The 72,089-nt window shown below is 42.3% G+C and overlaps 1 protein-coding gene across 1 annotated transcript; it reads left to right on the top strand.

Moving 5' to 3' along the window:
• Window positions 1–24,289: 24,289 nt before the first annotated feature.
• Window positions 24,290–67,456, top strand: LOC124556830. The gene is made up of 4 exons (XM_047130845.1): window positions 24,290–24,352; window positions 40,956–41,120; window positions 57,087–57,313; window positions 66,841–67,456. Exons 1-4 carry the CDS (start codon window positions 24,299–24,301, stop codon window positions 67,229–67,231), a joined length of 837 nt encoding a protein of 278 aa, XP_046986801.1. The 5' UTR covers window positions 24,290–24,298; the 3' UTR covers window positions 67,232–67,456.
• The last annotated feature ends 4,633 nt before the right edge of the window (window positions 67,457–72,089 follow it).

Genomic DNA, 72,089 nt, shown 5'->3' with positions numbered 1-72,089 from the left:
TCGGGCGGTCTAACACACTGTATTCCGGGCGTGAAGGGGTGCCGGTCCCCGGCACGAATCCGCCCGGTGGATTAGGGTCGAGGTCCGGTTTGCCGGCCAGTCTGTGGATGGGTTTTAAGGCCGTTTTCCATCTGTCTCGGTGAATGCGGGCTGGTTCCCCTTATTCCGCCTCAGTTACGCTATGTCGGCGATTGTTGAGCAAACACTGTCTCCACGTACGCGTACACCATAATTACTCTACCACGTACCGAGCGAGGTGGCGCAGTGGTTAGACACTGGACTCGCATTCGGGAGGACGACGGTTCAATCCCGCGTCCGGCCATCCTGATTTAGGTTTTCCGTGATTTCCCTAAATCGCTCTAGGCAAATGCCGGGATGGTTCCTTTCAAAGGGCACGGCCGACTTCCTTCCCCATCCTTCCCTAATCCGATGAGACCGATGACCTCGCTGTCTGGTCTCCTTCCCCCAAAACCAACCAACCAACTCTACCACGCAAACATTGGGATTACACTCGTCTGGAATGAGACGTTCTCGGGGATATCCACTAGGGGTCGAACCGCGCAATAACCCTGGGTTCAGTGTGGGGCGGCGGTGGGGTGAGTGGACTGCTGTAGCCTGTTGTGGGGTTGTGTACCACTGAGGGCTACGCCAGAGACGAAGCCTCTCCGTCGTTTCTAGGTCCCCAGTTCAATACACACATATATCCATACATACTTCTCACCGCAACATCCCCTGCAACACCCTTCGAGCTTTTTCGGCTGCTTCTGACCACCCTTTAGAATTATAGAAAAATTTTTATGCTCACGGATTATGAAGTTAATGGAGAACTAAAATTGACACAAATTGCATTTGGCAGACCGCTTGAATCTGCGCACGCACCAGCCTGATTGGCTAACGTCAACGCTAATGAACTCGGAAACGGCGCAACGTACCGAATTTTTGCCTTAATAATTATATCTAAGCACAGCCTGTCCTGCAACATCCTGCAAGCTTTTCAGATTGTTTCTGACTACCCTGTAGAAGCAAAAAAGCTTCCAGTAAACATGGATCCGCAAAAGAGCCTTTTGAGAGATAAATGGGAATGTGTGCCGGCCGCGGTGGTCTAGCGGTTCTAGGCGCTCAGTCCGGAGCCGCGCGACTGCTACGGTCGCAGGTTCGAATCCTGCCTCGGGCATGGATGTGTGTGATGACCTTAGGTTAGTTAGGTTTAAGTAGTTCTAAGTTCTAGGGGACTGATGACCATAGATGTTAAGTCCCATAGTGCTCGGAGCCATTTGAACCATTTTTGAAATGGGAATGTGTGGTTAGAAGAAAAGAAAATGAATGCGAAAATTGTTGATTTGTAATTACATCAGATAACTTTTTTGCCATTTTTCCCCGTCTGTCTCTCTGATCGTCTGTTAAGAATCCTTTTTCGCAGGAACGGGTAGAGGAATCAAATTAAAATTTAAGTCAAATACTAAGGTCTACAGTCCCTTGGCGGTGCAAATATATTTAAGCTTCTAAGTTAGTGCAATCAAAAGATGCGGAAATTTGTCACATATTTTGTTACTCACATAATCACTCATCAAAGCATATAAATGAACTAAGTAAGTGCATAACTACGTTTGTGCTTAACCCTCAGAGCGAAAGTCCTACTCACACTTGCCCGTTTTTTTAATATACAGATAAGCTACGTACGAAGATAGCTACAGTGTTTCTTGGTTCTTCTGACACATGTGAGATTTAGCACTTAGAACGTTTGACATTTCCACTTTTCATTTCATAATTTAACCAGTGGCGGTTTTTGAATGGATCCATGTTTACTGGAATGTTCCTGCTTATATCATCGTATCCTTTCACCCATGTCAGTTTACACTATTAAATATGATACACCGTGCATATTTGGAAAACAGATATAAATGTGGGCCATAAAAGTCCGTTTCAGTCAGCGATTGTATATGGTTCTGGTCTTACCAGGATTCATTTTTCAACCTTCATCTCGTGCATGCTCCATTGAGTTCTCCCATTCTTCCGCTATTCCCATGAATAATAAGGCTGAATGTAAAAGAGGATAAATCAGAAGCGGAGGTCGAGCCCTGGGGTCCTGGGCAGCGGAACTAGGTGGCGAAGACGGGGTGGTAAACAAAGTGGGCGTCCGTGATATATGCAGGTCGGCGCTCCCGCTGTCCATTAGGGGGAACACGCCCCTCTAAACGGAGCATTATCTTAACACTCCCGCTATTAACCCCTCCACAGCGCCTTCCGGAACCGTTCTTTAAAACCGAATTCGGGTCGAGCAAACTGCAGGCCGCGGATTCGCCTCTGGGTGCCGACTTTTGTGAATGAAAGGTTGGCGGGGCGACGGCGCAGCCTGCGGTCGTCAGTTTCTCATCAGACCGAAATGATATCCGCAGCTTCGCGGACCGTCATTTCCTGTCCTCGGTCGCCGTTTACTTCGGAAATTGTTTTGCGGTTTCGTCCTTCAGCTGCTCACGAAACTGAATGGTTCCGGCTTTCCATGCGGCTGTCCTCGAGGTGCTTATTACGTGTAGCGCCGGCATCCAGCAGCTTGTGTCGCCGACATATGGCTAGCTCCTTCCTTTGTGCGGCAATGATGCCGTCTGACCCCAAAATTTTCGGTAAGCACCAAGCTTACTGGGAAAATTTGAGACACATTATGCCATGGAGCACGCAAAGGTGTACTTTATGTTATTAGTTGTATACAGTTTCAATTTGAGGGAAGAGATTTGATGGGCTAGATTAAGTAGTGAAACGTAAAGAGGCCAACGTATTTTAATCGCCATTAATCCTAGTATAATCTTTGGCTCAATAAGACAGCTTAATGTAGAACATAGGCTACATAAAATCTACCAGTATACAAATGAGAGTATATGTTTTTGGTGATAGATGATAGCCTACCCCTCAATAACTCTTCGAAGTCATCTCCTTGAGGAAAGAAGCAGCCTCTTGTCTTTTTCATTTTGTCTAAATAAATTGCTGTACGAATAACGATAGATTCATTAATTACCGTAAAAGGATCGTCGCGTTGGACCCATAGTCATGGAAATGGTCATCATTTTCATTTAAGTGGAAGTTAGTCACCAACAGCATAGTCAGTTACTATTTGACGGCCTTGTAACCCCAATTCAGTTTCGCGCGATAAGTACTGTACATACGCACTCTGAATCCTCAGTTACAAGTGTATGGAATTACCTGCCTTGGTTTGTGCAGCAATTCTTTTACTACAGTTTGTAATTTACAATATCTATTGTGTCTACTTCTTATTATTATTTCGTCAAGTCCAGTCCTTTTCAGAAGTGAACACAAAGGACTGAGAGGTTATGACTGAAAACCGATTGAGTGAAAGTTCCTGTTTCCGTTGGTGTGTGTGGTGGGTGTAAGATGGTAATTCACAATTGAAATGTATTGAAAGCACGTCTTTAATCTTTGTGTTGCTACTACCTGTTCTAGTCTTGGTTGAAGCAATGGAGAAACGGCGGCATATACGCGATCTTAGAGGAACGGGGTGCAAGGGACTGTGTGATACATCTAGATTCCTCGCTGAATATTGGTTCATAAATTTTCCAGTATTTTGCAAGAGTCAGTAAGATTCTCACCCTGTATGTCTGCCAGAAGCATAGCATTTTTGTGATTGTTGTAAATCCATGTACTCGTATTGGCTTGTCTGTTTATCCGCAATGTGTCTTGCTAGTAAACCTGATAGTGGTCCCATATATTAGAGCAGCATTCTAATACAAGTCACATAATATTCTGTAAGCAAAATCCATCATAAAAATTACAGTTCTTCAATATTGTACTTATCAGTCGAAGCCGCGACGTGTGTTACCCACAACTGAACTCACGTTGGCATGCTACTCATTGAAAGATGAAAGTTATACCTATAGAAAAACATATCTACCAGAATTTTCTCATAACCACCGCATCAAAAATACGTTCTATTCTACTGTTTTTCCTTCCGAAAAACGAAAGTCTCTTTTGGAAAAAAAAAATTGCTGAAGTAAACTGTTTATGAGCCGGTCGGAGTGGCCATGCGGCTCTAGGCGCTTCAGTCTGGAACCGCGCTGCTGCTACGGCCGCAGGTTCGAATCCTGCCTCGGGCATGGATGTGTGTGATGTCCTTAGGTTAGTTAGGTTTAATTAGTTCTAAGTTCTAGGCGACTGATGACCTCAGAAGTTAAGTCGCATAGTGCTCAGAGCCATTTGAACCAAACTGTTTATGACATTGAAAGAAATTTTCCCATACCATTCGTGAAGTTCAAAGAAGGATCCAATAGTACTAAGTCCTGCAGTCTGTAGTGTTCAATTAAACCTTAAAACTGACTCTACTGTCATTCCTTCTGTACATGAGTGGAAACAGAAAAAGATAGTTTGAGTCGACTTCTGTAGACGAAAGAGTAGTCTCGTCGAATAGGCGGTCATTAGTGAAGGAGTACTAGCTGGCGTTGGAGAAAGACTGGACTGCCAATCGACTTGGGGTTTGATTCACAAACCTTCCCGGCATTCGCCTCAAGCGATTTAGGAAACCTGGGGAAGATCTAAATCAGTTTCCCCGAAGGTGAATTTGAAATTCGCTTCTCCCGGAACGCTTCCATTTCTCTGTAGTTCTGATTTTCGTGACTCTTTAGAAATGAGACCACTGTCGCTTATACGTAAATGTCATGGTGCTAAACGTCTCCTAATTGGTTGCCTTTTTGTGTGATGTCAGGTAATGTGACAAAAGCTTAGAAGTACAAACACAATGCGTCAACATCATGGACACCTTTTCTGTAAGCGTGAGTCAACGGAGAAGCTTAAGACACGAGTGTCAATGATTATCTAATTTCAAAAAGTACTGTACGAACGTGTCGACAGATCTCATTGATAACTTTCCAGTCCTCTGCTGTAGCTAAATAACAGATATCAGAAGGATCGCACTTAGAGTGATGCAAAAGAACGTCGTCATTGTTCTGTGCTGTGGTGAAAAAATGTTTTTGGGGGTAATGAGTCACAGTACATGGTGTGTCACTCTGAAGTATCTGGATCTGGCAAATGTTGTGACAAAGGTGAAATACGTTAATAGTATTTTTTATTTTTTTGAAGTGATGCATCGTGCTTTACTACTCATTTCGCAGATAGAAATGTATGGATTTATTGAACGGTCATTAGAGACGGAGAAGATGCTAATATTGGACATGAATGAAGAAGGAATCGGCGCTGTTCTCTACAAAGGAACTGCCTCGATACACGGATGAAGTGATTCAGGGAAACCACAAAAGACCAGAATTTCGTCACCAAATGGGAATTTAAACACTGCTTCTTCCTAATACGAGGTCAGTGTGCTGACCTGTTGCAGAGTACTTGACTGAAGATGTCTACAAGAAAACATCGCAGCTGAGACTAATGTATGAAATCTTCTGTTGCACTCATTTTTGAGACTGAGTGATGGGGTGTATAATTGACATGGCACATCGGCTGATACTACACATTGTGACAAAGAGGCTTGCCTATGTCAAAAGCATGTCTTTGGTTCACATAATAGATTGTACAGTTTTTCAGTGAAGTGCAGCAGAGAAGAAAGTCAATCTTGGTTACTTTTTCCATCTCAGGTCCATTATTCATCAGGCCCAGAACAGGAAAAGACAATAATGTTTTATACATTACAGCAGACCAAAAAGGAAGGATTGTTTATTAGTGGCGTGGGTTAAAAGTAAAGGCGGTCAGGGGTTCAGTTCGTTTACGATATGGTATACCAGCCGGCAGTACCTAGATCATGCATCACTGGGCGGCGGTACTGGACAGTCTTGTATTCAGCCAATACATTTACCGGTTGTTAACGTCGTGTTTACTTTACCGGCGCCACTGCTCCTTCTTTAAGTAGCTCCACAATTTCTCTCACGAGATTAACAGAACTCTTTTCTAGTTTTTCCATCAAAGAAGGTTTCATGGTGGTACCGGTTTTCGAAACTGAGTTCTCCCTTAGCAGTTATACGCCCAGGCCCCTTGCCCACGGAGGCATATAATATCATCAGCATTTTTCATAACAGAATACTATTAATGACCTGGCCTCACAGGGGTTTTATTTCTGTATATCTGCACATTTGTGGGTTGATTTCGAATACTGACTCTGAATGACAGCACAGGGTCCCATACCGGTAACGCACTTTTCAGAGTTTTTTCCTGAACATGAACTGGCATTTCCCGAGTTGTAGGTCCAGTTCCAAGAGGTGTTTCTGTCCCTATCAAGAAGTATTGAAAACTGTTACCGCAACAGTTGTTGACAAGTGATTGAAATTTACGGGGGAGGAAAACCATAATAATGTGCTCTATCTGCCCATCTCTCTCTCTCCCTCTCTCTCTCTCTCTCTCTCTCTCCCCCCCCCCCCCTCTCTCTGTCTCTCTCTCTCTCTCTCTCTCTCTCTCACACACACACACACACACACACACACACACACACACACACACACACAAATACATGCTTATAGTGAGTTACGTCATTGTTTTTGTGGATAGCTGACAGGCCACATCTTACAAGTCTTGCTGAAACAGCATCTGTTTTTCTGTGCTTCCATACATATATCATATAATACAACTCTTCTTCCTCCACGACAGAGTGGTCAAAAAGATCAAATGGCTCCAAGCACTAAGGGACCTAACATCTGTGGTCATCAGACATAGAACTACTTAAACCTAACCAACCTAAGGACATCACACACATCCCTGCCCGAGGCAGGATTCGAACCTGCGACCGTAGCAGCAGCGCGGTTCCGGACTGAAGCGCCTAGAACCGTTCAGTCACAGTGGCCGGCTGACAAAGTAGTTTCTTTGGCACCAATACCCGGAGAATGTCTATGTTTATGTAATTCTTTGTAACACCTGGGACTGTATGTCAGTCGTATGGTTGTTACTACAAACTTTCTGGGAAGTTTATGAGTTGATACGTTATTGTGCAACAGCTAGCAGACCCTAATTTGAGGAACTACTTGTATTATTTTATTATTTATTGCAATTACCTATTCCGAGCAGTCAGTTTATTTTCATACTTGGGCAGCGGATTTGTAAGACGTACCACTGATAGTCTGTTTCTTAGTGTTTCGTAAAGCTACAAAAAGAAACAGGTGAATCAATTTACAGGGTGTTTCACAATAACTTATCTCCCACCTGTCATTAATCAATAATAAAGATTTATGAATATGAGGAAGTATGTATGCTTGAATTGATCTACGTGTTTCCCACAAGAAAAGCGACACATTTAAAAAAACGAGAATTTTTGACTCAATTCAAAAAACGGGAATTTTTTGTATTCGTCAGTGAAAAATAAGTGTGGAGTGTGCCACGTCCAGGGAAAACGTCATTTCTCTTTATCGCAATTTGTCCATTTCAGGGCAGTTATGTGAGTTTTGTTATAGGCTACTTCATCATTCGCCACGGCTGTTACAGCACGCGTGCATGGGTCATTCAAGAAGAGCGGCACACTCGGAGTTGAGAAACTTTTCATATGCCAGGTAATTTCGATTTAGAAACTAATATTTATATGTATTTAAACGGTAAAGAACATTCCTTATGTTTGACAGCCATAATAAAAAAAACCACTCATGATGCTGCAACTGCAGTGAAACATGTCTGGGACAAAAAACAAAATTGTGTTTTGCTAAAGACGGACCCCACTCAAAAACTTATGTTACTGTTAAAGCAAACACAGACAAAAGAACTTCAACATAAAGATGATTATATATAGTTATTAATATCATATATTATAGCAACTTCTCTGTTTACATAGCGTCTGTGTCTTACATCACATTGCCTTTGAGACGTGCATGAATGTCTGAAGGAAGAGACACTTTTTTGACGACTACAGCTGTTGTAAATATTACGAAATTTCTTGCGCTGCAGCGTACAAGAAGACAAACGGAAATTTCCGCTCTAAAGAAAGTTCATATCGGATCCCTTTTCTCTGCGAAAAGTATTCCTACGTTATATAAGCCCATTTATTATTCTATGTTTTTGTAAACTGTGTTGGTAAAACTGTACCTGATTGATGTTCCTTATTAAACTGAATTAATTTGTATAAATTACACCTTTGCATTTTGTATTTTTGCCATGCAACAATTTCAACTTGTTTTCCAATGTTTATGTTACCTTAAGAACTAATTTTTCCTGGTGGAGGTTCGAATGTCGTATGAGGTCATAACAAAAACGAAACAAAAATATAGGAAATCGAGAAGACACATCACATTCGGCGAGAATAGAGATATATGTCCATACTATTCTTGTACAGACTATAATGAAATTTACTGACAAAACTGGTTACTTGAAATATAAGGGACGCTTATAATACTTTAATATAAGTTTTATGGAATTATTTAACTCGATTTTTCTCAAGCAATGCATTTTTGATTTGTGTCACTATTTTTGCCGGAATGCGATATGGCTTAGGATTTTTCGTACAGGATAAAATCAAAGAAGTAATTATGAAAAATCCTCCTCGATTGCACAAACTACCTGGTGTTTACCTAGGTTTCAGCTTGGGTAACCACGCCATCTTCAGAACAAATATTTGTTGTTAATTAAAGGATTTGTTTGTTAATTAAAGGATGTCTTCAGAACAAATATTTGTTCTGAAGAAGGCGTGGTTACCCACGCTGAAACCTAGGTAAACACCAGGTAGTTTGTACAATCGAGGCGGATTTTTCATAATTATTTCGATACGTACGATTGCTGACGCTCTGCAATGCTGAAAGTTCTTATAAAATCAAAGGCTGGTGTATCATTCTCGTAATAAACTTGAGACTGAGCTACGAGAAAACAGGGAATGTAATTTCTGGCATAAGAAGCCCGTCCTTTACGACGCCTGCGAGTTGTTTGGCCGGTACGAGGTAAACTTCTTCAGTATAAGTTTTATGGAATTATTTAAGTCTATTTTTCTCAAGCAATTCATTTTTGAATTGTGTCACTATTCTTGCCGGATGCGATATGGCTTAGGATTTTACTAACAGGATAAAATCACAGGCTGGTGTGTCATTCTCGTAATAAACTCCACTACTTGAGACTGAAGTACGAACAAACAGGGAATGTAATTTCTGGTGAATACCTAGATATATCCCGTGTCTTGGCATAAGACGCCCGTCCTTTAGGTCGGCTGCGAGTTGTTTGGCCGGTGAGAGGTAAACAGAGGCGCGAGGCCAGGCCGCGGCTGGCGACAGAGGGACCAGACCGGCTGAATGGGCGCAGGTAGGCGCCGGCGCGGCCAGGTATCGCTAATGAAATACTAACGCCACCGCTGCCGCGCCCCGCACCCATTCATTCCCGCCGTCTCGCGCGCAAAAAAACAACTCGCCGCCCGGAGAAAAGAAGCAGGTTTTCTTCTAATCTAGAATCACTGGCAGGGGAGAGAGGGAGGCCATTAACCTGGTGAAATGCCCCATTACGTACAATTTAGTCTGTAATGTTGCGATGCTAATTGCCTCCGTAGGCGGCTTTAAGCAGGTAACCTACGTCCCAGAAATATAGGAAATATCAGGGACTTCCTCTCTGTGGGATCGGAAAAGGACACATGTGGTTGCTCACTTATATTTAAAGCAAAGGACAGGGCTTTTTGTGTCATCTGAGGGACGGCAAAGCTGGTGACATAAGAAAGTCGCCAACAGCTTTCCGCGTCTTCCACAGAGTTTATTTTCCTATAATGGGATTCTCACATATTCAATAATGTTGTCAATACATTGACTTGACGTATTCTCAGTATCAGAAATATTGGCGCTACTGGTAGGGGTAACGAATATATGTTTTATAATCAAAGTGACGGGTCCTCTCGAGTTGGACTGCTCCAGTTAAGGGTTATGTGATAACCGCATATGTTCTCAGTTAGGCTGTGTGCATATCATTGCTCATATTGAGGTTTCAACTAGCCTTTTAGCACAAAACATCTTTAATAGGCCTCTGCAGGAGTATTCACCATTCGAAAAAGGCTGATGGAGGATTCACTATGGCACTGTTTTCTTGATTAATTTGAAAACATGATATGAGTTTGCTGAATTACACAGCAGCGTAGTAAAACGCTCCCACTTAGAAAAAGCACGTAATTTGCACACAGTGTCTAGTAACAGAGCTTCGAAATGCATGCCAGGTTTATTAAATTATTACAATCGGCAAAAAACTTAAAAAAACGTAAAAAATATGTAATTGGAGGCCAAATATAACTGATTCACAGATTTCCATAACAGTTATACTAATTGTGTTTGCCGATATAACAGTACTGAACCATTCATTATACACTCCTGGAAATTGAAATAAGAACACCGTGAATTCATTGTCCCAGGAAGGGGAAACTTTATTGACACATTCCTGGGGTCAGATACATCACATGATCACACTGACAGAACCACAGGCACATAGACACAGGCAACAGAGCATGCACAATGTCGGCACTAGTACAGTGTATATCCACCTTTCGCAGCAATGCAGGCTGCTATTCTCCCATGGAGATGATCGTAGAGATGCTGGATGTAGTCCTGTGGAACGGCTTGCCATGCCATTTCCACCTGGCGCCTCAGTTGGACCAGCGTTCGTGCTGGACGTGCAGACCGCGTGAGACGACGCTTCATCCAGTCCCAAACATGCTCAATGGGGGACAGATCCGGAGATCTTGCTGGCCAGGGTAGTTGACTTACACCTTCTAGAGCACATTGGGTGGCACGGGATACATGCGGACGTGCATTGTCCTGTTGGAACAGCAAGTTCCCTTGCCGGTCTAGAAATGGTAGAACGATGTGTTCGATGACGGTTTGGATGTACCGTGCACTGTTCAGTGTCCCATCGACGATCACCAGTGGTGTACGGCCAGTGTAGGAGATCGCTCCCTACACCATGATGCCGGGTGTTGGCCCTGTGTGCCTCGGTCGTATGCAGTCCTGATTGTGGCGCTCACCTGCACGGCGCCAAACACGCATACGACCATCATTGGCACCAAGGCAGAAGAGACTCTCATCGCTGAAGACGACACGTCTCCATTCGTCCCTCCATTCACGCCTGTCGCGACACCACTGGAGGCGGGCTGTACGATGTTGGGGCGTGAGCGGAAGACGGCCTAACGGTGTGCGGGACCGTAGCCCAGCTTCATGGAGACGGTTGCGAATGGTCCTCGCCGATACCCCAGGAGCAACAGTGTCCCTAATTTGCTGGCAAGTGGCGGTGCGGTCCCCTACGGCACTGCGTAGGATCCTACGGTCTTGGCGTGCATCCGTGCGTCGCTGCGGTCCGGTCCCAGGTCGACGGGCACGTGCACCTTCCACCGACCACTGGCGACAACATCGATGTACTGTGGAGACCTCACGCCCCACGTGTTGAGCAATTCGGCGGTACGTCCACCCGGCCTCCCACATGCCCACTATACGCCCTCGCTCAAAGTCCGTCAACTGCACATACGGTTCACGTCCACGCTGTCGCGGCATGCTACCAGTGTTAAAGACTGCGATGGAGCTCCGTATGCCACGGCAAACTGGCTGACACTGACGGCGGCGGTGCACAAATGCTGCGCAGCTAGCGCCATTTGACGGCCAACACCGCGGTTCCTGGTGTGTCCGCTGTGCCGTGCGTGTGATCATTGCTTGTACAGCCCTCTCGCAGTGTCCGGAGCAAGTATGGTGGGTCTGACACACCGGTGTCAATGTGTTCTTTTTTCCATTTCCAGGAGTGTATTTCATTCATATTTGTTCCATACATTATGAATGCGACATTTCGTAATGATGTGGAACGTGTCAGTTTAACATAAGGATTCCATACATGACCTTTTTTTTACAATTAATACTTCATATCTAAAAATTCATCTACTGAGTACAAGGAGTTGTCATTCATAAATTCTTTTCATTTGTCTTTAAATGCCAGTTGACTGTCTGTCAGACTTTTAATACTAGTTCATAAATGACCAAAGACTTTTGTGGCAGCATAATTCCCCCATTTTTGTGCCAAAGTCAGATTTAACCCAGAATAGTAAAGCACATCCTTCCATCAAATGTTTTAACTATGCAGTTTCCCATAATTTTTGAATTAGGTTGGGTTATTAATAACAAATTTCACAAGTGAATATATTTACTGTGACGGTACTGTGAATATTTCTAGTTCTTTAAATAAATGTCTGAAAGGTGATCCTGGGCGGGCTGTAGTTGTTCTCCTGATTACACGCTTTTGTGCAATGAATACTTTTTCTCTTAACCATGATTTACCTCAAAATACGATTCCTTACGAAAGCAATGAATAAAAATAATTGCAGTTGGCTAATTTACTGATATGTTTATCACTAAAATTTGCAATAACCCTGATAGCATAAGCAGCCATACTCAAACTTCTCAGCAGGTTATCAACATGTTTCTTCCAATTCTATTTCTCATCAATGCACAAAGTCAGAAATTTTGAATATTCTGCCTTAGCAACAGACTTCTGTTCAAAGGCTATATTTATCAATGGTGTTATACCATTTACTGTACAGAACTCTGTATACCGTGTTTTCTCAAAATTTAGTGAGAGTCCATTTCCAGAGAACCACTTAATAATTTTGTGAAAGACATTATTTACAATTTCTCAGCTAATTCTTGTTTGTTGGGTGTGAGTACTATACTTGTATCATCAGCAAAAAGAACTTGCTTTGCATCTTCATGAATATAGAGGGGCAAGTCATTAATATTATATTAAGAACAATAATGGACCTAAGACTGAACCCTGTGGGACACCATTCTTGACACCTTCCCAGTTAAATGACTCTACTGGTTTTTGCAGACTATTTGTCCTGTTAATTTCGACGTTCTGCATTCTTCCAGTTAAATATAAATTAAACCATTCGTGCACTGATCCACTCATACCACGACACTTAAGTTTATCTAGAAGAATTTCATGAGTCACTCAGTCAAAAGCCTTTGATAAAAAATGGTTCAAATGGCTCTAAGCGCTATGGGACTTAACATCTGAGGTCATCAGACTTAGAACTACTTAAACCTAACTAACCTAAGGACATCACACACATCCACGTCCGAGGCAGGATTCGAATCTGCGACCGTAGCAGCAGCGCGGTTACTGACTGAAGCCCCTAGAACCACTCGACCACAGCGGCCGGCTAAAAGCCTTTGATAGATCACAAGAAATACCAGTGGCTGATGTTCGGTTATTCAGAGCATTTAATACTTAATAAGTGGAAGCATATGTAAGATTTTCTGTTGGAAAGCCTTTCTGAAAAGAAAATTGATGTTTTGTTAGTACTTCACTTTTACAAATATGTGAAGCTACTCTTGAATACGTTATTTTTCAAGAATTTTGGCTAAAGCTGTCGGAAGTGAGGCTGGGGGGTAGTTGTTAGTATCAGACCCATCCCCCTTTTTATTCAATGGTTTAACAATAGCGTATTTCAGTCTATCTGTAAAAATACCCTGTTTCAATGAGCTACTATATATATGGATGAAAATCCTGCTATCTGTTGGGAACAAGTTTTTAGTGCTCTGTTGGAAATGCCGTCAGTTGCATGCGAGCTTTTGCTTTTGAGTGAATTTATTATTTTCCTATGTCAGTACGAGAGGTGGTTTGAACTTAAATTTTATCAAACTGCATAGGTATTGCCTCTTGCATATAAAACCTTGAATTGCATACTTAAAATGGAAAAAGAGCTACCATTATGCGGGTTTGTCATAGTACCAGCATACAACACATCAAAATACGTGAGTGTAGCTATATTGAAGTGAAAACACAAATGGTGTGGGCAGCGTCTGGAAATCAAATGGAATGCTACGTAATGAAGTGAAGTGATTATTTCGTAACAAAAGAACAGGTAACGCAGGAAAATAAATTCCTTCAAGAAACCAAAGTCATTCTCTACTGCTACGGTATGACTAGGAAATAAACCGGCTAAGTCTCTGCCCAATCCCAAAGAAAGCAGGTGTTGACAGATGTGAAAATTACCGAACTATCAGTTTAATAAGTCACAGCTGTAAAATACTAACACGAATTCTTTACAGACGAATGGAAAAACTGGTAGAAGCGGACCTCGGGGAAGATCAGTTTGGATTCCGTAGAAATGTTGGAACACGTGAGGCAATACTAACCTTACGACTTATCTTAGAAGAAAGATTAAGAAAAGGCAAACCTACGTTTCTAGCATTTGTAGACTTAGAGAAAGCTTTTGACAACGTTAACTGGAATACTCTCTTTCAAATTCTGAAGGTGGCAGAGGTGAAATACAGGGAGCGGAAGGCTATTTACAATTTGTATAGAAACAAGATGGCAGTTATAAGAGTCGAGGGGCATGAAAGGGAAGCAGTGGTTGGGAAAGGAGTGAGACAGGGTTGTAGCCTTTCCCCGATGTTATTCAATCTGTATATTGAGCAAGCAGTAAAGGAAACAAAAGAAAAATTCGGAGTAGGTATTAAAATTCATGGAGAAGAAGAAAAACCTTTGAGGTTCGCCGATGACATTGTAATTCTGTCAGAGACAGCAAAGGACTTGGAAGAGCAGTTGATCGGAATGGACAGTGTCTTGAAAGGAGGATATAAGATGAACATCAACAAAAGCAAAACGAGAATAATGGAATGCAGTCAAATTAAATCTGGTGATGCTGAGGGAATTAGATTAGGAAATGAGACACTTAAAGTAGTAAAGGAGTTTTGCTATTTAGGGAGTAAAATAACTGATGATGGTCGAAGTAGAGAGGATATAAAATGTAGACTGGCAATGGCAAGGAAATCGTTTCTGAAGAAGAGAAATTTGTTAACATCGAGTATAGATTTAAGTGTCAGGAAGTCGTTTCTGAAAGTATTTGTATGGAGTGTAGCCATGTATGGAAGTGAAACATGGACGATAACCAGTTTGGACAAGAAGAGACTAGAAGCTTTCGAAATGTGGTGCTACAGAAGAATGCTGAAGATAAGGTGGGTAGATCACGTACCTAATGAGGAGGTATTGAATAGGATTGGGGAGAAGAGAAGATTGTGGCACAACTTGACTAGAAGAAGGGATCGGTTGGTAGGACATGTTTTGAGGCATCAAGGGATCACAAATTTAGCATTGGAGGGCAGCGTGGAGGGTAAAAATCGTAAAGGGAGACCAAGAGATGAATACACTAAGCAGATTCAGAAGGATGTAGGTTGCAGTAGGTACTGGGAGATGAAGAAGCTTGCACATGATAGAGTAGCATGGAGAGCTGCATCAAACCAGTCTCAGGACTGAAGACCACAACAACAACAACAACAACAAGTCTCTGCCGCTGATTACTCTTGTCCGTAATAGCTGAGAGTGATATGTATTTTTGAACTTGCTAGATCTGACGTTCCATCTTATTGCCTCAAGTACCACCACTACTTGTGGAGTTTAACTCATCTTTCCCACATATACTCCATTTGATTCTGAAAATTTCGCTACTCCCAGCAGCGAATTTCATTCAACACTCAGTCCCTAGTGATACACCGGGAAGGCGCCAGCATTTAACAAGAATACAAATATCTTCATTCCTCATGCTTGTTATCTGACCGGTTATAATATTTTAAGAGATACCGATTTTTGTCTCGGGATTTCTGAGCTTTGCAGAACCATAAGAAAAACGACCTGTATGTATTTTACACGTGCTCTCTTAGCCGCGTGAATAGTGAACATCTGATCTATGCAGGGTACCATGCAGCGCAGGTCGAGGAATCCACTGTCTTGCCTTTCAAAAAACCGACGGGACCTCTTGTTTAATCTTCCACTTCGCTCCGACCCAGAGACCTCTTATCAGATCCTGTTTCCTGTACGATGGTGGCCCTCACCATCTGCATTTACCTCCAGTGCGCTATGACGTTTAACAGCGCATGCTACCTGGATGCGTTCATCATTGAAGCTTCCAAAACAGATGGCGCTATCACGATAGTACAGATTGAGTCTAGGCTCGTTTGAAATAACTACATGTTGTCAATCAGCACGTCAGTGACGTCGTTTACGTACCCATTGCAGACTCAAACATGTATGCTTTACGGATAAATAAGCCGACCTACATGATGGTTTCGGACCTTCAGTGCAGACAATTACGCACATGTTGTAGTGGTCCAGGGTCGACCAGCAAAGTGATGGTCACGTGGAATAATTCAGTATACACCAGTCGCTATACAAGGCACACTTCTTTCTAATGGTTCCTTACACGCATCGCTGTTGTAGCATTTGCGAGAAATGACGGCTCTTCACCGACTGAAAATGGCTTACCATTAACCTTTCCAGTCAAAGAAGAGATGTCGCTGCCGCTACGCCCACGCCTTCTCTCTGCAAGCTTAATCACTTTTTTCTGATTCACTCTTCTACACATCCCTCAACTTTGGAGACATTCGGGCTATTGTATCTAGTTGTTTCAGTTTCCATTATCCTTAGTGCATAGCCGGCCGAAGTGGCCGTGCGGTTAAAGGCGCTGCAGTCTGGAACCGCAAGACCGCTACGGTCGCAGGTTCGAGTCCTGCCTCGGGCATGGATGTTTGTGATGTCCTTAGGTTAGTTAGGTTTAACTAGTTCTAAGTTCTAGGGGACTAATGACCGCAGCAGTTGAGTCCCATAGTGCTCAGAGCCATTTGAACCTTAGTGCATATTAGCTAAATAAGCCGACGAGTTCTAGAATCAAATGTAGCAATAAACAAATAAATAAATATATGTACTTCTGAGCACATAGGTGATGTCTATATTTTCGTCGAACTGTATGTAGGCTGTTTCTTTAGACGTCAACCAGTGACTAGAGTTTTAGGGATTTAATAATTGTGTTTGCGGCGACCGTTGTTAGACTTTCGTGTTAAAATGAATACCCAGTCCGTCAGGACCGCTCTCTATTTTCATGAAAGCCACGACATCTCGAACCACACGATAGAAAATAATTCTAAAGATCCTAGAAATTTGAAAAATGTCGTGGTTCACCACCAAGAGGTGCTGATAAAAAGTAGTTTATTACACAAACAGTTTTGATCTACAGACATTTATAAAGTATCTTGTGTCCTAAAAGAATACAGAAACTCATTAAATCTTTCGTGCATCTGCAGTTTGTGAATGGGGTGCCTATCAGTTGACGCGTATCAATTCAAGATAAAGTCTGTTATGAAAGCTAAACGTCCTTGGATACAGAATGACGAAACAGACAGAACAATTAAGATCAAAATTGCTATGTGAAGCACATAGAGACCTTGACTAATTTTTCTTATATGATATCCAGCGATACTCATCTGTTGCTTCATGTAATTGCGCGATAACGGGAATTTAAACTGGCCAACTGACTCGTAAACGATATTGCTTTCGCAGCAGTCTATCAGCTTATAGAAACACAAGTGGTCTAAATGTATTTGTTTTGAGGATCTAGTCAGTGTTTCGTGCCGTTATTCTCCATACTCCCTCTGTTCCGAAAATGAGAAATGTAAAATGGAATATGAAAAATGTTATTTTCGGTAAAGAAGCGACCAGTGCTGCTGCATACAACAATAATTTATTTGACTGTAGCACGATTATCGGACTATCGCTCGTAATCAGTGAGCCTCATTATAGAGGGAAGCAGAGTGCAGATATAATCATACGTAAGTTTTCTTACGTTAGCTTCCATAATGCATCACACCTACATATATGTTCTCCAAGATGTGATGCGCCTGTGCTCTCTACATACGTAAGTTTAGCTGCTTAGTTCTTCAATGATGGTGTGGTACAAATTAATAACGGGATTTTGAAGTACCATTACATCAGCTTGTTAAGTGGCACGTAATGTGTTGACCATATTTTTGAATGAGATTATGATATGAAAGTTCGGGACACTAACTTGTAATTATTTTTGTACATCTATACTATTTTTCGACAATGACGATGTATTAGACTGATCTGAAATTATTTCTAAAATGTGTTTGTCTTCGGTAAATACGGTTGCTGATTATGGGCGTTATAGCGATATCTTTCTGGCAATGAAATAAATCGTCATGTACAGCAGCCTCGATCGATACTCTATAGAAAATGGAGAATTTCAAACATATGAAGGCTAATTTATGTACAACCGTTTGCGTTAGGAAATACTGACATCACTCCGATTCTTATCTGATACAACTTTAGTTTCATACATTCTTCTGTACTTAACAAATATTTTCGTAGATCGCACTGCCGCATGACGTATCATCTACCACAAGAAAGAAACCCACAGTAATTCCAGAAATTCCGTTTCGAAAAACGACGAATACTAGGTCATTGACAGTAAAGTCATCAAATCTCATCTTGGGTAGCTATATTGAAACCATCGATAATGCCATTACGTTCCAACACCATTTTTGATATCATTAGTGGGCTTTTAGTGTTAATTCCAAATGTAATTTTGGAAACCTTTACAACTTTTGCATTATTTGCTTTTACATTTCCATATTTTCTTAACTGCTCTTCACATCCAAGTAAATGTAATTGAGTGTTCTGTAACTCACACTTAAGTGTTTGGCAGAGGGATCATAGAACAACTTTCAGACTATTTCTCGGCCTTTCTACTCTCACATAACACATGGAAAAAATGAGCACCTAAATATCTCCGTCAGATTTTGTTATGATCATCATTTCTCCATATGTAGGTGGAAGTCAATATAATATTTTGACACTCGGTGAAAAAGTTGATGATTGAAATTTCGTGGAAAGATCTGGCCGCAACAAGAAAACACATGTGTTTTAACCATCCCCAATCGGTTATTGTAACTCCGGCATTCTCTTCCCTATTTGTTCCGTAATCTTACCTAATGAGGACGCCGTACCGAAAAGAGGGCGGACAAGCGTATCTTTGGTAAATTTTGTTGCATCTTCTAAAGCGTTCTGCCAGTAAACATTAGCGTGTGCAAGGAGGCTCAAGGGGGCACTTGTCACCACCCCCTCCCCCACGCTCCTTCGCCGGTATCTGGAGTATACGTTTTTTATTCATTACAGAATTCTTAAACATTTCTGGAAGTGATTTATGATTTCTTATGATTCCGCTACAACCCTTTTTTAACCAACTGTAGCCTTTCGTGGCTTGTGGTAAGACACCTCTCGAAACTGACCAAGTCTTTTATATCAAAAATGGCAATTTTAGAGTCTTGCCTTCTCCATCCCCGCTTAGATAAATTTCTGCGGACGCCCATGCACTAAAACACAGCCTACTCCACTACAATCTCTATATGATGGTTCCAAGAGGCTTAGACATAGCCTTGGTAAAATGCGTCTAAATGAAAACGAACTGCCTTAAGAAAATACCTACGAGATGGCGGACAGATAAAAAACAACAGAGTTGCTAGCTATATAAACGATGCAGAAATTTTGCGCCATATCATTTGCTTAAATGTAAGGTAAGAACAATATAATAATGAATAAATACCTCATTACGTGTCCATTCGAATGTAAACACCACTTACACCGGCAGAATGAGCAAATTTAAATTACTCTGTTACATATGCTGTGATACTTACGAATCTCTAAATCATGCACTTCGCCCTCATTTTGGGTTCACTTCCGGTATATAACAAGTTACAGCCTATATTTCCTATTTATCTTTGGTCAGCACACTGGACTCGCATTCGGGAGGACGACGGTTCAAACCGGCGTCCGGCCATCCTGATGTAGGTTTCCCGTGATTTCCCTAAATCGCTTCAGGCAAATTCCGGGATGGTTCCTTTGAAAGTGAACGGTCGACTTCCTACCCCATGCTTCCCTAATCCGATGGGACCCATGACCTCGCTGTTTGGTCCTATCCCCTAAATCAACCAACCAACCAATCCTGTTTATCTTTGGCAAACACTGTATATATAGGTGGTGACGTAAGTAATAGTAAAACTCACACATCCTATAGTCCAAGAGGATACTACTATTTGCTAACGAAAGTATTAGTCGAAATATTTTCATACGTTCTCCGTAAAACGCACATTCATTTTGTAAGTAATCTGCTGTCATTTACAAACACGGAACGTAGTGTCATCCAGTGGTGATAGGTAAAAAGAAAAACTAGAAGAATACGCAAATGTAAAAACAAATGTTTTAATAGGAGTAAGAAATAGTAATATTACTGGCAGGTTAAGAAGCAACATTCTTTTGGGAATGCCACAGTAGTGGTGAGAAATGTTTATTTGAAAATGAAAGAAAATCTCTGGAACCGCAAGACCGCTACGGTCGCAGGTTCGAATCCTGCCTCGGGCATGGATGTTTGTGATGTCCTTAGGTTAGTTAGGTTTAACTAGTTCTAAGTTCTAGGGGACTAATGACCTCAGCAGTTGCGTCCCATAGTGCTCAGAGCCATTTGAACCATTTGAAAGAAAATCTGTGTTTTTAATCAAGTGAATCCAAGATATTGGAATAAAATATTCTCTGCCCTTCTTCGTGTTTCTGGTTGAGGACAGCATCCTGCAATGCGGTCACTGGACTCACTGTAAGTCGTCGGGCCCCCCAGTATTTTTCGGACGATAAATAGCCCCCCTTATCCAGTTTGGGCCAACGTGAAATGCGTAGTCGGGAACGTTCGGCTCCGTGTGAGTTCCCGGAAAATCAGTGTGTCAACGAAAGGGTGCCCACTAAAGGTCTTCAATTTGTCGTTTTCTATCGAGAGACTGCATGTGCTTAAACGCGCATTAAGATTTACTGAACACGTCTGAAACAGATACTCGCTCCCCACCGGTGACGACTGCTGGCACTCGTAAGACCTGGCGTGTCAAGTGCTGTGAAGTATGTGCAGCGGCCCGAATTTCTCGTGGGCATTGATCTAGTATGTTATTTCGTTAACATTGCGAGATCATGTGAGATCACCATTGCTGCATCTTGATCAATATGAGAGCAAATAAAACCTCTGTGAGGTGCCATAACGCTCTGTTAAACGTCTCTAGGCTCAACAACGAGTTTTTACGGTTCCCAAATTTTGAGCTCACGACTGGTGTTAAAGAAGAGTCTTCAGATACGGTCGGTCGTGAAAATTCGATGGGAGAAATTAATCGAATGATAGCCAAATAGCGTTCTGAATTTTTCGGTAGCATGTCAGAAGAATATTGAACAGCAATCTACAAATAGGGAATGTCTTCCAATAGTGAAGCGTTCCTGAAGGTTAAAGTTTTATTTTAATGTCATGGCATGATTTCGTTACCATAATTCAATAATATCTTGCAACAAAGAAAAAATAATAGTGGCATATCAGTCCATCGTGCTTTATGAACTCCATCCAAATAATCATCATACAGTGGTAACTAAGAGACAACCTATAAACGACACGGAAAGGAGTAATTATTTTATGAGCTTTCTTGGATGATTTAGATGTTTTCGGTCGTAGTTTTGTTCGGGCTTTCTTACCTTGCATTTTTCAATCGCGTGAGAATCCAAGGACGAAAATTTGAGTTCTTGGGTTGTGAGGTCATCGTTTCTGCACATCGATTGATGTGGGAGCTAAAACAGGCCTTAATGAGGAGTCTGCATATATGGCCGGATGTGAGTCAGTCAGTATTCGAAAAGTAGCCAAGTAACATTCTAAATTTTACGGTCGTATGTAAGGATATTGAATAGCAATCCGCAAATGGAGAGATGTATATAAAGAAGAGTGTTCATTTTTTTGTTTGTTACCATGAAAATTTACAGTTTTATTCCAATCTTGATGAAATTTTGCACACTTTACCTTCAAGATAAGAGAAGGATAACTGTCTACATAATATTTCGTAATCTGACGTTAAACATATATGTATATATGTGATATATAAAAGGGAAAGATTGTTACCAGAAATCTCTAAAAGTTCTTGGTCGATTTACTTCAAATTTCTACACGATCAGCTAAATGAACATTTGGGCTAGTATATGTGATATATAAAGGGGAAAGATTGTTACCAGAAATCTCTAAAAGTTCTTGGTCGATTTACTTCAAATTTCTACACGATCAGTTAAATGAACATTTGGTATATATATATATATATATATATATATATATATATATATATATATATATATATGCAGAGTACTGCAGCTAGTAATAAAATAACAGTGACATCGCAATTCATCACACTTAATGAATTCCACTCAACCAGTAACCATATACAGGGTGAGTCAAGGGGAAAGATGCAAGCTTTGATGCGTGATAGTATTAGTGTTTCTGAACAAAAAACATCATTTGGACATATGCCCTTTTCCGAACTGTTTCTGAGATGTAACACATTTAATGTACATTGTGTTTTATTTCCTGTATTTTCAAACATTGTCATTGTTTACAATGTAACGCAGTACTGTAGAGTAAGTTGAGTCGTACAATTTGATAGGGACATTTGTGGTCTAATAAATAGGGAAACTATCTCTAATTGGCCTATAAAATCTACCTAAGTTACAGCGCACGCGCGTTGGGCAGGATTTTGAATATTTGCGCGCTCTCTTCGCAAAAACTATCAGTCCTAGGGAACAAAAATTAAAAGGTCCTCTTCTGTAGGAAATCTGACATAGTCTAATCTTGTGCTGCGACACATTATCGTTGGAGGGAATGGCTTTCGAGTTACTCAAGAGAACATGTACAAAAGTGATGTTAAAAGTGTTCTATCTCGGAAACTATTCAGAATAAGGCATATATCCTGGTAAAGATTTTTGTTCAGAATTACTATCACCCCTCAAAGCATGTACCTTTCCTCCTGACTCACCCTGTACAATGGTATCATTGAGAAACAACCGCCGGCCGTGGTGGCGGAGCGGCTCTAGGCGCTACAGTCTGGAACCGCGAGACCGCTACGGTCGCAGGTTCGAATCCTGCCTCGGGCATGGATGTGTGTGATGACCTTAGGTTAGTTAGGTTTAAGTAGTTCTAAGCTCTAGGGGACTGAAGACCTCAGAAGTTAAGTCCCATAGTGCTCAGAGCCATGTGAACCATTTTGAGAAACAACCCGGAGTCTACGGGGAGAGTAGTATTAAACGTCTTTTAGGAGTTACACATTGTAGACGTAGGTCTCATGATTGGATTAGATGTGTTTGAAAATGTACCGCTACTAACTTATTGTCTCGAAGTTCATGTGGTAGAGCTAAAGTACTGAAGTTAGTAATAATAATAATAATAATAATAATAAATATATACGGTTGAATTACAATTATTATGCCTTCTTGAATACGCACTGTGACGAAAATGGAATTAATGAACACTGCAGTCCGTGTATGAAGATTACGTGAACGTTGCGGCTCTTTTGTACACGTATACGGCTAAGCGGCCACCGAAAGCTGGCTCTCATCGGAAGTCTGTAAGGTCTAACATGACAACAGATCAACAGAGCAGCATAATGATCAGAGATGTACTAACAGCTCATAGTACTTTGGATATATTAGAAGGCAAGGAGAAAATAATGTGCACCAGAGATACGTTAGAAGGAACTCTGTAAATGAGAGGTTTACATTAAGTCTTCATACAACTTCGTCCAGCCCCGATAGATACGAATGAATTTACTGTTCTTAATCATTTAAAACAAAAGCTATGGCCTTTTTAGTAAAACACGACACAAGAACGAAAACAATCAGAAATAAGATATTAAAAGAACAGGTGTCCCATTTTCAGTATCTGGGATGTAACGTAACATTTGAAGGAGAGAAAGACATAAACAGTAAAATTAACAGCCATTATAATGTGTTCATTAATATTAGCACTAATCAGACACACATAGGCTGTAAACTGACTCGTTACACATAATTTCTACAAAAGAATCGTTAAAAAGATCTATGAAACATGTAAATAACTAACTATGTGGCACGATAAGAACATTAAATGGTAAAACGAGAAGAGAATCACAAATGAAATGTTATGAAGTCTTAGCAGCACCCATAGTACTACATGGAGCGAAAGTTGTACATTAAGATTAAAGGACTTAAGATAATTTAAAACAGTAGAAATGAAGTACCTTAGATCTGTGAAAGGCTACACAAGAGAGGACAAAATAAGAAATGCAGAACTATGGAAAAACCTGGGTGTACAGCTATTAACTGGAAAAGTAATCGAAGGGAAGTAGGTTTGGAAAAAGCATGTACTGCGAATGTCACCTCAGAGAATCCCTCGACAAGCGGTGGAATACAATCCCATTGGACGAAAGAGTGTGGGGAAGTTGAGTAAGAGGTGGTGAGGCCGGTACACCCCATAAGGCCTGGGTTGGCAGAAGAAGAACAGTACACTGCAGATGTGCTCGAGACTGGGCGAAAGCCGATCAGTGTTAGGTTGCGAAACTGTCACAAGCATGCGGATGGGCCACGTCCTCCTTACTTACTGACGCACAGCACGCATCTATCGCCACGTGTAAGACTCCGTTATCTTATCTCTGGGCGAGATGCCGGCTGCGATGAGCGGTTTCAGAAGCCGAGACGCCGTCCCTGGAAGATGCAGCGCCCACTCGCGGCCCTCATTGCTTTCGCCGCACTCGCCGCAGCACAGGTAACTGCTCCACGACGCGTTGTATCCAAAACTCTCTGCAAACGCCGTTTGCCTAAACAAACCTTTACCGCATCTGTTCGATATTTTAGTGATCGTAACACAGTTGTGATATTTACCGGTAAGAACACAATTGACTTGTATGGATATAATTCAAACGTTTTGGGAAAAAAAGCAACTAATCTGTGCACAACAATCTCACTGTGGTAATGAAGTGCTTGAAACTACCCTGTGTTATCCCAAACTGTGCACATTTAGTCAAAGAGTTTTTAAAAATATAATAACTGTGAAATTCACAGTGTAAAGATAACTGGAATTGTTTGTTGGAAAGGAGGGGACAACCACCGTGTGCCGTTCAACGTTGCACACAAGTTGAAAAGCGTCAACGCCTCCCCCATCCCTGGCAAAGGCAGAAGAACAGATATCGCCACAGAGATGTAGAGATGTTCTAATTATTTAAGTAATGAGTGGTAACTAGCATACAAACGCAGAAATCATCGGAATGAAACGAATTGTATGGATTGTGAAACAACAATAATTTTGAACAAATTATCAGGTATAATAAAGCGGATTTCTGTCTTGTTCAGCTAACATTAAATGAGGAAGTTGAAAACCCGAAAAAACTGAATTGTAAGAACGTAGTGCTTGATATGTTTTTATAGTGTTGAGTAATTATTTGTTATTTATTCAAATAGTAATCGTATTTTTTGTATGGGTATTTGCATTGTACATCAGCTGCTAACCAGAATAAACAATACACAAAATAATACTGTCAATTTATGAAGAATGGAATTACTCTATTGGAATTTCAATCATAAGTTTAGTTTGCAATCTAGTATGTAAAACAAAATTCTTCAAGGAATATATTAAGCTTTAGAACCACATAACTCTTTGTTTAAGAAAAAACAATAATATAACTGCAAAAATTATCAAGGCCTTAATTGTTTCTCCATTTAGTAGCTCTTTCTGTTCCGGCTACTGTTATCAAAGCGATATTATTCTTCAAACACCTCATGTCATTACAGCTGCGTAATTCTAGGTCAGTAATTTTCCAGTTTTTCGCACATAAACTGAAACTAGCTCACCGATATTCTAATGCAAGTAGACAACTAACACTTACTACCATAAATTTAAGTGGTGTTTTTAGCGTAGGCTGCGGTATAGAGGACCAGTGCTTCATGTATCGCTCTTTCCTCTAATATCTGATAAACTCGCCTCCCAGACGCCATACATGTTCCTACTTCAGAGCAATCGATGCCATACTCCATAATTTATTTCATATAATGGTAACGTCTGTATGTATGTATCGTAGGAATTATTTAATTTCTACCTCTCCTAAGAGACTAAGTAGAGGAACCCACAATGACTACACCATTTCTCTTAATCTGTATTGCTTTTTCAATAAAAATTTTACATTTAATAAGGGTGTACAAAATAGTTTAAATTTTATAGATGAATAGACTAACAGAGCTTGTAAAAACAATAACAAACTTGCAGCGAGACAAAACAAAAAATACACTGTCTTGCGCATTTTTAAGGGATATTCAAGATCCACGAAAAAAAATATTGCACCCAGACGTCAAGGTACGGTCAAATCTCTGAAAATGCTACACAGACTCACGTGATATCCGTAACCAGTCACTTCGGGACACCTTGGTGTACCCACGAATGTCCGTGTTTGTGTATGTATTTCGTACACAGTATTCTAGTCATAAGGAGCAGTATCAGAGAAATCACATCTGAACGACAGATGCAGCATAGTTCTCACAATAAATGTTCCATTTACGACGTGCGTAAACGTGCTGTTTAGCAGATTTTCTACTGTACTGTGAAGGATAAAATGAGATATTATCTAGGAGCTTTAGTTCAACATAACTAGACCCCTAAATTGGTGAATAAATTCTAAGAAATGTTATCCCCTGCAAGGAATTCACTATTTAAAGATGCCAGATTAAACAAATAATCACCTAGAAACGACAACACATAGTTGCGAACGGGGCATAGTATATAAGATTCTTACGAAAAAAATGTAGGATCTGAATTCACATGGCAAGTGATTTATTTAGACGAGACGTGTTCACACACAAAGCAAAGCAAATGTTTGTTACGGAGGGTGTAAGGATTACCGTTCTGAACAAAACTGCGGATCAGCCTTCAGTTGTTGCTTCACGTTTAGCGCTCTGCCAGAAAGAAAATCACAACATACACTGTTGCTGCCTCGTAATTACGAATACTACGACCGTATTTGCAACCCTGACTAAGGTTAAGTTCACTTTGTCAAGTAACTCGATGTGCGTTTCTATCATGAAAACCGCTTGTTCATAAAAAAAAACCACATACACAAAACGCTGATTAAATTTTTGTGGTATCAAAGCACACATATGAGAGAAAATCCATAAATATTAAACAGTTCATAGTGAACCGCCATTTTCCATTGAGAAATTAAGAAAAACGAATAAATAAAAGACCGCCGGGATTGTTTATTTTCGCTTTCACAACATGAGACTGCAGTAACAATATGTGTAACTATACATCAGCTCTCAGAAAGAAGCATATAGCTGAAAATGTAATATTTTTAAGTCGGCGGCTCGAGATAGTCAGAAGTGCTTCATGAATCATACACGTGGTTTTTGTATTTATTTTTTATTTGTTGGTCATCAATCTTCTGACTGGCCTGGCGCGGCCCGCCATGATTTCGTCTCCTGTGCCAATCTTTTCATCTCAGAGTAGCACTTGCAACCTACGTCTTCAATTGTTTGCTGGATGTATTCCAATCTTTGTCCTTCCCTAGAGTTTTTATCCTCTATGGCTCCCTCTAGTACCATGGAACATTTTCCCTGATGTCTTAAAATGTGTCCTATAGTCCTGTTACTTCCTCGTGGCAGTGTTTTCCATATATTCCTTTCCTCGCCTTTTCTGCGGAGAACCTCGTCATTCCTTACCTTTCAGACCACCAACACGTGGCACGCCCAATATAAAATGGAGTTATAGCCTCACAAAGCAAACTTTGTCACGTGCTATGTTGCGCTCACAAAAGATTTACCAAGGAAATACTCAGCACACTGCATTCCTAGTAGTCCTAAAACGCACTGCACTTCTCTCAGGGTATACTTCGTTTATACGACTATAGAATTTTCTTACACGGTTGCACTAAACTTCTCAGTAAAAATTTAATTTCGTGGTATATTATTTCGCGTTATTATAAAAATTAAAAATTTATCTGTCCATATCAGCACTCCCCCGGACTTGCGTAACACCTCGCCTCAGCCGAATGGAAGCAGTGATAGTAAGGTCCTCACGCACAAGAGATAAGGTAGGCTACAAGTACACCGGGATTTATTTGTAAATGCAGGTGCTTCAATTCAGAAAATGGAGTGTTGGGTCGAGCATGTTGGAGCACTGGTTACTGCACTGGTTACTGCACTGAACTCGTATTCGGAAGGAATGGTGTTCAAATCCCCGTCTTCTCATCCAGTCCTGGGTTTTCGGTAGTTTACTTAAATAATTGAAGGCGAATTTCGGGATCATTCCAGTCAAAAGTAAATAAATAAATACAGCCGATTTCCTTTCTTACTCGAGGTTTCTTACTCCAATCCGTTGTGGCTGACGCCACGTTAAAGCTTACTCATCGTTCGACCTTCCTCATTAAAGTGGTCCCACACCACATACTGAACAAATTCAGAGACCATCAGCTACGATTGTAATGGTCGGTAGATGTGGACGCAGTAGAATTGTTTACTATTACCTCTGTGGAATCATCACTTACTGTTTACACCAGGTGTAGAAAGTGAAGTATGTTAGCACTCATAACATCAACAGTTTCTTTGAAACTAGAATAAGGCGTTGGAAGTGTCATGCATTTACATACTTTACCGTCTTGAGGTCTTTAGTGTGATATGTATAGCCTATTTCTCTTACAGAACAAAGCATTTCACTTCATGTAGGTACAAATACTGTAAAACTGAGTTATTTAAAACCTCAATGGTTTCTTGTGTTACTACTAACGCTTTCTTACCTTCTTTTTCAGCAAACACTTATCTATAATTATTGTGTGGTCTGATACGCAGACAATGGAGTCTTGACTTTGACTTAATATTGTTTATCTCTCCTTCCCTCCCTCTCTATGTGTGCGTGCATGAGTGTGGTGGTGTGGGGGTGGTCGCGGTAAAAGGCCGAGGAGGAGGGAGGGAGGGAGAAAGAGAGAGAGAGAGAGAGAGAGAGAGAGAGACTTTTCTTGCACCAATTGTGTGACTGAGCCGGGAATGTCGAATTTGTCATCTAAATTATTAGAGACGAGTCCGCGTTGGTGTTAAACGTTACGTCGACGACAAGGTTATTAGAGATGGAGCATCAGTATGGATTGAGGTAGGACGGTGAACGAAATCAGCCGTTCTCTTTTCGAAGCACTCTCCCGGATTTTGTCCTAAGTGGTTTAGAAAATCCAATGTAAACATAAATTTGGATAGATGGACTAGGGTTTGAACCCTTACTGTCCTGAACAGTCACAATACCTTAACAACCTCACCACGTCATTCGGTTGTGATACCAGAGAACTTTTACTGCTGAGAAAACATTGTACCTCTGCGAAAGAAAGACAGGTGCTACGTTTAACTTAAAAAAATATGCACGTTTTAAACTAAATAACACAGGAATCGTCTGAAGTATGTTAAATCGTGTAATTCTTAGTTTGTGAGGAGGTTTACTCGTGCCTTAGACAGTCGCGTATCTACTCAATGGATTGTGTCTCATTTTTAAAGAGCCATGGAAGAAATTGGTTGTAGCCCTCGATCTCCACAAGATACTGTAGATCTTTCAGGATAATGTGAATTAAATTAATAGCGGTCCGAAATTCGAAGCAGTTGCTACAATGTTTTTACTGTAAATTACGTGTGGCAGTTAAATGCCGATATGCACAGCTGTACAGGCTAACATACATTAGTCATGACTCAATAGTACGCAGTATAGTATGGGAAAACGGAAAACAGCATGTCAGGTATACGTTAAATTACAGTACTATAGCTTTTGTTGCTCCTGCTTTTTTCTGTTGTTGCTGAACAACCGTTCGACAGTGAAGGTACTGTTGATACGATAACGCCTGAAATGACACCAGGATAAGTTCAGATGAGAACTGGCAGACTGCTTTAAAACCATGCTTCCCCTAATCGAGCCTTTTATTAGCCATCACGATCAGGAGAGCTGTAGTGTCACAGACTCCAAACTAAAGGATGGATATGTTCTCCTGCTTAAAAACTGCTTTCATATTATATAATATCTTTCCAATCCAAAATTCGTCTTGGACAGTTTAGCAGAGCTTTTAATTTGATATTCCAGTTTCTCGCTCCTATGGTTGCCGTGATAGGTTTGTGGCATTGGAAGTTTCTAACACCATCATGGCCGACAAGTTATTTCGTTAGCCACGGTTTCCAGGTAGAAAGATTCTTCTTTTCTATAAACTAATTAAAAAACACATTATCTAGCATAAGCTTGTTGCCACATGAGTTTTTGAAAATGTGCGGCCGCTCCCGCCAGAGGTTCGAGTCCTTCCTCGGGCATGGGTCTGTGTTGTCCTTAGCGTAAGTTAGTTTAAGTAGTGTGCAAGTCTAGGGACCGATGACCTCAGCAGTTTGGTCCCTTAGGAATTCACACACATTTGAACATTTTTTGAAAATGGTAAAAAGCTGGAAAAATAGTACATAATAATTAGATGAAGGTCCGAAGTATATTCATCGCAAGTGGACAAGTTGTGGAAACAAGTTTGAAATTAGATTTGAAAAACGATCAAATTTGCGCGAGTCAGAAAAGTTACTTGTCTTTCGTAATACGTAATTATTTGAAACTATGCTGATTATATGGAAGAACTGATCACTCATCCAACAGCCATTAAACAAATATCTGTGGAGCAACTGTAAGTCATATAAGAATGGAAAATTGTACATGTGAACCCTGTTTCTTAGGGGTCACAGGACAAATACACATAATTGCAAAACTACAAAAAGTGAATTTATTGTAGGGTTATGGAGCACACGCTATGGTCTCGTGTATTACGCTCATTGGAGACCGAAAAACAAAAAATGGCTCTAAGCACTATGGGACTTAACATCTGAGGTCATCAGCCGCCTACACTTAGAACTTGAAAGGCACCCACATGCCTTGCTCATACTGTGGCATCAAGCAGTCAGGCCTGCAAGATGAGTGGTCTGCCAAGCGAGTGGACTCATTCTTATTGATCGAGTAACATGAACTCTAGTACTCACAATTAAGTTACAAGTTATTCTCCTGTTTGAATATTACGCAACGGAAACGGAAACGCACATCTGACCTATTAATAATTTACACAACTCTGGCTGTTCACTACGCACTGGCAATACCATATTTTCTTTCTTATTTAACGGCTTTGATCAACACGTGGCCATCGCACTGATTATGAATGGCGCACACATTATAGATCCTGGGTATCATGACAACATACAATTCGAAGGAAAATCCACCAATCTTTTTATTTTCACTATCTTATTTATTCCGATAAATTCTATAACCTAAACACACAAATTCTATAACCTACAACAGTAACACATGAGAAATTCCGCCCAGTGGGCGTGGCTTTACATTGGTGATTCTCTATCTTATGGTCTCGTAATTATTTAACGCTACAGTGCACTTTCTGGATTGGATGGTGGATCTTTTGCTATATCTCACACTTCGACTCTCACACCCATCATCACGAAAATTTCCTCCAGACCGAGTGGTACAAAAAGGAACATGCATAACCCACTGCCTCTGAAACTACCTTGTTACTCTCCCATGCCAACCACACACACTTAAAGTTCATGAAATACATCACACTGGCAACATACAATACAAAGAATAGTCACAACGTTATAAATAAATCACTTTCAGCTTTCCCACTGCAATTAGTATTTATCCCAGTTTCACACGACACTGCCCCACTTCGTAACTTTTCTTTCCTACTATGAACTCTGGAGGATATATGCACGTCTTCCTGTGCAATGCAAGTTAAGTGGCGCTGCTGGATAGACGGCTGACTCACCTTGCTTCTCTCTCAGAGTATTATAGTTTGAATCAAGCGTCACATGGAAACATAACACGCAAAGTAATATTAAGAACATATTCATCACACACGCGAGTCCTCAACTGATACCATGGACGAGTACTTCTCTTTATCCTTTGTCTCAAACACAGATTGAGACTCACACAGTGCTCACCACGTGGAAGTACTCGTCTCTAATTTCAAGTCCTGCACACGCCATTTCTTAAATATTTCCAACTTATAGTTGGCTTAAGCGCTCGAAAGTATTTCAACTTATTGCTACACGTGGTTTCATTGTGACCGTTGGTCACTTCCGAAGATTACTACGATCCCCTTAATATTACCTGCTTGACCTTTAATTCTCCCCACAAAAGTTCCTGAAATAGAGAAATTATTATTCCAAACTACTCTTAAGTATTTCAGATGCATACCATGTCTCCACTTTTTTGTCTTTACGGAGCACACCTAAGACAGGTCTTACCAACACTAGGTCCAGCGGCAGAGTGCTGAAACATGGCCGATGTCGCACCTCCGCCAAAGTGGGGGAGCACCATGCTACCGTATTGGTCAGCCACATTTCAGGCGCTCAAAGCTCCGGTAAATTTCATCTCTTTGGTTCCACCTAAGGTAACCAAAGGATCGTCCCAAAGATGATCATAAATTCACATTCACTATCTGCGGTTAGCAGACGACCATACATTCATTCATTTCACAGATCTCACCAAATTGGATGTAGGGTTTTAGTTTGTGGGAGTGCACATGTGATCAATTAAATAAATAAATTGTCATTCTTTCCCACATTGGTATCCAGCTGCTCTGTATTAATTGAAATTGAGTTATTATTAGAAAAAATATGTTGTACTGACAAGAATAACGAAGAATGATGTACTGATTTTCAATGTCGGGCGGTACTGTACCCTTTCAAACTACTTAAACCTAACTAACCTAAGGACATCACACACACCCATGCCCGAGGCGGGATTCGAACCTGCGACTGTAGCAGCAGCGCGGTTCCGTTCTGAAGCGCCTAGAACCGCTCGGCCACAGCTGCCGGCACCGAACAACAGTTCTGTAGGAATCAACACAGATTCTACAAACATAGATCATGTGTTCACTTCATGTAAAATGTTCAGGATTCATAAAAAGGATTTTGATGCCGCACTTCTGGATCTTTGCGAAAAAACATTCTTTGTCACGAAAACAGGTGTTGTGGTGTTACCGTAATAAATACACAGCTGAACTGGCGGTTTCTATGCGATTAGACATCTAGTTCTTCTAGTGGAGAATACTGTTAGAAGCGGAAGTAATGTCGGAGGTACTATAAGTAAGTGTGAGAGGGCTCAAATGTGTGTGAAATCTTATGGGACTTAACTGCTAAGGTCATCTGTCCCTAAGCTTACACACTACTTAACTTAAATTATCCTAAGGAGAAACACACACACCCATGCTCCACTGAGGACTCGAAGATCCGCCGGGACCAGTCGCACAGTCCATGACTGCAGCGCCTAAGACCGCACGGCTAATCCCGCGCGGCTGTGAGAGGACTGTTACCACGTACAGACTATAGCTGCACATAATGCTGCAAAACGAATCACAGTCCCAATTTAAATGTAATAAACAGTTTAATATTCGGTCATAGATACATTGTCTAGTCACACAAATGCGACGATCGCCTATGTTCGACGTCAACGTTCAATACCCACTCACAAACGGCAGGAGGCACATTAGCAGTCGAGGGTATATAAAGCATATTTAGGGGACGCCGAAAAAACATTGCAATCATAGTGGTAATGAGGGAACGGAGCGATTTCTCTGACGTTCAAAAGGGCATGATCATTGGCTTTCTGGCCAAGGGTGGAAGAACTTCAGAAACGATTGAGTCTGTAAATTGTTCGCCTGGCGCCGTGGTTGAAGTTTTCCGTGCATGGCAAACTGGCGCTATCCAAAACGGGCGTCGAGGCAAGGGTGGTGCACCACAGGCCATAGATGATAGGGGTGAACGATGGCTGCAGAGATGTGTACGAGCGAATAGATGTGAAACTGTTTAACAACTGACCTCCCAGATGAACCAAGGGACTACCAACAGTGTCTCTTCAACAACCGTTCAGCGAAAGTTGTTGCTTATGGGTCTTCACATTAGGCGCCTGGTTCGTGCATCCATGCTGACTGCTGTTCATCACTGGACTCGCATTCGGGAGGACGACGGTTGAATCCCGCGTCCGGCCATCCTGATTTAGGCGATTGTCCTAAATCGCTCCAGACATGCCGGGATGGTTCCTTTCAAAGGGCACAGCCGACTTCCTTCCCCGTCCTTCCCTAATCCGATGAGACCGATGACCTCGCTGTCTGGTCTCCTTCCCCAAACAACTCAACTCAACTCAACTGCTATTCGCACGCCGATACAGCCACTGGACGTCCACTGAGGGGTGAAAGGTGGCCTTTTCAGGTGAATCAAGTTTTATACTCCATCGGACAGCTGGCCGTTGGCACACACGGCGTGAACTGTCTGAAAACAAACACCTTGCAACAATCGTCGAATCGTGATGGTCTGGGAAATGTTTAGTGGCATTCGCTGGGTGATATCATCATTCTGGTTGGCAAAATTGATCGATGCAAGCATCCATACATCCTTTAGAACCATGTCCACCCCTATATGTAGTTTGTTTTCCTCAGTGTGATAGTATCTACCAGGAGGACAATACAACGTGTCATACGGCTTACAGTGTATGTGTGTGGTTCGAAGAGCACTAAGATGAGTAGGAACACGAAAAATTCTGTAAATGTATTCAGCAAATCAGCAAATCAAAAATATTGTTTATCCACTCACCTTACGCTAAATTTTATCAATTTAGTCCAATAAAAATACTGGATTTCTACAACGAATTATAGATTTTAGATATGTAGAGGTAAATAAATATACACAGGCAGGACAACGTCTATCAGCTTTCTCTGGTTGTTCATAAAAACGTGACGATAGCAAAGTGAGGCTGACGTGAGAGACGAAAAATTATTAGAGGACAGTTGTGTGAACCACCACGGACGTATTTATTCTCGAGAAATTCCAATTGTAAACGTTAGTAGAAAGTTGTTGTACGTCACAGGAAAACATTCCAACAACATACATGTTAAGTGACCTATTAATTAATTTCAGGTGCATCTTTTATAATGATTATGGCAATGAATTCAGGGAAATCTCGATTTACTTATCGCTCTTGTGCGTAAAGGGAGTATGAGAGAAGAAGAATAATGATACTACACAGTGTACCAAATTTTGAATTGGAGATGTAGGTTCGAGTTTATCTATCAGCTTCTCCATAGAGCTTTACAACTTTGAGAGGTCTGGAACATTGGTCACTCGACCTCGTTAGGCGCTCTGAAGCTCTAACTTAACATAATGATCGTTAACCAACAGTTGAATACAGATTTTATGATGTGTTCTTCACAAATGACTATGAAGCAGCATTCGGTCGATCGAAATGAATCAACGGGATTTATCACTCTGTGTGCGTTTGTGATTTGTGTGTGTGTGTGTGTGTGTGTCTAAGTGAGAGAGGAAGAGAGAGAGAGAGAGAGAGAGAGAGAGAGAGAGAGAGAGAAACAAGAAACACCATATTGATATCCAACAGCGATATAAATCATGGAAGTCACACATGAAATCACTGAAATTACAGAACTGGTGTATACAGTATTTACTAAACCTGGAATTTGTACGTAATTCGTTTTTGTTACATTCCAGCAACGTTCGAACGGTAATTTCAATACCCTTCCTCCCACGATACTTAAGAAGCCGGCTTCCTAAGCTTCACTCTTTATCCTTCTTTCACTTCAGTTCCATCTGCCAGAGCTCTGAGGTATAATACAATATTACATTACATTATGCTTTACTATATTTGTTACTTTAAACTTAAATAATACACTCCTGGAAATGGAAAAAAGAACACATTGACACCGGTGTGTCAGACCCACCATACTTGCTCCGGACACTGCGAGAGGGCTGTACAAGCAATGATCACACGCACGGCACAGCGGACACACCAGGAACCGCGGTGTTGGCCGTCGAATGGCGCTAGCTGCGCAGCATTCGTGCACCGCCGCCGTCAGTGTCAGCCAGTTTGCCGTGGTATACGGAGCTCCATCGCAGTCTTTAACACTGGCAGAATGCCGCGACATCGTGGACGTGAACCGTATGTGCAGTTGACGGACTTTGAGCGAGGGCGTATAGTGGGCATGCAGGAGGCCGGGTGGACGTACCGCCGAATTGCTCAACACGTGGGGCGTGAGGTCTCCACAGTACATTGATGTTGTCGCCAGTGGTCGGCGGAAGGTGCACGTGCCCGTCGACCTGGGACCGGACCGCAGCGACGCACGGATGCACGCCAAGACCGTAGGATCCTACGCAGTGCCGTAGGGGACCGCACCGCCACTTCCCAGCAAATTAGGGACACTGTTGCTCCTGGGGTATCGGCGAGGACCATTCGCAACCGTCTCCATGAAGCTGGGCTACGGTCCCGCACACCGTTAGGCCGTCTTCCGCTCACGCCCCAACATCGTGCAGCCCGCCTCCAGTGGTGTCGCGACAGGCGTGTATGGAGGGACGAATGGAGACGTGTCGTCTTCAGCGTTGAGAGTCGCTTCTGCCTTGGTGCCAATGATGGTAGTATGCGTGTTTGGCGCCGTGCAGGTGAGCGCCACAATCAGGACTGCATACGACCGAGGCACACAGGGCCAACACCCGGCATCATGGTGTGGGGAGCGATCTCCTACACTGGCCGTACACCACTGGTGATCGTCGAGGGGACACTGAACAGTGCACGGTACATCCAAACCGTCATCGAACCCATCGTTCTACCATTCCTAGACCGGCAAGGGAACTTGCTGTTCCAACAGGACAATGCATGTCCGCATGTATCCCGTGCCACCCAACGTGCTCTAGAAGGTGTAAGTCAACTACCCTGGCCAGCAAGATCTCCGGATCTGTCCCCCATTGAGCATGTTTGGGACTGGATGAAGCGCCGTCTCACGCGGTCTGCACGTCGAGCACGAACGCTGGTCCAACTGAGGCGCCAGGTGGAAATGGCATGGCAAACCGTTCCACAGGACTACATCCAGCATCTCTACGATCGTCTCCATGGGAGAATAGCAGCCTGCATTGCTGCGAAAGGTGGATATACACTGTACTAGTGCCGACATTGTGCATGCTCTGTTGCCTGTGTCTATGTGCCTGTGGTTCTGTCAGTGTGATCATGTGATGTATCTGACCCCAGGAATGTGTCAATAAATTTTCCCCTTCCTGGGACAATGAATTCACGGTGTTCTTATTTCAATTTCCAGGAGTGTAAATGGAAGATTACTTCATACTATCGAGAAATATAGAGAGTAAGTGCTTACATCAGTAAATAGTCTGTTGTAAGTGTGAATTTTAGTGATGTGATCTGTTAATGCAAATGACAAATTTCAAGTGTGAGTGCGATTGCGTAAGATTTTCACCGATCAACACGAAAAATATCTCGTGCCTAACGAAAAATAATCACCTTAAATTAATTATTTATATACCAAATATTATCTGAGGCCCGCCTATCGTCAAACGAAAAACTGTATAATTAATTTGTTGGTAGATGGCAAACTGATGTACATATAATTCTTAAAAACATTAAAATAGACTTTGAAACTAGAGTTGGAATTCGTAAACGCACAGAACGTAAATATAAAAATAAAATATAGCGATGAAGGTAGTGTATTAATATTTTTGTACTTTTGTCCAAGCTATACTGGCGCTTTTTCTCTTTGTTTGCTAGGAAAACAGACCAGCAATTCATCAAAATGCGTACAGTCTAAATATTTATGTTTATGAAAAATTTTGCTTATGCTATTCTTCCGTTTTTTATTGTTGCAAGCGATGGGACTACTAATAGCTAAAGATGAAGTTTCTCTCATTATGAACGCATATTTAACGTTTATCTACACCCCGAAGACCAATCGAGCCGCAACAGAATTATAGGGTATGTCCATTAAGGCGTCTAAAGTTACCATGTCTGTCCAGGTTGAAATTGACTGTTTTGTGACGCAAGAGAACATTTTTGTTCGACATTCATCGCAAAGCGTCGGCCCATGCCAATGCACAGAGTGTAGTGGTATTCGGTGGAAGCGTCCACGACTGCTGTCGTTGGTCCACATGTCAATGCAATATTTCACATGGCGGCAGAAGGAGCAGGTAGATTACGTTAGGAAGGCATGCGCTATGCCCCCATCGCCAGAGTTCCAATCGCATAGTGACAGCTACTTGTCTTCAGTTTTGGAGTAGTAGCCTGAACGCTGCTATGAAAACCACGACAATATGTAAGGTGAAGATTCCAATTTTTCCGGGGCAGGACTCGTAATTCTACACTGAATGAAATGGAAAATACTATGCTATCAGCAGTTTTATCGGACGCTACCAAACTGAGCTTCCATGTCTATGGGATATGTTGAATAAATTTTCATCATTACGCGAGCTTATTATCAGTACGGAAAAAGTCTGTTCCACAGATGAAAAATGATGTGACTACATGATGATAACTGAATGTATGGCTTGTAACTGGAAATTCGTAGATAGTGATAGAAACACTACGTGTCGAGAGGACGTGAATGAGCAGCTTATCGCCAGCTTTTAGACTTAGAAATAAATAGAATCATTGGCATGAGCGACATGGGAGCGTCATACCAACAGATCGTGCAGACTGTAGGGTTTAGTGCAATGACTGCAGAACGGGTGATTACGAGACATGACAAGAACAACAATGTAGCAAGCAGAATAGACACAGATCCTTCCAGAAACGCTACACCACAGGAAGATCGTAGTATTTTTCGATGGACCCTGACGAACAATAGAAAAGCAGCTGCACTTTGGTCGGAGATTACAGGAAGCATTACCACGGTTCGTTGGGAACACATTATTGTAGTTCGGATTATTATCTCGAGTTGTCGTGTGTCGTTTGCCTCTGAAACCATACTACGTACAGTATACCAGCAAGATGCAGAACTTGGGTCAACTAGGACACCAAGTGACATCCTATGGCGTTCAGCGATGAGAATCGCTTTTTTAAATGCCCGTCGGATACAACGTCAGTGTGTCTGTATACGACCTTCGGGAGGTCATAGAATCAGCATTTCTCGAGACACATAAACCTTCAACTACCCAAGTCGTGTTGTGGGCAAATATTGAATGTTGTAAGTGCACTGATTTGGCAATTATTGAAAGGATGCTAAATGAGCAGCAGAATGGCAAACCATATTGTCATACCCTTCATGATCAAGGTACCAAACGTCTTATTTCATCGAGACAATGCAGTATCGCACACTGCAGACCCCACCACAAACGCCGTGGGGGATGTACGGGTCTTTGACTGTTCTGACCAGTCCCCATATAGAGCATGTCTGGGGTGCAATGGTAAGACGTATTCTTTCGCACCAGCCTCCAGCCAGCAATCTTCATGAACCGATACAACACGTGTTTGAGGCATGGTGCGAAATTCTTCAAGATGACATTCGGTAGCTGTTTAATTCCAGGCCACGACGGATGCCAGCGCATTTTCGTGTCTGGGGAACCACATCTAGTACAGATGTCAACATCAGTTTCGAATGGAATTAAAGTTCCATCATTTGATGAACATCTCTAGAAATTCTGATGTACGAGGGGCGTTCAATATCTAATGCAACATTTTTTCCTCGGCCAATTACCGTTGAAAAAATGCAGAATTTGCTGTTGGACATTGTGGAATATTCCCGCTTCAGCCTCTACAGTTTTTTTGAAATTCCGATAGGTGGTGGCCCTCTACGTAGCCTTCAAAATTGCGTCCGTAACAGAGGTACAGAGGTGAGTTCCAAGCAGAGGGCTGTCGTTGAGTTTCTTTTGGCGGAAAATCAGAGCATCGCAGATATTCATAAGCGCTTACAGAATGTCTACGGAATCCTTGAAGTCAACAAAAGCACTGTGAGTCGTTGGGTGAGACATCTGTCATCATCGCAACAAGGTCGTGCAAACCCGTTCGATATCCAGGCAGCCGGCCGGTAGCAGGCAGCGGTGATTTCTGCAATGTTAGAACGTGCGGACACTCTCATTCGTGGTGATCGACGGATCACAAACATAAAACTTGCTGAAACTTCCTGGCAGATTAAAACTGTGTGCCGAACTGAGACTCGAACTCGGGACCTTTGTTTTTTGCGGGCAAGTGCTCTGCCATCTGAGCTACCCAAGCACGACTCACGCCCCGTCCTCACAGTTTTACTTCTGCCAGTATCTTGTCTCCAACCTTCCAAACTTTACAGAAGCTCTGCTGCGAAACTTGCAGAACTAGCACTCCTGAAAGAAAGGATATTGCGGAGACACGGCTTAGCCACAGCCTAGGGGATGTTTCCAGAATGGATATAACTCGCTGCTCAACTGGACGTCTCTGTTGGTAATCTGACGCAATCGTCCACCAGCTGGGGTACTCAAAGCTGTGTGCCCGCTGGGTTCCTCGCCGCCTAACACAAGACTCTAAAGGGCAACGAATGACCATCTGTGTTGAATTGCTTGCGCCTTGCGAGGCAGATCGTGGTAATTTTAAGTCAAATATCGTCGCAGCTGATGAAATATGGGTTCATCTCTTCGAACCGTAAACAAAACGATCCATGGAGTACCATAACACCAGTTCTTTTCCGCAGAAAAAGCTCGCAGCCGCACCCTCAGCCAGCAAAGTCACGGCGACGGTCTTCGACGCTGAAGGGGTTATTCTGTTTGACGTCCTCAGTCATGGTGCAAACATCAAGTCTGAAGTATATTGTCCTACCCATAAAATTCAGCGTGTTCGTCGCCACAAAAATGCAAATGAATGTCCCCCTCCCCATGACAACGCAAGGCCTCACACAAGTCTGCGCACCTGAGAGGAGCTCACAAAACTTCATTGGACCGGTCTTCCTTATCCACCCTACAGCCCGGATCTCGCATCTTGTGATTTCCATCTATTTGTGCCAATGAAGGATGGATTCCGCGGGAAGCAGTACGTGTATGATGAGGAGGTTACTGATGCAGCAAGACGTTGACGCCAACGTCGACCACTAAATTGGTACCATGCCGGCATGTAGGTCCTCCCAGTAAGGCACATAAGGCCGTCACATTGAACAGAGATTATGTTGGAAATTATGGTTTTGTAGCCAAAAGGATGGGGAACAACATGATATATTGGAATCCTGAATAATACCAACCTGCTTTCAGAAAAAAAAAGTTTTGCATTACTTATTGAACGCGCCTCGCCCATCAAACTTGTGATTCGGGGTGAAACATTTTCCACCTCCTTCAGTGTATGTAGATTACGTTTTAAAACAAAGAGTAGTTATACGTATATCAGCGTTCATGGAAGCTCTGTGGAAAAAGGAAGGGAGATGTTTTTTCTGTTGTCACTGTATTTTGTTCTCAGGACTACCCTTGTAAAATTTAGAATAGATCACAGGTGTATTGCAGATATATTGGTTGACAGCATTCCTTTCTTTGTCCGCATAAAGATGTTAAATTAATATTGATACTTTATGTCAATGTTGCAGAACCCAGAATGCAACCCACTGGGTGACATGAGGGGGTGCAGTTCGCCGGAGCGCTGCGAGGAAGTCTTCGTAGAAGGCCCAATCGGAGAAAAGATAACGCGGGTCAACGCTTCCTGCCACAACATGCTGGACGTCGCCGAGAACCGATCCCGAGACGCGAAGATGGTAACTTAGCATCACAGCAGCCTGCAGCAGTTACGCTGCTGTTTTCATTTGTAATTTAGCATGTGAGGAGACTGTAGTTCTGAAAACATCCGTAGAGATCTTTCAGATCTTGGCTCAACTGATAATTTCCAGTTTTTATGAAATCCTTATGTGTGTTAGGCCACATCATTGCGAAACACCAAAGCAACACTAAAAAGTCAAAATCTCGATCTTAGTTGCAACGGTCTACTTCAGGGCAACTAACCATGCCACCTCGCATGATTTTAACACGTCTTTAATTCTTATTGTAATTTTCAAGCTAAGGGAATTGTCCGAAACATTCAGGATCTTAAAAAGGAAATTATTTTGTAGCGGAACGTGCTGGAAACATGATGGGGAGATACTGGTGGTGTATCCTATATATAGGTTGTACAGGGTACGGAAGAGTGTTGTACCGTCCTAGAGGAGAGAGTGCGTAGTATCACATGACCTTTTCTGCTCGGTTCTTCAGTCTAGTGACCGCGTTTATAATCGCACGAAGGAATGCGTATTAGAGGCCGCCAAAAGCAGTTTCCTTCATCTTCTACCGTTTTCACCGTTGCTAGAAATGAGGTTGTGTTTTGTACAGCATTTATAAATACACTCCTGGAAATTGAAATAAGAACACCGTGAATTCATTGTCCCAGGAAGGGGAAACTTTATTGATACATTCCTGGGGTCAGATACATCACATGATCACACTGACAGAACCACAGGCACATAGACACAGGCAACAGAGCATGCACAATGTCGGCACTAGTACAGTGTATATCCACCTTTCGCAGCAATGCAGGCTGCTATTCTCCCATGGAGACGATCGTAGAGATGCTGGATGTAGTCCTGTGGAACGGCTTGCCATGCCATTTCCACCTGGCGCCTCAGTTGGACCAGCGTTCGTGCTGGACGTGCAGACCGCGTGAGACGACGCTTCATCCAGTCCCAAACATGCTCAATGGGGGACAGATCCGGGGATCTTGCTGGCCAGGGTAGTTGACTTACACCTTCTAGAGCACGTTGGGTGGCACGGGGTACATGCGGACGTGCATTGTCCTGTTGGAACAGCAAGTTCCCTTGCCGGTCTAGGAATGGTAGAACGATGGGTTCGATGACGGTTTGGATGTACCATGCACTATTCAGTGTCCCCTCGACGATCACCAGTGGTGTACGGCCAGTGTAGGAGATCGCTCCCCACACCATGATGCCGGGTGTTGGCCCTGTGTGCCTCGGTCGTATGCAGTCCTGATTGTGGCGCTCACCTGCACGGCGCCAAACACGCATACGACCATCATTGGCACCAAGGCAGAAGCGACTCTCATCGCTGAAGCCGACACGTCTCCATTCGTCCCTCCATTCACGCCTGTCGCGACACCACTGGAGGCGGGCTGCACGATGTTGGGGCGTGAGCGGAAGACGGCCTAACGGTGTGCGGGACCGTAGCCCAGCTTCATGGAGACGGTTGCGAATGGTCCTCGCCGATACCCCAGGAGCAACAGTGTCCCTAATTTGCTGGGAAGTGGCGGTGCGGTCCCCTACGGCACTGCGTAGGATCCTACGGTCTTGGCGTGCATCCGTGCGTCGCTGCGGTCCGGTCCCAGGTCGACGGGCACGTGCACCTTCTGCCGACCACTGGCGACAACATCGATGTACTGTGGAGACCTCACGCCCCACGTGTTGAGCAATTCGGTGGTATGTCCACCCGGCCTCCCGCATGCCCACTATACGCCCTCGCTCAAAGTCCGTCAACTGCACATACGGTTCACGTCCACGCTGTCGCGGCATGCTACCAGTGTTAAAGACTGCGATGGAGCTCCGTATGCCACGGCAAACTGGCTGACACTGACGGCGGCGGTGCACAAATGCTGCGCAGCTAGCGCCATTCGACGGCCAACACCGCGGTTCCTGGTGTGTCCGCTGTGCCGTGCGTGTGATCATTGCTTGTACAGCCCTCTCGCAGTGTCCGGAGCAAGTATGGTGGGTCTGACACACCGGTGTCAATGTGTTCTTTTTTCCATTTCCAGGAGTGTATTTAGAATATATTGTTAATTCTTGAGTTAGAGAATTTTTTCTAGTAAATTTCCATATATTCTTAAAACTAGTCACACACGGCCCACTCACATTAATGTGACCACCACCTGTGCTCTACTTCAGTGTGCAATAACCACTCTCATACGGCAGGTGTCAGCACAAGGAGTGGGGGTGTATAAAGCTTGTCGAGGGGTCGCACAAAACAGTGCAGTCGTTATCTTAAAGTGGAAACGGAGCGACTTATCTGACGTCCAAAAGGGCTTGATCATTGGGTTTCGGGCCAAGACTCGAAGCGTTTACGAAACGGCTAAGTTTCTAAACTGTTCGTGTGCCGCAATTGTTAAAGTTGTTAAGCACAAAGTGGTGCTATTCAAAACCGGCACCAATGAAACTGTGGTACGGCCATAGGTGACAGGGGTGAACAACGGCTGCGGAGACGTGTACGGGCGGATGGACGTGCAACTCTTGAGTAACTGACTACCCACATGAACAAAAGGGCTATCAGCAGTGTCTTGTCAAACACTGTTCAGCGAACATTGCTGCACATGGGCCTCCACAGCAGGCGCCTAGTTCATGAACTCATGCTGACTGCTGTTCACAGGCGACGAGGGCTGGAATACACACGCTAGTACCGCAGCTGGACTTCCATTGTGTCGCGACAGGTGGCCTTTTCAGATGAATCACGTTCGATGCCCCATCGGACAGCTGGCCTTTGGCGTGTATGGCCACTCAACAATCGTCGGAAGAGGCCAGGACGGAGAATAGTGCGATGCGTTCTGGAGAATGCTTTCGTGGAATTCCATGGATGATCTCGTCATTCTAGAAAACACAAAGGACCAACAAAAGTATGCCTCTGTCGTTGGGAACCATGTACACTTCTGCATGCAATTTTTCCTCGGCACGATGGTATCTATCAGCAGGACAACGCAACGCGTCACACAACTCGTAGTGTTCATACCAGGTTCGAAGAGCAACAGGATGAGTTTACCGTACTCCCTTGGTCACCAAATTCCCCAGATTTGAACACAATCGAGAATACGTGGGAGCAGTTCCATCGGGCTGTTCGCGCCATGGATCTCCAACCGAGAAACATGGCGAGCTCGCCACGGCATTGAAATCAGCATGACTCCACATTCTTGTCGGTACTTTTTAACGCTTCACTGACTCTCTTCTCGCACGTCTCGTAGCAGTCCGCGCTGCGAAAGGTGGTTATTCGGGCTTTTGACAGGTGGTCACGTTAATGTGACTGGACAATGTATAGCGTGTGGACGGTTAAACCACAGTTCGGTGGTCGTGCACCATTTTGTGCTTTGAAATAAAAGAAAGGCTTTTACCGTGGACCATGTGACATTTACAATTTAACAGAGTTTCTTTAATGTCTTAACAATTTTACTCGTCTTGAAATTGGAATTCTGTGCTACTTTCCAATAGTTCTCACTTCAAAATTCATTTAACTTGTAACTGGTCTTGGTAATATCTCCGCTTGATTTGATTTCACTTGCTAATTAGTGGTGTATAGTGGAGTAATAATGTAACAGGCACACGAGTAAATACAGTAGTAACAGATTTTCTAGACTGCAACGCTTTTAAATTTCAATAAAATATTTGTTCCTAGGTACATCAACATGATGTAACTTGGAACATGTGTTCAGACTTTCCCCAGTAAAATTTGTAATGTCACAAAAACACTGCAGCACATAAATAATGAATGCCATCATTCAAAAATGAAGGGAGAGAAAATACAGAATGTAACGGTTATAAGTGTAGATATTTTTATATGTAGTACCTTAATATGTGCACCTAACAGTGTACTGTTTGTTATTTCCCTGCGTCGAGCCGTCTTCCCGCAAACACGTCACATATTTTACTGAATGGTTCAAATGGCTCTGAGTACTATGGGACTTAACTTCAGAGGTCATCACTCCCCTAGAACGTAGATCTACTTAAACCTAACTAACCTAAGGAGATCACACACATCCATGCCCGTGGCAGAATTCGAACCTGCGACCGTAGCGGTAGTGCGGTGTTCCAGACTGAAGTGCCTAGCACCGCTCGGCCACACCGGCCGGCTAAAACAATTGCAAATCAACTACATTAATTTTGCTAGAGCTATGCTAGCGTACCGAATTAAATGGAACCCGTCTGGTGCACACAATGGTCACAGATAAGCTAAATTTAATGATGGCGACTGGAGGGAAATTGTTATGCATCATAAGTCGACGGCAGTCACAAAAATTTAACACGCGTATAAAAATCCAACATCATTACGCCAGGGGAAGTATACAGTCCACACACTTATTCAACAAGGAAGCACAATGGAGAGTGGTTAACAGTATGGACATCAGTTATTGGGCAGGAATGATAGGAGTTGAGATTAAGGAAATAGTTTAGATGACGAACTTCATTCAGTGACGTAGGCATTATTCGCAGTAGACGGTTGTATGTTCCAAGGTGATAATTCCCTTAGTTACACGAATGAAATTATCCACGAATCAATTGATTTTACCTTGGCTACAGGCGAGCTACAAGAAATCTGAGCGTCTCATGGGGACCTATAATTCCTCATGTAAATTCTAGACCATGCTTCATCATGTTAGAAAAACTGTTAAAACGTGAAGCCAAAGGTCTATGGTAGCACAACGTGCAGAGCCAACTTATCAGTTGTGAAAACCAATTCTCGGTTAAATCTGCACTTTGATAAACGTCTCGCTGTGGCCAACCCCAGCTAAGAAATGTTACACGAATCTCACGGTTCGCAGCTCAACGATAAGCGGTTCCAATCAGGTGTATTATATACTGCATGCGAAAAGCTACTTCCTGACATCAGAGGTGAAGATATGTGATGTAAAACACGGGTTGGTACAAGCACGTATTCCCATTTTCGTACCTTGTACAGTGCTCCTGGGAAGAACTCTTTACTGTGCAGTCCAGTGAAATGGACGTAGCTCGTTTCTGAGCCGAAAAGTTGTTGCTGTTTATTAACTTTAATTGAATATTAAAAGTATTTGGTATTTTGGAGTTGCATGTTGCTTTTGACATGAATAGTAGCAACGGTAATATAAGGAGCAATCTAAAAGTTACCATTGAAGGGCGTTTCTGCAGCGTATGTGCAACGTAGCGTGACTCCAATGTGGGCATATGAGCACCGACATGTAGCCAATGATTAGTAAGGCATTCGTGTCTTTCCAACGTACATGCTTTATGTGCGTAAGTGCGAACTGTGGTGACGCTATTACTCAATGCGCCCAAACAAGATCAAATTGCTGTTATTCTTTTCTTGATTGACGAAGGACAAAGACCGGTACACGTCCATCGAAGAATGAAAACCGTGTATGGGGCAGCACGTCTGTCGAAAACAGTTGTGTACAACTTTGTACACAATGGTAAGGTGAGGTGGGCAACAGATTGGTGCAGCAACTGTGGTCGTAGGAAAGCTGGACAGGAGCAGAAGAAGACGTTAACACATCAAACAGATGATTTATTTGACTTGTGTTTCTCCAAGCGTATGGATCGCATTAAAAATGATGCAACAAGAAATTGAGTCCATCTATCGACGTCAACATGAATGAGGTCTTCTGCACTGTAGTACTAACTATGCTGACGTAGTGAAGTGGCTCTGAGCGCTGGTAGGGCTGAGTCACTGCCGTCGGTCATCCTTCATCGTGGCGGCAGAGCGCGCTCCTAACCCATTGCCACTAAAGTACGGCCAACTTGCCAATGGCAGCAATTTTGGGCCCACTGCGCCACTGGAGATACAGCTGCGCAGTGGGCCCAAAATGGCGGCCACTGGCAAGTTGGCCGTACTTTCCCTATACAGAACTTTAAGAGCCGCTAGAGGCGTGGCTCAATGGGTGTACCCCATTGGGACCAACAGATCCCGCACGACCGCTATCGGGGTGAACAGAAACTTGAAATTCCATTGTCAACTGTGATATGCCGGTAGGCTGGAATCGATACGCGATACCACAAAAGCACCGAAGTGGAATGGTGTACCATGTTCTGTGCTGGTAGCGGTTTGACAGAAGTTGTCGGTCGATCTGGCATGTCAACCTCATCCACGACTGTTTGCCTGAAGCATCTGATGCTTTTCAGTGCTGAAGGCAACATGTCTCTTGGGCGTACTGTTGCAGGTGACGAAAGCTGATGCAAGGGGTGCTGCTGCTTCATTATAGCGCACGCAAATGTCTTAAGGCAGATGTTACGCCAGTTCAAGTGGGAGACACTCGAGCATCCGTCGTACAGTCCTGATCTCTCGCCATGCGACAATGGCTCCTTCGGTCCCTTATAAAGGCCTTGAGGGTTCGGCGATTCCTGTCGGACGAGGATGTGGAACAGTTATGGACTTGTTCACGCAGCGGGACACAGCTTTTTAGCAACTGGGTATCTTCAACCTTGTGCATCGGTTGGTTGATTGCTCATGCCGATTTTGCCTGATTGGCATACTGATTTTGGACTTAACGACTTTCGAATGTAAACTTTTTGATCGCCCCTTGTGATGATAATACTAATACTAATACTAATAATAATAATAATAATAAAGAATAAGCCTCCGGTATGTTCTGCCAGTTGTAAAAGGCGACGAAAAGAACAAACCACTAATAGAGTTAACCCCCCTTTTAGTGTGATTAGTTGGTTCAGGACAGAACTAAAGAAGCCTCGGACAAGCGCTGTCATGGTCGGGGCCGACGCTTGAACCCGATGCCCATCCACAATGGTAACGACACTGCTAGCAACACGGAAAATGATTTAAATCCAAATACAGGTGTTTTACAGGATATGCTTCCTGCAACCACTCTAGAAGGAAAACAAACACAGAGGATGAGATGGTCAGATGAAGTTAACCGACACCTCATGTTCTGTTATTACCAAGCAACAAACTTAGGAACCAACACAACAGGATACAGATCACAAGTATACACAACATTTATTACCAGATACCCAGAATTAAAATTTTCAACAGTACAACGACTAGCTGATCAGATCCGTGTAATAATAAAAAAATAACAGGATACCCCAGTCAGAATTAGAAAACATCAAACAACAAGTATAACAAATACTGGAACAAAATGATGTGCAATCAGAAGAAGAAGAAAATACAGTAATGGACTCAAACATCCCAGAGCAAACAAACAAAGAACAACACGCATCAATTAAACAATCAGAGGAAAACGAAATCTTAAGACAGCCACCAGAACAAGCACAAATAGAGCACGAAGTGACACAAATGTTAGACATGGAAGAAAATTTTCAGCTGACATATATAGAAAACAAAGACACAAATACAGACATTAGACCATTCTTGCATAGACCCCCAAATAACCCACAAGTCGAAACAACAATAAAAACTATCAACACAATCATACACAACAAAATAAATGAAAATGCAACTATGGAAGAGTTACAACTACTGGTTTATATAGGATGCACACTAAATATACACACTAGGCAGAGATCAGAACCAACCAACACACAGAAGAAACCCACAAAACCAGCATGGCAACACAGGCTACAGATCAGAATAGAAAAACTGAGAAATGACATCGGACAGCTAACACAATTTATAAGAAATGAAAAATCAGACAAAAAACTAAAAAGGTTAGATAAAATCTCACAACAAGAAGCGATAGAGCAATTAGATGAAAAGAAGCAGAAATTAAAAGCATTGGCCAAACGACTTATAAGATACAAAAAAAGTAAAATAGAAGGAAACAAAACCAAACATTCAACACAAGCCAAAAGAAATTTTATTAGACAATAGATAACACTCACATTAAAATAGACAATCCACCAAACATAACAGACATGGAACACTTCTGGAGCAACATATGGTCAAACCCGGTACAAGATAACAGACATGCACGGTGGATACAAACAGAGACAGACACATACAAGATGATACCACAAATGCCTGAAGTGATAATTTTTGTAACATGAAGTCACCAGAGCAATTAATTCTATGTACAATTGGAAAGCCCCTGGAAAAGATAAAATAGCAAATTTCTGGCTAAAGAAGTTCACCTCAACACATTCACATGTAACTAAATTATTTAACAGTTACATTGTAGACCATACACAGTCCCTGATACACTTACACAAGGAATAACTTATCTGAAACCTAAAGATCAAGCAGACACATCAAACCCAGCAAAATATCGCCCCATAACATGCCTACCAACAATATACAAAATATTAACTTCAGTCATTACACAGAAATTATGGATACATACAACACAGAACAAAATTATAAATGAAGAGCAACAAGGCTGCTGCAAAGGAGCACGAGGATGTAAAGAGCAACTGATAATAGCTGCAGAGGTGACACATCATGCTAAAACTAAACAAAGGTCGCTACACTACGCATACGTTATTACCAAAAAGCTTTTGCTAGTGTACCCCACTCAAAGTTACTACAGATATTGGAAATATACAAAGTAGATCCTAAATTGATACAGTTCCTAAACATAGTAATGAAAAATTGGAAAACCACACTTAAAATCCAAACAAATTCAAATAACATTACATCACAGCCAATACAGATTAAGGGTGGAATATACCAAGGAGACTCATTAAGTCCTTTCTGGTTCTGCCTTGCTCTGAACCCACTATCCAACATGCTAAATAATACAAATTATGGATATAATATTACTGGAACATACCAACACAAAATCACACATTTGCTACACATGGATGATCTAAAACTACTGGCAGGAACAAATCAACAACTCAACCAATTACTAAAGATAACAGAAGTATTCAGCAATGACATAAATATGGCTTTCGGAACAGACAAATGTAAGAAAAATAGCATAGTCAGGGGAAAACACACTAAACAAGAAGATTACATATTGGATAACCACAGCGACTGCATAAGAGCGATGGAAAAAACAGATACCTATAAATATCTAGGATACAGGCAAAAAAATAGGAATAGATAATACAAATATTAAAGAAGAACTAAAAGAAAAATATAGACAAAGACTAACAAAAATACTGAAAACAGAATTGACAGCAAGAAACAAGACAAAAGCTATAAATACGTATGCTATACCAATATTGACCTATTCATTTGGAGTAGTGGAATGGATTGACACAGAACTAGATGCACTCAATACACTTACACGATCACAGTGCCACAAATATAGAATACATCACATACATTCAGCAACAGAAAGGTTCACATTAAGCAGAAAGGAAGGAGGAAGGGGATTTATCGACATAAAAAACCTACATTATGGACAGGTAGAAAATTTAAGAAAATTCTTTATAGATCGAGCAGAAACTAGCAAAATACACAAAGCAATCACTCATATAAATACATCGGCTACATCATTGCAATTTCATAACCACTTCTACAACCCTTTAGATCACATAACATCAACAGATACAAAGAAAGTAAATTGGAAAAGGAAACACTACATGGCAAGCACCCGTATCATCTAACACAGCCACACATCGACCAAGACGCATCCAACACATGGCTAAGAAGAGGCAATATATACAGTGAGACGGAAGGATTCATGATTGCAATACAGGATCAAACAATAAACACCAGATATTACAGCAAGCATTTTATTAAAGATCCCAATACCACAACAGATAAATGCAGACTTTGCAAACAACAAATAGAAACAGTAGATCACATCACAAGCGGATGTACAATACTAGCAAATACAGAATACACCAGAAGACATGACAATGTACCAAAACTAATACATCAACAACTTGCCATACAACATAAACTAATAAAACAACACGTTCCCACATACAAGTATGCACCACAAAATGTACTGGAGAATGATAAATACAAATTATACAGGAACAGAGCCATTAAAACAGATAAACCAACACCACATAACAAACCTGACATCATACTCACCAATAAAAAGAAGAAATTAACACAACTAATCGAAATAACCATACCCAATACAACAAATATACAGAAGGAAACAGGAGAAAAAATTGAAAAATACATCCAACTGGCTGAGGAAGTCAAGGACATGTGGCATCAGGATAAAGTTGACATTATACCAATTATGCTATCAACTACAGGAGTCATACCACACAATATCCACCAGTACATCAACGCAATACAGCCACATCCAAACGTATATATACAGCTACAGAAATCTGTAATTGTTGATACATGTTCAATTACCCGAAAGTTCCTAAATGCAATGTAACATATACCGTACAGTAAAAAGGAAGTCACGCTTGATCAAGGTCCGCGTCACTTTCTATTTTTAACCAGACATAACGTCTGAGGAAGGAAAGAAATAATAACAATCTCCTCTGACAACATGCACTTTGTGAGTAACATAAAATCAGCAGCTAGAGAATAGGAGGCCCAACTTGGAAAAATTGACCAGGCAGAAAAGTTTAAATACCGAGATGAATGGATAGGGCCGCACCTATTAGAGAAAGAAGCATTCGTTTTGCGCATTCACAAAATGGAAATGGCCTGCCAACTAACTAAAATGAGAGATCGATATTCTTAAATGCCAAAATTAGACACTACTAAAGTGTTATTACACCGGCAGAGGCTCTTACAATGGACAAGAGAGGTGAAATGGAGAAACTTGAGGCCAAAGAAGGAATGATTTTGAGAAGAATCATGGATCTCATGAAAGAAAAGAGAGAGTACAGTACACGTCAGAACTACGAACTATATAAACACGTGGAGAAGGTAAGTGACACTTTTCAGAAAACAGTGAATGCCTTTTATGTCTACATGACTTGAATGAGCCCGGGAAGAATATCCAAAAGGATATTAACCTTCTTTCAAGATAATAAAATCAAAGGTCCATGGTTCACAGAAGTCGAAGGCGAAATGCCAGAACTGTAAATTTCTGCTAAAGATATCCAGAAGCGTGATCGGCTAAAAGAAAAACTACGAATTTGCAACGGCCTCCAGAGAAAGCCAGAACAGGAAAGGAGTGGACCCAAGACAGAAAAGAACAAAACTGGAAACGAATTCAGGAGCATTGGGCGGCAGTTAAGACTCGGAAAAAGGGCCAATTGAATTTACGTGGTCTTTATTTGTCCCCAACAAAGGAATAATAACAATAATAATAATAATTCCATAAAAATGAAACAGTACTCCTTCCCAATTTATTGTGCTCTGAATAGCAAAACCGAATGGGAGCTATTGTTACCTTTCCACATTTATGCTTCGCAAGCTAACTTACGTTGTGAGACAGAGGGTACTTTCGGCATCTTTTCCTTGCTTTAATTTTCCATTCGCGAATGGTATATGGGAGGTATGACTGTCGGTAAGTCATCATATGAGCCGGAATTTCTGATTTATCTGTCATGGGCGTTAAGGGCAATTTACGTGGTAGCAAATAAAGTTTCCCGGCGCTTCTTAGAACATCCTGTCTGAGAATTTTAACATTGAACCTCTCAGTGATGCACGACGCCTCTCTTGAGGTGTCCGCTACTGTATCTTGACGAATAACTGGGTTATTTTCTCGCTTCTACTAAACAAACTCAAACGAAAATCTCCGTTCTTCTTCCGACATTTTCTATTCGCTCTATTAATCATACCTGGTAATTGTCCCGGTATGATGAACAGTACCCGAGAATCGGCCGAAAGTGCGTGTTCCTAGCAACTTCTTTCGCTGATTAACTGCAGTTGCTAATGATTATGAAGCTGTCTGACACATACTTTCCCTACTATTAGTTTTATTGGTTTGTGCATTTTATTAGGCTCCAGATAGATACTTTTTAGCACATTTCAAGGAGCTGGAGCAGCATCCTTACAAGGAACGCTAAAAAATGTCAAAAACACAGGCAGCAGAAAACCTGTTAACAAAATAAATACATACTGTAGAAAATACAAAATATTATGTTTTTGTTTATGAATAAACTGGCTCGTCTGTATTACGGTGCACGAACTATTTCCCACGCCAGTTTCATTCTCCTCACCGTTTACAAGGGAAATCTAAAGGTTTTAAGTGGCAAACTCTCTGTCTGTCTCTCTGTGCGTGAAGAACCAGGAAGCACGATAGGTGTGCAGGCCCTGTTGCTCGAAGCCACACGCATCACAATCGAGGCGCCAGTAGCAAAAGTAGAAATCAGTCATGGACAAATTTTCAACAACTTGCACAAAATTTTGAACATAACGAAGGACGCCAACCGCTGTGATCCGCTATTGCTCACAGTCATTCAAAATACCCGCATAACCGCCGCTACTACGGAAATATTATGGCCATATAATCAGCAAGAACGAGTAATGGGCTTCACACTACGACACAAAGATAAAGAAGCCAAGAAAGCAGTGGAAACTTGTGTATTCAACTCCACCGAGAAAGTGAATATTCAACAGTCATCGGCCGAGTTGATGTTAAGTTTTTTTTTTGGGGGGGGGGGGGGGGGGGTTGGCGAGGGGCAGGCCGAGGTGTTGTTTTTGTTTCACGACAACGTCGCAACTTATTCTGCGCTTCTTTTCGCTATCAAATTTTGCCTCACTCTCCCTATTTTCGTGGAATTATACCCAGAGACATCTACCTCTTTCCTCGGATGAAGAAACTATTGTGTAATAGGCATTTCCAGAATGCAAACGAAGGGAGTTTCGAAGAGGAACTCCTTCTGAAAAGCGAAAATGCAGATCTTTGCAACCAAGGTCTTCGTCAACTGTTCCACCGTTAGGAAGAATCTGTCGCACTGAAGGGTGAATATGTTGAGATATACTAAGTTGCCATATGCACATTTGTGTAATCACTGCATTCGTAGTTGCTTTCCAATTATTAAAGATATCAAAATCCGTCTGTAGAATTACTAGAATATGCGTATTTATATCACCGTATTCATTTCGTTTTACTGATATAAGAATTCGTCAGTGGCAACGTATTTACAACTTTGATTTGCTTTGTAGAGTTAAAAAAAAAATTGCGGGCGGAGTGGCCGTGCGGTTCTAGGCGCTACAGTCTGGAACCGAGCGGCCGATACGGTCGCAGCTTCGAATCCTGCCTGGGGCATGGATGTGCGTGATGTCCTTAGGTTAGTTAGGTTTAATTAGTTCTAAGTTCAAGGCGACTGATGACCTCAGAAGTTAAGTCCCATAGTGCTCAGAGCCATTTGAACCATTTTTTTTAAAAATTCATTACAAAAATAAAATAAAATACTGAGGTGTAATTGTTTACTTACTTTACTTAGTGTTCGATGTTCGCTTACACCAGGAATTGTCATTTACTTGTACATTTTTGATACATTCCTTCGTTTGGCAGTGATTTTTTATGCGTAATCTACGTTTCTTTGCATCACTACACATTTACTGAAATACGACACGATCTATCATCAGTAGTGTATGTTTGAATACTCCTTGACTAACATACTCATTTTTGTATTTTTTGTGTAGTGTTGCCAACTTCGCCACTAGTTTTGGTTTTCAGTTTATCTAAAAATGTTCTCTTCATCTGTGATTTGTGATATGTGCATTATGTCGTTTTAATTATGTTGATGTGATTTATTTAGCATCTAAGTGAAATGACAGAGCAGTGTGAGAGTGAGAAGTCTAGATGAGTGTAGGTGGAAAGAGGAGAGGGACGGCAGGACAAAGATGAGAAAAGGTAGTGAATGTAGGGGAAGGAAGAGCGAGTTGGTAATGAGACCGAGGGAAGAGGGGAGGAAGTAGAGGTGAAATGGAGGGGAAACTAAAGTCACTTGCTCCCTTCCGTCTTTACATGCAGGCTAATCACAGGTACTTCTGTACCGATTTTGTCTGGTTATGACTAACAGATATACTTATTCATAAGGAACGTTTTTGTATATAATTTATAAATATTTCGTACAAACTGTCTAAATGGAAGTGACGCCATTGCCACCTGATGAACAGCCGCCCTAATTCGAGAGAGTTGCTGTGTATTGAGAAAACATGAAGCGTGGCGTAATCACCACCTAATATGTTAGCCTAGCGGAAGAGCGTGTGATTGTGGGAACGAATCCTGGCTGGGCCACTTTTTTTCACCCTGCGTTTTACCCTGATGTGGATATACAGATTTAGAAATATGACGAGAATTTCAGACTGCCAGTTTCTGTTTTTTCTGTGTTAGTAACTGCAGTTCGCCCTTTTAATTCACTGTAAATTCTTTGAACAACGGGCAGTTTGAAGTATCAAAATAAATATGACCAATAACGAACAGATAACCATCACATCAACAGGCTGTGATATGAGACCTACAATTTGAAACAACTAAAGTTATTTTACCAATAGTTTCCCTACTATTTCTTGAGATCAATTATATCGCGAAAAAATGCGAATCCAAAATACGAGTATGTCGTGTTTTATTTTTTGAGCTACAAATTACAAAGTTTTCTGTAAAACGACATCAGAAACTTTGCTTTGTTCACATACGTTCTTTCAGCAGAGCAGCAAACTTCCTCCTTCCTGCCTTCCTTGGATCAAACGTAGAGGTGGACCCGATTCTTTGCGTAGCACGGTGAAGAAATCTTCCGTAAACAGTCCACGCCAAAGAATTGCGTTAATTAGTCCCAATAGTGCGTCACAGTGCGTAATAACCTTCACAAGAAGAGTGCTTTCACACTAGCTAAACATGTCCATCATGCGTGATTTTTATAATTTTTCTTTTATTTGTGCCACCTCAACCAGCCTGAAATACGTATTGATTCACTCACATACACAACACACATGATTTGCAGACAATAAGTATACTGCTTATAAACGAACACTGTTCAAAAGAATTAGGGGAACACGTGAATTAACTTCCGGTATGTTTTATCTGTTTTATTTTCTTAGACAGGCGGAATCGGCAGTCTTATTGCATAGCTTGAGATCTGCGCTTTCAATTTATGCAACAATTAAAATCATTCGCCATCTATTGGCTCTGTCATGCGTTACAGTGGCAGGGGCCGACAGAAGGCGTAAAGCTTTGTGTCGTGCAGTCATCAAAGGTACACGAGTGAGTCTTCGGCTCCGAAATCCCATTTCGATTATTTTTCATTGAATGGTTCGCACACTGACACTTGTTGTTGGCCCAGCATTAAAATCTGCAGCAGTTTGCTGGAGGGTTGCACTTCCGTCACGTTGAACGATTCTCTTCAATCGTCGCTGGTCCCGTTCTTGCAGGATCTCTTTCCCGCCGCAGCGATGTCGGAGATGTTTTACCGGATTCCTGATATTCGCGGTATATTCGTTAAATGATCTTACGGGAAAATCCCCACTTCATCGCTACCTCTGAGATACTGGGTCCCATCGCTCGTCCGCCGACTATAACACCACGTTCAAACTCATTTAAATCTTGATAGCCTGCCATTGTAGCAGCAATAACCGATCTAACAACTGCTCGAGACGCTTTTCGTCTTACATGGGCGCTGCCGACTGCAGCGTCATATTCTGCCTGTTTACATATATCCGTATTTGAATACACGTGCCTATACTAGTTTCTTAGGCGCTTCAGTGTGTGACAGTCATACCTCCAGACAACTTTCCTACCGTGCGCTGCTTACAATGCGTAACTTAAATGGAAGTGATCATATTCAGTGTCTGGCTTCCAACATTAATGTGGTCCGTAAGTAGTCGTTAATTGTGTGTTATTGTTTTGTGAATTTGGTAGTTTTCTTGAAAAATAAGGAGATTACTGGTTTTACTGATTTTCACGCTACTAATATTCGGTTTCATTGTGCATGTCCTGGGTTAATGCTGTTTAAGGTGGTCTGCAAATTTTGAATGGGGTATACTTGATAATTAAATGTTTATGACAGCTGCGCCTGTGTGAACTTTCTCGTCTCTTTTATGTCGTATATGCGCTGATGAGGTGGGTGTTCGTATTATTTCGTGCAACCACTGTACGCCAACATTTTCTGAAGTATTATTTATGTTTCCCCAAAATCAGAAACGACGTAGGGACATGTAAACGGCCCCTGTAACTGATCTGCTACGCCTCAGTCTGGACGTGTGTGTTGCAGCAAGCGGCGATGACGAACAAGGAGATGTGGAAGCGCATGGTGGAGCTGTACCCGCAGGTGTGCCGGCTGCGGCAGAACACGACGGAGATGCAGGAGGCGGCGAGGCGAGTGCTGGACACAAAGGGCGACACTATAGCTCCTGCTGTCGCCAGCGCCTGCCGAGAAGTCCTCGAATTCCCTGTCGGCAACTTTGACGTGCTGGCGGAGCGAGTGCTCACGTGCTTCAGGTAGGCCGCCATGCAAAATACTGTCCTACAAAAGCGATATGTTTCACAATAAAATCCCAGGTGGTGGCGGTGGGGGAAGTTATGGTACGGGCTGTAGCAGTAGTAGTAAAGGTGACGGTGGTGGTGGTGTTGGTGGTGGTGGTAGTGGTGGCTTATACGAAAGCAAAATGGTCATGCTTTTTTCATATAAAATGTGTCAGGTAGCGGTAGACAGGTTTATAAATATGATATATCACATAGTCTATAGAAATATTTATGTTTTTAAATGTGCCCTTATTAATTAGAAGATAGTAACATATCATGGAGTAAGACTAGATCGTTGAAGGTGAGATTAAAATCATGACAAAAGATTTTCATGTTGCCAGCCTAACAACAGAGTAGTTTCGAAGGAAGTTTATAACGTTCTTTCTACCCATCCTCTACAATCGATGTGTGGAGTTCCTATGAAAAATAGTCATTTGCAGACTTTGGTCCACGCCCCTCCTTCCATCAGTTGAACGAATCGCCTGCCTTCTGATGTGGGGAGGATATAATAACTGGGGTTCAAATGGCTCTGAGCACTATGGGACTTAAAATCTGAGGTCTTCAGTTCCCCAGAACTTAGAACTACTTAAACCGAACTAATCTAAGGACATCACACACATCCACGCCAGAGGCAGGATTCGAACCTGCGACCGCAGCAGTCGCGCGGTCCCGGACTGAAGCGCCTAGAACCGCGGCCGACATAATAACTGGGGAACTCGACGTTGTGTCCTGGTGGTGCCAGTCGATACTTTCGGCTGCTATGTAACATCGTCTTAGGTGGGAGTATTCTTATCAAATTTGCGATACGCAGTATCGCAAGTGGTACTTGAGTGGAAGCCGCTGTACTGTTTGACAAAATTGTCCTCAGCTTTATTTCCACTGCGTCTTTGATCACAGAGTCCCGGAGCTTTACGAGGGCGTGCTGAAAACTAATGCCTCATAATTTCTTATGTGAAAACTTTTAGAAATTTTTAAGTAAAACAGTCCTTGTACATCTTTATTCATCATGTCTACATATTTCTTTCTCAACATAGTCAGTCTGGCAACGAACACATTGCTCCCGATGAGAAACCAGTTTGTTAATACTGTCTGTAGAATGTTTGACTTCGTTGACGGAGCCACAGCCTCACCTGTGCTTGCACCGCTCGAAAATGTTCAAATGTGTGTGAAATCTTATGGAACTTAACTGCTAAGGTCATCAATCCCTAAGCTTACACACTACTTAACCTAAATTATCCCAAGGACAAACACACACACCGATACCCGAGGGAGGACTCGAACCTCCGCCGGGACCAGCCGCACAGTCGATGACTGCAGCGCCCTAGACCGCTGGGCTAACCCCGCGCGGCCCTCTGCTTGCACCGCTTCTTCACTATCAAAGTGAAGTCCTTGAAGGCCTTGTTTAAGTTCTGGGCACAGATGAAAATCGGATGAGGTCAAGGTATCGGGTTGTTACAGACGTCGCAGCGCTCGTGCGTAGTCTAACATTGTCATGCTGAAGGAGAAGGTACTCCATATGTGGACGAACTTTTCGAATTCAACACTCGATTACAGCACGACATAGTTACTTTACACACCGCTATTTTACAGGACACAATTCAGAGCTCTTTAGCAACAGAGGGCTCATAGTTAGATAAAATATGGGGGTCGACTTTGCATCAACGATGGGATAATCCATTACCTTCAATCGAGAATAATGACATTAGTCAGAGATTACAGTCGGCCACACGTGACGTATGGTGGTGTCCGCTAAGTGCTCTATATAAACAGGACCTCCACGGCGTGGCAGCCAGTCGTTGACTCACCACGGAAGATGTTGCCCACAGTTCGCAACGAAACGTTAGGAAGAAGAAGTTTTACAGATCGACCACGGCCTCTCAGCCCGGAAGTTTTAACTAATGAAGACGCCGACCGTGAAAACCTACACGTTAGTATCGAAATCAGTTTGAACAAATGCTACATCAGCGGCGTGGGGGGGGGGGGGGGGGGATACGCTAAGAACTGAGGCACTCCTTCAGGCAACAAGCTGTATTTTAGACAAAGTCTGTGCACATATCGTCAGGAATGTGTATGTCTTCTTCGCGGAGCGCCAGATACTACTGCGTCTCTGACCTGCACAGTCGATGGATTGTCATTCGAGGTCTGCCACCAACCACTACTGATGCTTTTCGAAGTCACTTACTAATCAAACGGATGAACATTCATTAGGAAAATATTCAGATCCTCTGGCTATGACACGTGTTCACTGGACATCTTGCCGACTCAAAGTCACAGAACATTTTCAGGCTTGTGGCATTGATCTTTTGTTTATTGTCATGTACCTAATTTAAAGTACGTGTTCTGACAAAATTGAAGGACGAAGAAGGCTAATAACACTAAAAAACTCAGTAGTACCGTTTGCTTCATCTTGTAACATAGGATGTCTATGTTTAGCATTCAACGCTTGTAAAGTTATGGCACTAACCTACAGACACTGAAATGTTATAGTTCACAACAGCCATGACGGTCATCGGACACATAGTACGGCGCCTTAGTCACATGATTCACCTTTTAGAAGCATGTATTTTCGCCTACGGAAAGCATTTTGAACGTAGATTGTAAATTAATGCGTTTACATTAAGTGTTTGGCTTTGTATTGAGCTATGCTGTTGTGGTTGCAACAATATTGAGATTTTAATTGTGTCATATCTTTTTGTGCTTTTTGTGCCATGAATAAAGAGCGACAGATACACTGAAGAACGCCGCGCGGGATTAGCCGAGCGGTCTGGGGGCTGCAGCCATGGACTGGGCGACTGGTCCCGGCGGAGGTTCGAGTCCTCCCTCGGGCATGGGTGTGTGTGTTTGTCCTTTGGATAGTTTAGGTTAAGTAGTGTGGAAGCTTAGGGACTGACGACCTTAGTAGTTAAGTCCCATAAGTTTTCACAAACATTTGAACATTTTTTATACTGAAGAGCCAAGGAACCGCCCCCCCCCCCCCCCAACAAACTATAATATGGTCGCCCTTGGAGCCACGCATAGCCTTCATGAGATGTGATATAAGCATAAACCACTCTAATTTCCTACAATGTTGCCATATTGTCTATTTTATTAGCGCGTTTTTCCCAGACGATAAACATATGACATTTGCGTCAATTTCGAGACACCCTGTACGTAGTAGTAATATAATAATAATAATAATAATAATAACAATAATAATATATGAACTTGAAGGTGGAGCTGATGGAGACAGCCCGACAGGCTGCTCCAGATACTTTCGGTATTTTGCATTGCAGTGAGCTGTTTTAGCATTTATACTCCACCAAAATATGTGCAAAAGTAATAGCTTCGTAACAATTATTTTGTGTGTGAATAGAATGGCGCAAAACCCATGTTTTAACGCCACACGCTAGAAACTGAATAGGAACTGTTAAAGCAGCAATAGTAACGTTTTATATTTATAAATTAACACTCATTTTCGGTTCACTAACTTCAAGTAACTCAACACTAACTGCTTCATGTTTTTTGTTTTATGTCTGTCTGGAGCAAGACACGCATAGTTAATGCCAAAAATCGAAGTCAAATAACAAGTTTCCCATACCACCTTTCTAATAAGTAAATGAGCCAGCTGCCTCCCACTCACACGCTCCGTGACTTCTGCCACTGACACATTTTTGTTTCCCCAACGGTCAGTCGATAAGCTTTCATTTTTATAAAACTGATTGCAATTAGTCTTGTTAGTTCATAAAAAAGTTTTTCATACTACATCTTATTACATTTATTTGACTTGTTCTTTCACCTTGTTTACTGTCACAAAATAGGCATGTTTTGTCCACATTCAGAGTTACATATCGTTTCGGTTATTAATGGTTGGTTGATTGCTTGACTTGAGGTTCAAAATGGTTCAAATGGCTCTGAGCGCTATGGGACTTAACATCTGTCGTCATCAGTCCCCTAGAACTTAGAACCATTTAAACCTAACTAACCTAAGGATATTACACACAGCCATGCCCGAGGCAGGATTCGACCCTGCGACCGTAGCGGTCACGCGGTTCCAGACTGAAACGCCTAAAACCGCACGGCCACATCGGCCGGCTAGACTTGAGGAATGGACCAAACAGTGAGGTCATTGGGTTCATCGGATTAAGGAATGGTGGGGAAGGAAATCGGCCGTGCCCTTTCAAAGGAACCATCCCGGCATTTGCGTGAAGCGAAATAGGGATATCACGGAAAACCGAAATCAGAATGGCTGGACGCGGGTTTGGACCATCGTCCTCCCGAATGCGAGTCCAGTGTGCTATAATCACTGCGACACCTCGCTCGGTGATTAATAATGTCGTGTTTAGTTTTATATGACTAATATTCAGCTTCAACACTCACCCACATGAATGCAATGATTTGACATGGAGATAAATTAATAATCAATGTTGGTTTTTATGAAACAGCCAAACTTTTTACAAAATTTTTGAATTCACATTTTGGAAACAATGAAGTACTCCATATCCGTGTATTTTTGTCTGTCATTTTTAATTGTTGCATTTACGAAAAAAATTCGGGGAGAGTGATAAATATCTTCTCAAAGCCACACAGTAGTCAAAGCCCGAAAAGACATGCTATCAATCCAAGCTGTAAATCGAAAAATATTCTACAGTAATTTAGGTTATCGATATCTAAATTAAGAAATAGCTGGAGTACTTTTATTTCAATATGCTATTTCGGCTGCAAATAATACTGAAATTTGAGTTTTGTTTTATATTTATTGTTCACAAATAAACTGTGACGCAGAGTAAACTGAAGTTCACTGTTATAGCACCATTACATGAGTAGTAAAATACAGATTAATTGTAAGTAGTCTTCCATAAATCGAAAAATACGGTACAATAATGTACGATACCGGTATCAATATTAAAACGCAGCTGAGACTGTTTTATTTCACAGTTATGTTGCGGCTGCAATAATATTGAAATTTGAATTGTGTCTTAGCTTTATTGTTCGCGAATAAACTGTGGTGAACAGTAAACTAAAGTTCACTGTCAGCACCACTCCATATGTAGTGAAAGGCATAATCATTGGAAGTAGTCTTCTTTCCATGAGCATTTACCCCAGCCAGTACGGGCTCTATTGTACTCAAGCTTTGGTTATTGTATTTTTATTTAACTTTGCTGTCCGAATGCCCTTCCAGTTACGGCAAGCATCAGTTAACTAAGGAGAGGAATTCGGATGAGTAAACGGTCTTTATTCTGTGTATGGTGGTACTCGTGCATCGCATTTTCTGGGGCGGAAGGTGGGGGCCATCCAAGAATTTTCCTAAATGAACGTGGGAAACATCGCTCAGGCTAGTAGTAGCACTAGGGATGGCGTTTACCGCTGAAACGACCAGTTTCCGGTTATTAAAACCGCTCAAAATAACCGGCTTCTGAAATAACCGAGTTTTGGTTTTTTATTCCTGTTATTTCCTGTAATAAACGTAGAAATGGAGTGTGAAATACTTGGACTCCCTCAGTTTCAAGATAAATTGAATAAAATATTAAATTAAATAGGCAAATAAAAGAAATCTTAATCTGTCCACCGTTCGCTGCTTTTCTCGACAAGTGATAAGTAGTTGAATACTGCAAATAATCACCGGTGTTCTCCTATTGACTCCAATTTTTTGAAACTCTGCTTAAAAATCATGTTGTAATCGGGGTTCATATCACCATTTGGATATTATGAATAGTCATGCAGAAGGGTGGAAACTGAGGTTGCGGAACTCTATTTTTCGTGTTAACTTCGCCGTTTTCAAGGGCTACAAGCAGATAAACGCATGTTATGCAGACACAGACAGCAGATCAGTTACTTTCTATTTTTATCGTAAACTGTGAATGAACTGTTATTAAGTTTTTAATTTATAGCTGTTGTTACAGTAAGTTCCTGCCTCCTGTCTTCGTAGAAATGGTGGACAAACTTTGATCTTTTAATCTTATTTATGGATTCTTCCGTCTCTTCATGACAGAACAATTCGATATTGAGGGTTGAATAACACTTAGGCGATTTTTCGTTCTACTTATTTTTATTAGTATGAACTAGTTTTCAGCTTATTAGGCCATCTTCAGATAACTACTGGCTATTATTTACAAGAAGCTTGTGGTCTTACGAACCAAACATTCTGGGCTAAGATACAACGCACTTACATACGATCTTTAGTTGTGGTCTTGTCTTTGGAATTGTCAAACGGGTCTTTTGACCTTTTGTGTTGTAAAACTGTTCTTTAACATAAAACATCACATTTTATGGTTTGTCAATACCATGTATTGCAACAATTAGAATTGTTTAGAATAAACATTATTAAATATTTACAATTTTTTGGTATTTGATGTGAACAGTTGCACTTTAGCAGGACTTGGTTAAGTTTTTAATTTCTTCATTAACGGTTTTGTGGAGTCTTTGTTAAAGACACTGTAGGTATTAGGTGTGAGGAGTTGTTTCACTTTTTCAACATATTTACTTTTGTCCATGAGGGCGAAGGTACTACTTTTATCTGCTCTCACAATAATTGTTTTTTTTTTGGGCGATTGTAAATTTGTAATAATGTGAATTCTAAATAATTCTAATTGTTGGCATACGTGGTACTGACAAACCATAAAATGTGATTTTTTATGTTACAGACCAGTTTTACAGAACAAAAAGTCAAAAGATCCGTTTGGCAATTCCAAAGACAATACCATAATTAAGGATCGTATGTAAGTGCGTTGTATCTTAGTCCAGTAGGTTTGGTTCCTAAGAACACAAGCTCCTTGTAAACAATAGCCAGTAGTTATCTGAAGATGGCCTAATAAACCGAAAAATAGTTCATACAAACAAAAATCAGTAGAACAAAAACCCGCCTAAGTGTTATTCAGCCCTCAATATTTAATCTTTTAAAGCAAGTGAAACATTGTACGTTACTCCGTAAAAATATTTGCAGACTATGATTGGTACCATTCTGCAATTGAACGAATCGTCCGGCGACATCAGAGAGAAGCTGCCGTATATTCTTACACAATGCATATAAACGCGTAACTTAAGCCACGACAAACGGCAACAGGGACATCATTATGTCAGCAGTACTGTACCAAATCTTATGCCAAGTGTTTGTTGATCGTTTCTATCGGCATTGGTATTGAATAGCACTGATTACTTTTCAGATTTTCTATAATAACGCAATATTCCAAGCCAATGCATAATTTGCGAATAAAAATTAGTCTTTTTTCAAAACGTGTGTTTGAAAACGAAACATTTTAGCACTGCTGCCACGGGTAATTGATATTTCGTTTTTTTTTTACTCGCTTGTTAGTAAAAAAAAGCACCTGTTATAACTGAGGCCAAACAAATACCAAAACATACTGGTTATTCAGAACTACCGGTATCAGTTTTTCCCATGTGATTCTTCAATTTCTCCAGGCGTATTTTGTGACGAAGTAAATCTCGGGTGAACAGCCTGGTATGAGTGTGCATAGGACACAATATTTCGCGATCGACGACGTTGCCATCATCAGGTGCGCTAATGTACTGACCAGCGGTGGGCCGGCGCCATCTATATATAGGACAGACCCTCCTGAACGAGAAGACCTAGGACATAGCGCCCAGACGGCGGGAGAACGGACGCTGCACCTGGACCGCGCGCGGGGCGCGGACCGCACCGACTCATAGTAAGCGCCTGAGGGAGGAGCGGGAGGGCGATCTTCCTATATACAGGGTGTTACAAACAGGAACGGCCATACTTTCAGGAAACATACCTCACACACAAAGAAAGAAAATATGTTATGTGGACATGTGTCCGGAAACGCTTACTTTCCATGTTAGAGCTCATTTTATTACTTCTCTTCAAATCACATTCATCATGGAATGGAAACACACAGCAACAGAACGTACCAGCGTGACTTCAAACACTTTGTTACAGGAAATGTTCAAAACGTCCTCCGTTAGCGAGGATACATGCATCCACCCTCCGTCGCATGGAATCCCTGATTCGCTGATGCAGCCCTGGAGAATGGCGTATTGTATCACAGCCGTCCACAATACGAGCACGAAGAGTCTCTACATTTGGTACCAGGGGTTGCGTAGACAAGAGCTTTCAAATGCCCCCATAAATTAAAGTCAAGAGTATTGAGGTCAGAAGAGCGTGGAGGCCATGGAATTGGTCCGTCTCTACCAATCCATCGGTCACCGAATCTGTTGTTGAGAAGCGTACGAACACTTCGACTGAAATGTGCTGGAGCTCCATCGTGCATGAACCACATGTTGTATCGTACTTGTAGAGGCACATGTTCTAGCAGCACAGGTAGAGTATCCCGTATGAAATCATGATAACGTGCTCCATTGAGCGTAGGTGGAAGAACATGGGGCCCAATCAAGACATCACCAACAATGCCTGCCCAAACGTTCACAGAAAATCTGTGTTGATGACGTGATTGCACAATTGCGTGCGGATTCTCGTCAGCCCACACATGTTGATTGTGAAAATTTACAATTTGATCACGTTGGAGTGAAGCCTCTTCCGTAAAGAGAACATTTGCACTGAAACGAGGATTGACACATCGTTGGATGAACAATTCGCAGAAATGTACCTGTGGAGGCCAATCAGCTGCTGTTAGTGCCTGCACATGCTGTGCATGATACGGAAACAACTGGTTCTCCCGTAGCACTCTCCATACAGTGACATGGTCAACGTTACCTCGTACAGCAGCAACTTCTCTGACGCTGACATTAGGGTTATCGTCAACTGCACGAAGAATTGCCTCGTCCATTGCAGTTGTCCTCGTCGTTCTAGGTCTTCCCCAGACGCGAATCATAGGCTGGAATGTTGCGTGCTCCCTAAGACGCCGATCAATGCTTCGAACGTCTTCCTGTCGGGACACCTTCGTTCTGGAAATCTCCCTCGATACAAACGTACTGCGCCACGGTTATTGCCGCGTGCTAATCCATACATCAAATGGGCATCTGCCAACCCCGCATTTGTAAACATTGCACTGACTGCAAAACCACGTTCGTGATGAACACTAACCTGTTGATGCTACGTACTGATGTGCTTGACGCTAGTACTGTAGAGCAATGAGTCGCATGTCAACACAAGCACCGAAGTCAACATTACCTTCCTTCAATTGGGCCAACTGGCGGTGAATCGAGGAAGTACAGTACATACTGACGAAACTAAAATGAGCTCTAACATGGAAATTAAGCGCTTCCGGACACATGTCCACATAACATCTTATCTTTATTTGTGTGTGAGGAATGTTTCCTGAAAGTTTGGCCGTACCTTTTTGTAACACCTTGTATACATGGCGCCGGCCCACCGGCGGTCAGTACTTCAGCGCACCTGATGATGGCAACGTGGTCGAATGCCGAAATATTGTGTCCTATGCACACTCATACCAGGCTGTTCACCCGAGATTTATTTCGTCGGTTTTTTTCATTCCTACTTCCTGTCTCGCAAGTTAGCACGGTGCGTGTTACGCAATACGAGCAGGTAATAATAATAATGAGTAGTAAAGAAAATAATAATGTTGCAGGAACTTCACGGTGGAGGTGATGGAATCGGCGAGGCGCCTGGAGGAGCAGCTGATCTCGGGCAGCATGGAGCGCATCGAGCAGACGGCGCAGATACTGGAGGAGTGCATCCCGGACGTGGAGTCGTGCGATCTGCCTGAGGAGGACGTGACGGCGATGGTGCAGTGCGTGGCCCGCCGGGAGGCGGACAAGTCGCTGGACGAGCGCGAGAAGGAGCTGGCCGTCTTCGCCACGCACCTCGTCACCTTCGCCGGCGCCAACTACACCATGCTGGTCCAGCGCATGAGTCGCTGCTTCGCGTACACCGTGGACTCGTACTCAAACGCGACCGAGGCCTTTTGGGACAATAACAGCCAGTGCACCGGAGTGCCGCGCGTCAAGGACGAGCTCTAGAGAATCGAGTGTCGAGCGAATGCGTGCGAGTCTTTAAAAGACTATTCTTGGACGCGAGAGAGGGAGAGAGAAGGAAAAGTCGAAGAGAAGGGCAGGAAATAGTTGAGTATATGAGTTCACGCCAGACAAAGAATGAATTAGAGGACATTTTCGTGAGGAGACTTCATGTCATGACAGTACTCGAGTGTCACAAAGGAGATAAACTATTACGTTTTTTTCGTAATAACAAAAATATACTGGCCTTCCATGATCAACTGTAGTACGTTATTTGTGAGCTAAAACACATTACTTTTTAATTCTTAAGATTTTTCCTCTCAGCCACGCTTTTAGAGGAAGCTCCGCTTTCTTGTACGCAAAGGAAGCGGCGAAAACGCTGTATAATTAGTTTCATGCTCTATAGACAGTCTCAACGACTTTTTATCGAAATGATGTGGGATGAGTCAGGTTACAGTATATGTATGCGTGATTGCTTTTAACGCGAGTGGCCGTGCGGTTCTAGGCCCTACAGTTTGGAGCCGAGCGACCGCTACGATCGCAGGTTCGAATCCTGCCTGGGGCATGGATGTGTGTGATGTCCTTAGGTTAGTTAGGTTTAATTAGTTCTAAGTTCTAGGCGACTGATGACCTCAGAAGTTAAGTCGCATAGTGCTCAGAGCCATTTGAACCATTTTTTTAACGCGAATAAACATATTACTTTTCAGTCCTATTTCTGCAGCTATACTTAAAACTAGTTTTTGTATCAGGCTACCAGTTTTAAATAAAAATGGGTCTGTGAAATGGAAGTAGAGGTTCAGAAGAAATTATTTTACCTTTGTTGGCGTGTAAGTTTTCTGAGTATCGTAACACGTCGTAGCGTAAAAAACTATACTGGAGAAACCAACGATCCGGTCACAACAGTGGCCTTCTTCAGGGTCTATTGATGTACTTCAGCTGTACAGAGTCGCTTATCTTTTGTCACTGCTGCTCACTGTGCGTGAGGTACGTCATAATTTTAAAAGATCGTTGCCATTGTTGGTCACCTGAGGCGAAAGAAGCGGGAACTTCCTTATAATAGGTTGCAACGGCGGAGGAAGTGGGGATCTGGTCTTGTCTATTGCTTCTTTCATTGTTTATGTGTGTGTGAAATCTTATGGGACTTAACTGCTAAGGTCATCAGACCCTAAGCTTACACACTACTTAACCTAAATTGTCCTAAGGACAAACACACACACCCATGCTCGAGGGAGGACTCGAACCTCCGCCGGGATCAGCCGCACAGTCGATGACTGCAGCGCCTTAGACCGCTCGGCTAATCCCGCGCGGCTTCTTTCGTTGTTTGCTATGACTGGTGTTCATCGGCGAATGAGGCGTGGGCTCCTGGTTTCCTCCCGCTCGACGCAGTCTATGCGGCGGCAATTATTCGCCGGTAGCGTTCGCGTCTCGTGTTGTTGGTATGGCCTATTGGACTCTAAGGACTGGCAGCCAGGATGCGGCAAGCCTGAATACATCATCTCTGATCATGTTGTAAGGGTGTTTTATTGTTTCTGTGGCTTCTCTGTTCTTGCGTTTTGTGAAAGCCGGCTGCTTAACCAGTGCGTGAGTGTCTTTAAATATGATTTCCTTGATGCAGTTTTGCCGGTGTTCCGCCACAGAAGACACGCAGTGCTGCCCCAGACGAATATAGCGCAAACTCCCCATTCTCACCACCGCTGCAACCTGTTATAATAACGTTCCCGCACCTTCCCCCCACAAGTGAAACGTCATGCTCAGTGAACAGCACTAAATGTCGTGTGACCAGGGCCTCCCGTCGGGTAGACCGTTCGCCGGTTGCAAGTCTTTCGATTTGACTCCACTTCGGCGACTTGCGCGTCGAAGGGATGAAATGATGATGATTAGGACAACGTAACACCCAGTCCCTGAGCGGAGAAAATCTCCGACCCAGCCGGGAATCGAACCCGGGCTCTTAGGATTGACATTCTGTCGCGCTGACTCCTTTTTTTTTTCATTTTGTTCGTTGTTGATCCTTGTTTTTGGTCGTTGCGATCGTCACATGACATCCGTTCAAGTTCGTTTGTTGATCCCTCCACTCAGCTTTTTTATTATAGAGGCCAACCAGCTCTCTGACCGAACATTTGCCTCTGAGCACTATGGGACTTAACATCTGTGGTCATCAGTCCCCTAGAACTTAGAACTACTTAAACCTAACTAACCTAAGGACATCACACACATCAATGCCTGAGGCAGGATTCGAACCTGCGACCGTAGCGGTCACGTGGTTCCAGGCTGAAGCGCCTAGAACCGCACGGCCACACCGGCCGGCTCTGACCGAACACTTTGACATTACGATGCGGCACGTTTCTCTGACAACGTTTATGTCAACTGACCCTACCCGCGGAATCCTACGAAATTATATTTCAGGTTTGATTTACACCGTGCTTTGGTACCTGTCAAACATTTTATGTTACTGATCAAATTTTTGTTGACGCATAATGAACTCATTTCGGAGCCACTGACAACATTAATAATAAGTAATGGTCATTTTTCATCTAGTGTTGTAGGTATGTGCGTTAGTATTCTTTTCAAATTGTGATGGATTATTTACGATGAATTTCATTTCTGTATGTACAGGGTATTTCAGAATTCCTGTTACAGGCTTCTGTGAGTCGTAGAGGGAGGGGACTTAGTAGATGAACTTCTGATGAGGAACTCATGTTCGGAAATTTACCTTGTCGAAGTGAAATAAGACTGAATACCGAATTACTTTTAAATCTGCTTTACGGTACGCACACAGCGAGACAGTAGTGACCTGCGTCCTCTACGATAGTTGCTCCACGCGGCGACATTGGTGTTCGTTGCACGAGCTGTATCTGCTACGCGACTCATGCTTTCAAACAGACTGGACTGAGCAGATCTGGAAAACATTCTCGATACATGCATTGTGCAGCTCTACCATTACGTAATGTACAGTGAAACGGCAGATTTTAAACTGATCCGTATCCAAACGGTACATTTCCGTACAAGGGTAAACTTAATCTACTACTAAAAAGAAATAAAAAAACAACAAAAAAGAAGCCTGCATGTATTGTGAAAGTGCAGTTAAAATGCTTAACTGCTTAAAGAGATATCTATCTGAAACATGACTACAGTTAACATTACATTTTTTATTCTTAGGGCTCGCAACTTCTGTGTCACGGGATAGTATGAATTTCAATATCACTATGTCATTTATAAAGTATGTTTAATTTTCACTAGCCAGATTAGACAATTGTTGAGACTTTGTGCCCAGGGTACGGAACTCGAATTCTAGTCCGACCCTGCTGCTTTAAATTTTCTGTCCACTTCCTGAACAATTTTACAACTCACCACTCTAAGCCTCGATGCAAATCGGACGTTAGACTTCGATTATACGTGGTTGTCATTTTAGCATACAATTCGACATAGTCTTCGCATAATTTACCATCTAGGTCCCGACGTTCTCAATATTTTAAAATAAGTGTGTGAACTTTATCTTCTACTGTTAATAAATTATTATTATTATTATTATTATTATTATTATTATTATTATTATCATCATAATTAGTACTTGTGTGTCTTCTGCATTTCAAGTATTACGTCCTTGCCTCTAACGGTGCCCATCTCTTCCTTGGTCTTATCGGGATTCATCGGCATACTGGATTATAATTTCCGAATTTTTAAGATAATCTGACGTTGTAAAGTAGTACACTACCTAAATGATCACCTCATCGCCTTCTGTTGTCTTCAGTTGAGTTTGGCTGGCTCTGAGCACTATGGGACTCAACTGCTGCGGTCGTAAGTCCCCTAGAACTTAGAACTACTTAAACCTAACTAACCTAAGGACATCACACACATCCATGCCCGAGGCAGGATTCGAACCTGCGACCGTAGTGGTCGTGAGGTTCCAGGCTGTAGCGCCTTTAACCGCTCGGCCACTCCGGCCGGCCTCAGTTGAGTTTCTTACGTTAAATATATTTAGTTAATTCCTAGCGTCGCTGTTTCTTAATCTGTCTGCTTTGGTACAGCATTTCACAGCCCTAAGGAACCTCATTTCCGCTGCCTGGATCTTATTTTCTGGTCGTTTGCAAATGACCCACGATTTTCTTCCGCAGAGTAGTGGGGTGGGGTTTGGGGGGGGGGGGGTGGGCGGCTATTTCTTTATAAAATGTCATCCTTGCTAATTTTTATGTCTTGTTTCTAGAGTTGTTGCTCCACGTAAGTTTCTAAATTTCCAAATTTTGCTACTTTCTTGTCTATATCTTTATGTGATATCACATCACAGATGATTAAAAAGACTGATTTGTTCTGCTTCTGAATTTTTACCGCTATTTTTTCTTATGGGGTCCTTCCAGTAAAAACTATGGTTTTAATCTTCTTTGTGGATATATGCATATTGTAGTCTCCAGTTAGTGTACTTTTCTTTTTTGCAAGTCATTCTCCTTCTCTATTGAAACTGTCACAAAGTCTGTATACGAGTATAAACCCAGTTCAGAGCAGTCTCCTTGGCTTCACTTCACACAGTAGCTTCTCATATTTTCTTTTACTCTTATAGTCTTTTTGTGTGATTGTGAAATGGATCTCTGCCTCGTGATGACTGGGTGTTGTGTGATGTCCTTAGGTTAGTTAGGTTTAAGTAGTTCTAAGTTCTAGGGGACTGATGACCATAGATGTTAAGTCCCATAGTGCTCAGAGCCATTTTGTTAAATGGAATGGATACCCTCTTTTCTCCTTTCTGCTCCCCTGTCTGCCTCCATTAACTTTACAGAGAGGTTTTTATCCAATGCAACAAATCCTAAGTGTTTCTCTCAGTTAAATTCTGCGTGTTTTTCAATGGCCAGTTTCATTAGAAATAATTCGTGAGTTG

This window comes from Schistocerca americana, chromosome X (genome assembly GCF_021461395.2).
Source record: "Schistocerca americana isolate TAMUIC-IGC-003095 chromosome X, iqSchAmer2.1, whole genome shotgun sequence".
Classification (NCBI taxonomy): Eukaryota; Metazoa; Arthropoda; class Insecta; order Orthoptera; family Acrididae; genus Schistocerca; species Schistocerca americana.
This window is presented reverse-complemented; position numbering and strand designations above follow the sequence as displayed.

What these genes read in the sequence shown, in the direction of transcription:
- LOC124556830 (XM_047130845.1), top strand. Translation starts at nt 24,299, where the DNA reads ATGCAGCGCCCACTCGCGGCCCTCATTGCTTTCGCCGCACTCGCCGCA. An exon ending in CCGCACTCGCCGCAGCACAG is followed by an intron (nt 24,353 to 40,955) that starts GTAACTGCTCCA and finishes TCAATGTTGCAG; the next exon opens with AACCCAGAATGCAACCCACT. An exon ending in CGAGTGCTCACGTGCTTCAG is followed by an intron (nt 57,314 to 66,840) that starts GTAGGCCGCCAT and finishes ATAATGTTGCAG; the next exon opens with GAACTTCACGGTGGAGGTGA.